We start from the raw sequence: 72089 nt of genomic DNA, 5'->3' as shown, positions 1-72089 counted from the left end.
CATCAATATTGCTAAGAGATAAATACTAAAAAATCTACAGAAAAATATTTTAAAACACCAAAACTACAGAGCACTACTTTAAAATGTTCACCCCCGGGGTGCCTGAGTCAATTAAGCATCCGACTCTTGATTTTAGCCCAGGTCATGATGTCACAGTTCGTGAGTTCAAGCCCTGTCTCCCTCTTTCCCTCTCTCTCTGCTTGCCCCCACTTGTGCTCTCTCTCAAAAATAAATAAATAAACATTTAAAATGTTCACTCCGGAAGAACACTATTGCTGATTTTTGTGTTATAAGCAAATGGCTCTCTGAAACTCACTTAAAATCTCTAAGAGGTGCTGTGAGGCCTGATGGGCAGTGGTGACAGTGGCCACAGGGGAGGGAGGCAGAGCAGGGCACATGGTAGATACAGTGACACTGTCAGGTCACCTTCTCCTTATCCTGTGAAACTAAACCCCTGGATACAGATGCTAGCCTTCTGACTCTAATGCAAACCAGGTGGAGGCTAAATTCATAAATAATAGGCTCACAGCCCCTCCATGGTAACAAAAGGGGAAAAGGCCATCAAGAAAGCTTAAAGCTCACCCAGAAATTTTCGTACATGGAGCCAAAATATATGAAGAAAGACTGCTGAGATCTTTTTTAAAACTTCCTTTCTTAAACACATTTATAGTAACTCCTCAAAATTTGGGACTGACATCTGCTTTAGAACCTTCAGTGCTGGACGCCTGGGTGGCTTGGTTGGTTAAGCATCTGACTTCTGCTCAGATCATGAGCTCACAGTTGGTGGGTTCGAGCCCCACGTCGGGCTCTGGGCTGACAGCTAGGAGCCTGGAGCCTGCTTTGGATTCTGTGTCTCCCTCTCTCTTTCCCTCCCCCGCTCGAGCTCTGTCTCACTCTGTCTCTCAAAAATAAACATTAAAAAAAATTTTTTTTGAAAAGAAGCTTCAGTGCTACAGACTTTGCTCCCTCAACTTTATATATTCAACTACTAACAGTATCAGTGGATGTAAAAAATGACTCAATTCCATGCATCATAATCTGGAGCTATGTAATATTCACTGTTATTCCCATCAAATACACATATTTTAGTCCCTACTAAATATGAACTCACAGAAAAGTTAAAAAAATTTACTTTCTCAACCAGCCTTGCCAACCAATTTTAGTAAGTTATAAACAACAAAAAACCCACTGTACTCAGAGAAACAAAAAGATTTTCATCCTCTGCACTAGGATGAAACAGGCATGTGCCTTTAGATTCTTGTTCTCCTTGTGGTTTCTCTAATGAGTCTTTATAAGCCTGCACTGACCTTGAACTACATTTTTCTTTTCTACAAGGTGTTTGGCTATATATGAAAAGCAACTGCAACCACTACAAAAATAAACACTAACTCATGTAATGAAAACTTTACAGAAATAGAGATGAAAGAAATAAAATAGTATATAAAAATACATTGAACATATTTTGATCCCTGTCTTTTAATTAATTCCTACTTGTTTCCTAGGGAATTTATGCAGGATGTCAGAGATTAAGAATAAATGCTTGGACCCTCCCAGCAAAGAAAGGTGAGAAATAAGAGAAGGTGGGATCAATGGGCTTGGACATGAGCTTTGTAACAAATGTGGGTCTAACCAATTCAAACTTTGTCAATTTACTGTTTTGAAACTAATTTGAACTAAAAAGTAATCTCTACAGCTATATTACTAAAGCTGATCAAAAGGAAAAAAAAGTTCTCAGTGCTGGAGGCATTTGTCTTGTTTTGGTCACTTAATATTGAAGCATCTACAAAAAGTCATACACACACACACACACACACACACACACACACACACACCACAAAGCCAATTTGCTCTCTTCACTTCAAAAATATAAGAACCTTAGATTGTTCCATGTACAAAGATCTAAAAAACAGTGTCCAATCCATTTTAAGAGTCTATATTATAGCACCCAACTCTAAAAATGTTAAAGGCAGACTTTCGTCCAGAAAAGCAAAATCATTTATTCATTTTTGCTTCTTTACATGTTATCTTTAAGAAAACAACCTGTTAAAATAAAACCTTATCCTTTGATGAAGAGTGTTGACATATGAGAAATTTGATCAACAGAGTTCCCTGCTGGAAATTTAAGGCTTACAAAATGTAAAGATATTTATGAAGCTAAAACATGTATTTATATATTATCATTAGTCATTGTCAAATGAACTGAGAAATAATTTTAGGGATTAAAGATGAAGAAAAGTTATTTTTACTTTGGTGACCTTTTGTTACAGCAATTTAGTCTGTGCATTAACTCAAAGAGGGGAAAAATTCATTTCTGTCTTGAATAACAGTCCAGAGTTGAGCTGTAGAATAGGAGATAGGTAAATTCTGCTCTAAACCAGGTTCAATTCCATTTGTTCCATCATTGTCTGCATAACTGAGGTAGATCACCACCACTTTAGTTCACATGATAGCCCGTGGAAGGAGAGAAAACAGAATGTAAATCGTGTTCCCTTTTAAAAAATATAATTTGGAATTTACACACATCACATCACATTACTAATTTCCCACTGGCTGAGGTTTAGTCCAAAGTCCACATCTAGCTACAAGCTAAGAAGGCCAGAAAGAATAGCGCTGAGTCAAGCTTCCCTGTAGCCAGGTAAAATTTAGATGGTCAGTTACAGAAACCAAGAAGGCAACTTTTGGATACGGGTGGATAACAACAGTCTCAGACATGAGAGTAACTGCCTCTGGGAAGGGAGACTAGAGACTTTGAGAATGGGATGAGAGAAAGATTTGCTTCTCATTGCATCCATATTGCATCTGTGTATATCACCTATTCTGTTCTATTCTCTTCCATGTACACTTTAGTTCTATTAATTATTTCACTTAAACTGTTCTTCTTTAAGAGAGTTTTAAAAAAATTTAAAAGAGTCGAAATTAAATAAAAACTTACAATGATTTTTTCCAACGAACTTGACATTCTTGACACTAGCCGAGGCTAAATATTTAGCCCTAAAGTGTACAAATGTACATGCATGTGCTTTAAGACGTATCTTCACACACTTTTAAACTTTTTTAGTGAAATGGTTAAGATCCAGGCCGCTAGATTCAAAACCTGGTATGACTATAGCACCTATAGCTGTGTGACATGAAGCGAGTTACTTAATCATTCCATCAGTCTACTTCCTCATCTGTAAAAGGGGTCAATAATAATACCTTTTTCATTAATCTGTTGTGCGGATTGAATGGTGTAATAAACAATAAAGCATGTATTGTCATTGTTTGCTATTATTATTTTTAAAAGTATCATTTATTATTAAAAGATATTGCAACAAACATAGATAACTGCCCGTCCAATAATCATTTCCCTCTCCTTATTAATCCACAAGTTCAATTTTATTCTATATGGCAAAGTATTTAATTAAAAACATTAACCGCCATGCTACCCTTGAAGCGAGACATAAATATTTGACATCATCCTGGCCAAAGAGGTGTAAGTAGAAGTCACTTGGCAGGCATGCCAGTTAAGTTACTGTCATCCGCCTTCAAGCTAAAAATGTAATTGTTTAAAAGCCCTGTAAGCATCGGAAAACACCTATCAATTCCAACAGAAATTTACAAACCTAGAACAAATTCTCTGGCCCCTCTACCTTTGTGGTGTTGCTATTTTAAAATTCAGATTGTGGTTTGCAAAAATGAGATGCTTCTCATAAGACGTGGAGATTGTGTCTACAGAACATCTAAAATAACAAAGTGTTCTTTCATCTGATATGTCAATACTATATATGTGATTCAGGTGTTCATTTACCCAAAAGTTTATTGGTTACTCTTTGAAAGCAAACCATCCTTGGTTTCCAAAATCAACACTATCTCATCCCCAGTATCTACTAATAAAACTGATATTACAGAACTACTATCATGTTTATTATCATTTTTCTTCAGGTAAATATGAAACTTGTTTTTAATATCCTCTTTCCCTTACACCTCATTCTTATTTATTCCAAACTGAATAAATTTTAGCTTTTCTTAAAAGGCAACTCTACACCAAATTTAAAAAGATATTATAATTTAGAAATTCAAAAGAAAGAAAAAGAAGAGACAAAGTTTTTCTAAAAGGGAAAGTGTTTAGTAACCTTGGCTTTGATGAAAGATACTTCTGTTTTAAACTCTAGTGTTCCTTCTCTGTTCTAAAAATCAGGGATAAAGTAGTAAGCAAAGCATATAGTTCCTGCCCTCCTAAAGTTTTTATTTTAGTGCAAGATAAAGAGTTAAACACTTCATTGCATAATGAATAATTTAATTACCATGGTAATAACAAATAATCAGATGAAGTATGGGTATCAAGAGAGACTATTAAAGGCACCCAGGACCCAGAGTTGAGAGAAAGGTTTGATAAGTAAATGATATTTAAACTGAGATCTCAAGGATCAATGGACAAACCTGGTAGGGAGGGGCAGGGGCGGGGCAAATGTTCAGGACCCATTCAATAGTGTGCAGGAGAGCAATGCTATAGGAACCCACATGGTGCAACTGAGGGACCAAAGAGCTTGCTAGACTGCAGCAGCAAAGAGGCAAGTTGTGTAAAATAATGCTTATGAGGATTTTGGAATTTATACAATTAGCACTTCACACATTGTGATAGCTAATTCTATGTGTCCACTTGATTGGGTTAAGGGGTGCCCAAACAGCTGGTTAAACATGATTTTTGGGTGTGTCTGTGAGGGTGTCTTCAAAAGACATTAGCAAATTATTATTTGAATTGGCAAACCAAGCAGGAAAGGTCTCCTTTACCAATGCAAATGAACACCATTCAATTTACTGAGGGCTTGAATAAAACAAAAAGGTGAAGGAAGGGGGACTATGCTCTCTTTTCTTGAGCGGAGACAACCATTCTCTACTATCCTTAAACATCGGTGCCCCTGGATCTAGGGTCTTTGGGCCAAGACTTATTCCACCTTGTAAGAAATGAGATGATCAGAAATACCAAATAAAAGCTGTGCTGTCTAGTTAACAATAAGTTTACAACCTATTGGAAATATGTATGAAATCTTCTCTGCACAATGGAGTCCCAAACCCTTAGACACTTCACTTCCTGGTTCCCCTCTCCATTTTGCAGGCTATTTTTTTAGGGCTTTGCAATCAGCATGAAAGTCTCATGCTCTGAAGTCTCTGCATCACCTCAGGGAACATACATTTGTTCCGATCGGACTACTTTTTGGCCTTACATGGGCATAGGCTACTTGGAGGTAAGGCTATAACCTCTGTAGTACTCAGTCAATGAGGAATCAGGGGAGGGACTTCATGCAAGGAGATAAATTGTCTGCTGTAACCTCCCAGAGTGTGCCTGTCCATCAGGCACCAGCTCTTGCAAGAAGGTTATTTAAAGCCTCCTGTCACTGTGCTCCTGAGTCTCTGAGTCTCTGTGTCCCTCCTTTTTTTTTTTTTTTTGGGAGGGGTGTCTGGCTGCAGAATGAGAGTATTTGAAAATCAGTTGGCTACCATTTTCCCAAGTTCTGTTCCTAACAATGTTTGGGAAATTAACCATAAGGTAAGCCTTCTTGGAGAATCATAGCATATCAAAGTTCCCAAGAGGTTCTGCAGTAAAGAAATCTGTTTAACTTCATTTAGTCCAGTTCTTCCTAAACTTATTTGATTAAGAAACACTGTGGGGGTACCTGGGTGGCTCAGTCAGTTAAGCCTCCAACTCTTGGTTTCTGCTCAGGTCACGATTCTCACGGGGCAGTGGGCTTATTTCTCACAATCTTAAGGTCTCCCTTCTCTCCATCAGCTCCCCTGATTCTCAAGCCTTTGGATTTGTACTGAATTACACCACAAGTTTTCCTGGTTCTCCAGATTGCAGAAGGTCAAGCCTGTGACTTCTTGGCCTCTACAATCACGTGAGCTAATTCCTATAAATCTCCTCTTACCTATATTTGTATCTACATCTATTTCAATCCTGTTAATTTAGGGTTGGGGTGTTTTTGGTTTTGGTTTTGGGTGTTGTTTTTTTTGAGAACTCTAATACACCTATATTACTGATTATCATTCATCCTAGTGTCATGGCTAGTATATGCTGAATAACAAACAAACCCCCAAGTCTCAATGGCTTAAAGTTGCCAATTTTTACTTCTTCTCCTCCCTACATGTCCACCACAGTTAAAATGGAGACCCTCCTCACTTTGTGGTCTAGACTGACAAAGCTATAACTAGCCAGGATACTGTAGGTTTCCAGGGCAGAGAGTAAAGAAAGCTCTAAAAGGACTTAAGCTGACAATATAATGCTTGAGCCCCCAAACAGCACATAACGATCTTGTTCACAGTTTATTGGCCGACATGTAGTCTCAACCAATCACAGTGTGTAAAGAAATGCAATCCTACAATGAAGGCAATCCCACCATGAAGGCAAAAAAAATCCTACCATGAATGCTGGTAAGCAGCATTAGTGAGGACCGCATCACTGTTAAAATAAATAAATAAAATAAAATAAATAATAAATAAATAAGTAAAGGCTATATCAGGGTTCAGGGGAAAAGACTGAAATTAAGTAGTAGTAATAATAATAATAATAATAATAATAGATACTTTTTATGGTGAAATTATGCTTGGTTTACATTTTATTTTATATACTTCTTCGTGGTTTTTTTAATGCTCTCCAATAAATATTTGTTATTAGTTAGGATTCTTTACTTGTAAGGTACAGAAAAAAACAAATCTCAAGTTGAGAGTGACTAAAACAATACAGAAATTGTTCAAAGAGTTTAGAGGCAGTCATCAAGAAATGTTAGAATATTTCAAAATGTAAGGCATCTAGCGTTTGTCCTATCTTGCTGCTCAGATGTGCATGGTGCCCCTCCACTAAGGTCATCTCATAGTCCGTGATGGTTGCCAGAGTCCCAGCCATTATCAATTTTCTGGGAAGCAGAAAAGAGGAAGAGGAACAGATCCTCCCTGTAAAGATATTCCCCATAAATTAAACACATTACTTCCACTAACATCTCCTTTAGCCACTCTACTAGTAAGGGAGCCTAGAAAACTAAATATTTACTCGAAGAAAACATACACCACCCAAATATCAGAGACACTATTACTGTGAGATTTTTTTTTTTTTAGTTGATACCTATTATATCTTCTACTGGCCTCCTTATCTCAAACATCAATTCCTTTCTCCAGGCTTTCCCTCATGCTGTAATCTGAGATCTAGATAACTTTTTCAAAATGCTAATTTTTTTAAGTTTATTTATTTATTTTGAAGAGAGAGAGAGAGGGAGGGAGAGAGACATAGGGAACAAGGACAAGCAGGCAGAGAGAGAGGGAAAGAGAGAATCCCAGACAGGCTCTGCACCATCAGCATGCCATCAAATGGCTTATTTTTAATGGTTCAAAAAATAATCCAAAATCATCATTGCTGTATACATACCTCTTATTCTCCTTGTCTTGTCTAGTAAAGTGAATACACACACACACACACACACACACACACACACACACACGTATGTATATACTACAATTATAATATACCAAATTTACTTTATTTTCAATAAAAGCATCACTTGCTTTTATACCTCCCTTCCCACTTATGGCCTTTTGTAGCAACGTGGATGGAACTGGAGAGTGTTATGCTAAGTGAAATAAGTCATACAGAGAAAGACAGATACCATATGTTTTCACTCTTATGTGGATCCTGAGAAACTTAACAGAAGACCATGGGGGAGGGGAAGGGGAAAAAAAAGTTAGAGAGGGAGGGAGGCAAACCATAAGAGACTCTTAAAAACTGAGAATAAACTGAGGGTTGATGGGGGTGGGAGGGAGGGGAAAGTGGGTGATGGGCATTGACGGGGCACCTGTTGGGATGAGCACTGGGTGTTGTATGGAAACCAATTTGACAATAAATTTCATATTTTAAAAAAAAACCTTGACATTTAATAAATCAGTGTAATCAAGTTTAAATCAGTCTCTTTCATGGAAATATTAAGATAATTTATAATTCCTAGTCCAAAATGGACTTAGACCAAGGGAGAAGATATACCATCATGGAAAGGGGCTAGGTGCGTTTGATCCTAAAACTGTCCTCCTTTGTTGGTCCATATCATCTAGTATTTGGGCATTGATTTCTGTCCCTCTAATATCCACTGGACTGTCTACAGCTGGTATAAATCATCAGCCTTGATCTTGGCACAAACAATGCCAGGGGATTACTCCAAGGCACTTAGCCACCTTCCCTGTTGACTAGGACTTCCCCTTACATGTAGCTGGCACTGTAGATCCCCTGAAGCCAGATAGTTATTGCACTTAAATCCATTTAAGTCTTATATCATCTCTGAAAATGGCTTATAGTGTGACTCTATTTTCCGACCTCCTAGAATTTTATTTTAATTTATAAAGAGAAGCTTTGGAATGCAAAAATCCCTTTTCTCTTTCACCAAAGCTTAGTGAACAAGGCCTTGGTATTGCTAGGAACTCAAGAAAATCAGTTTTAAATCTCAGGTCCCAAAAAAAGATTCACTTGTTTTGGACATCATGCTCTTAATACATGGCATGGAGAAAGTGCAAGGTCCTTATTTAGAGGGAATTACATATAAATCATTTTAATATGAAAGAACATTGCCCCAATATATTCATTTCATGCAATAACACCCACATATAATAATGCAGCTAATATTTCTGAGGATTAATTCCGTGCCAGACACTGCTTTTTAAAGGTGCTTTGTAAGTGACAATTAAGCTTCCCAACAAACTTATAATTGTTATCATTTCTGTTTTACAGAGGAAGAAACTACTGTACAGGTAAGTTCATTGCTCAAGTTTGCACAGATAATGTTCAGAGCCAATCTGGTTGCATAGCATGTGATACCACACTGCTTCTCACATGAATATGCTCCATAGACATACATACCTTCTTCTATAGGCTAATGGGTTCTAAATTTAAATATCTAGACTTGAAGTCTCCCTTAAACTTCAGACTCAAATATTAATTAATATTAAGACTCAAATCAGCCTCATCATTTTTCCAACTGCTCAAACCAAACTAATAGGATCACTCTTGACTTTCCTCCCTCACACTCTGTGTCCAGTCTCTCAGGAAATCCTGTTGGTTCTATCTTCAAAATATATCTAGAACCCAGCCACTTCTCAGTAACTCCATTGCTACCACCTGGTAGTTGGTAGATGGTCCAAAACACACCCTCATCACTCTTCTGGACTATTGAAAAGCCTCTCACCTGGACTCTCTTTACACTTCGCCCCCTACTGTCTATTCCCAACATAGCAGCCAGGACAATCATGTAAAACATAATTCATATCACAATGCGCTTTTGCTTAAAGCCTGACATACATGTCACTCAGAGTAAAAGCATAAATCTTTACAATCGATTGTGTGACACTACATGGCCTGTCTTCACTGCTCTCTCCTGCACCTCATGTTTTACCATCCTTCTCATCATTCACTCAACACCTTATTCATCACCTCTTGTCTCATTCAACTCTGGACCTCTTGGCTTCCTTGCTGTTACTCAAACACATCATGCAAGCTTTAATCTCTGAGTCACTGTACTTGCACTTCCTTGGTCCTGAGAGGTCCTTACCAAATACTTGCTATCTTCCTTATTTCTTTCAGGTATTTAATCTTGGATAATGTTGCTTAATCCAAGAGGCCTTCCGGACCACTCTTGACATAGCAATTCATGCACCCCTTCCATGCCTTGGTTCTTTCTATCCCCCGTTCTCTGCATTTTTTTTTCATTGTATTACCATTTAACATATCATATCTGTTCATTGTGAGCCTCTGTATACTAGAATGTGAACAGAAAATGTATCTGACTTGAACACAGCCATATCTAAGAGCCTAAAGCCTACCCAGCACATGACAGGTATTCAAAAAATATTTGTTAAATAAATTAATGGTGCACACAGCCATTACAGACTACTTAGAATTTCATGGAAGTGTTCTATATTCCTTTGTCCTTTTGTGCTCTATTCCCTCTGCCAAAAATATCTTTTCCTATTTCTTTCATTTAGCAAATTCTTGCTTACACTTCAAAACTCACTTTCAGAATTGCCTTCTCAAGGCAATCTTGCTCAAATCTAGAGAATACTGCTCCACAATACTTACCTTCTGGCCCCTGTCTTTGTTGATTCACTTGAGAGTCTCTCTGCTAAACTATAATTTCCTTAAAGGAATTCTGTTTTATATAATTTTCCCTCTTCTTACTTGATTAACAGCCACACTAATTGGGTAACTCCAGACTTAAAGTTTCCTGTTGGCCAATAAGAAGATGATATCTCATTTACCAAGAGAATTCTCTTACCATAGGAGGAGTTCATAGAGAAATTCTAAATCATGCCACTATTTTCTCAACCAAATTACTAATAATGTTAACATGTGTGTAATACGTAAAAATTTAATATTCTAAGGAATATTGGTCATTCAAAGCACAACTTCAAACCTTGTTTTATCAGGTATTTTCTATGTGATTATTAGCATTTGCCTTTAGTAATTTCTTTACATACAAAATTTTAAAGTTGGAATAAATGACCTCTAGGACTCCCCCCTTTCAAAGGTTCTATAATGCAATTAATAGTAACAGCCATAACCAATAACCATGAATAATAAATTGAGAACATATGGTATCATTGTACTGTATTTTTCAGCTAAAATTATTATTAATTAATTTAATTTGGCATCTTTGTGGCTCCAATTTTTTCTTTCTTTTTTTTTTTTTTGCAGCCAGCTAACTTGTTTGTTTGACTTTGTCTGTTGGGGATAAAGGTATCCTCTCTTTCTGTTAATTGGGAAAAAAAACTAATGACTGTCCAGTAATTATTTTTCATCAAATTCTTTTGATTATGGATTTGTTTTTATTAAATCAGTTGAGAGAATCAAGTGTTGAGTGGAATATTTTATAAGTCTAGTAACACAATGACAAATGTTTGATTAAATATATATAAGATGTTAAGATCACACACACACACACACACACACACACACACATTAAAGCACATAATTTTGAGAATTTAAGCAATATCAAGAGATACCCAGAAACTTCAAATAAACAAATGAAAGAGCATAAAAATCACCTTTATAAAATCCCAGATCCTTTTGGAGAATAATAGCCTAAAAGACTAGGCCAGGATAACAAGTCAAGTACTTCTTTGGAAGAACTAGCATTATTTATTTAAACAGGGACAAAAGAAAATGTAATAAACCTTCTAGCTGCCTTGGGTCACAGCATGTGGCTTATAACCTAAACAAAGGAAAGAATTTGACAGATTCTACAGGTTAGTCATGATGGAAATAATTTTCATGATTTAGCTGACAGGTCCTTTTATATTTTTGTTGTAGATAAAGTGGAATGGAGAGATATATTATACTGACTAGCATGCTCTCAGTCTGATTTTATTCTATTACCTTTAGTTTCTTCTCTAGTTTTCTCCCTTCTTAGTTGAGTCTGCTCCCATTGAAAGTGAACAATAAATCACCTGGTTTGCTTCCCAAGAGACCAGGATAGGATTGGAGTAACGTGGAGCACAAGATTCTTTTAATTTCCTTAGATCTATGACTGAGAAGGCATTTGAAGCTCGGGAGTACTCTGCTTTTTTGTGAGACTGAACTAGATTCTATGATTTTGTGGAGAGAGTCATACCAGATAGCTCACGGAGTTATCTCTGTCACTAACAGTGTAACCTTGGGGAATATACTTAAACTCTTTATTTTCCTAATGTGAGAAATAGGTATGAAATTGTTTTTTGTTTTTGTTTCGTTTTCTTTTCTTTTTGCAAATTTATTGAGGCTTAAATGAGATCATGTCTACAAAGCACTTAATATACAACCTCGCAATTATTCTTTCAGCAAGTATTTATTGAGTTCCTATGTTCCACACTCTAAGCTATAGTAAACTCTCAGTAAATACTAACCATTATTATGTTTATTATCACCATCATTAGCCTATCAATGCCAGTAGAGAAACATTTCAAACAACTATTCATATTGCAATTTCAAGAGTCCCTTTGTGGAAGGGAGAGGGAGTGGTAAGTAAAAAATTACTTTTAACCTGCGTAAAAAGTCATGCCTAGAGGAATAAACTATGTTGGTGCCTTTTCTAGATCTCTATGTTAGGATTAATTCTGGATTTTGCAAAGCAAAAACACAGGTTTGTGGCTCCATAGTTAATATTTATTCATTTGATATTTTTAAAAGGCTATTAGAGAAACACACACACAAGTTGTTAAAAGAGGATATCTGAAATCTATTAAGGAAGATAAAACATGTGTATAAAAAACAAAGTATATGATAAATGTCACATTGATGGTATAAAGTGCTGAAGAGGAAAGCTATAGAATAGTGTACCCTAAAAATAAGCCTTATAATAGCTTCAATGTCTATGACTCCAATCTAAATTTGAAGCTAGTACTTAACCCCCCTCCCCTCTTACACAGTGTGACTTCATAAATCAAATCATTTCTTCCAAATGGAATTCCCAAAGAGCAAATAGAGGGCTTCAAAACTGCCATCCTTGGAAGCTGCTGGTGTTCAGACATTTTATGACTTTTCTCTTTAAACTGATTGTGAAGCCTCCATTTTAGTGAATTTCTTTGGTTCTGCTCCTCTTTCTTTGTAACAAAAGGATAGTTATTTTGAGTCAATCCCTTGACGCCAAGTGAAAAGAGAACAATCTTGTATAGGAGAATTAGACACATTTAGAAGCTAAATATGGCACTCCTGTTAAGCAGTCTTGGAAAATTTCAAGGCAAAGGGATTCATAAGGAAATTGCAGTTGGGAAGAGAATAACAAGCATCTGAAAGACAGAGAATAGAATGAGAGGAATAGTTACAAGTGCAAGTATAGAATCAGATAATTGAGGCAAATCGTGCGCAGTGCTTTGAGTTTTTCAGAAGAAATTTACCACAATATATAAATTTAAAGTATTATTAGCGAACACCGAACCTTCTCAATATAATCAGCCGCTGAGAAAAGCATGCACAAGGAAAAGATCATCATGTAGCAACAATTCATTTAAACTTCAGGGCATGTAATTGTTTAGAAAAAGCATTCAAAATACCCTCGATGGGTGATAAACGGGTAGTTACAGAAGTTATCTATCCCATCCACAATTAAGCTGAGCCCATTGGCTAGCCCCCTTGGGGGAGTTTGCTGTGACTGTATTCAAAGTTATGATCTCCATTTGATGTACAGATATCACATCTGTGGAAGGATTAACTGTACATTTCAAATCATAGGTGGCTAAGGAATAGAAATTAAATTACATACCAATAGACTTTAAGACATTTCCCCTCCAAAATGCTTCTAAATGATAATAAAGAATTGAAAGCTCCATGAAGTACCTCTAAAAAGTAATCCATGCTAGTTGTGTCAGAATTTCTAAAAGATATAATTTCTAAAGATATAATCCCATTTATTGTTAAAGCTCTTGGGGCTAAATCCCAGGCCAACTTATTTTCTCCCTCTATAGTAATTCTCTCTCTCTCTCTCTCTCTCTCTCTCTCTCTCTCTCTCTCTCTCTCATCTCTCTCTCTCTCTGTCTCATTTCTTTTATAACATTATGACTTAAATTACAATCTATTCTCTGGTAGTAGATCTCCAATCAACACTCCACTTCTAAACAAAAACCTAACCATATATATTCCACTGCCTCCTCAATGTATCCCCCTAGATGTCTTACAGGTACTTCACACCCAACATACCCCAAACTGAACTCATGAGCTTGATCCTCAAGCCTGTTCCTCCTCCAAGTCTCCATCATTCTACAAACAGGTGTCATCATGCACTTATTTTCTCAGTACAGTCTTAGCAGTTAACTTTAACCCCCTCTATACAAAACCATCCCACTCCCTGCCCCATCTAATTAATCACCAAATCCACATATTCTCCTCTAAATGTTTTGAATGTGTCTGTGACTGTAATGATAATGAGAGAAATGTTTATGTAGCATTTACTCTGTGACAAGCTGTGTTCTAAGTACTTTACATATATTGACTCTTTGAACGCTGTCAAGAGCCCCATGAGTAGGTATTATTGCTGTTACTATTCCAGTTTTACCGAAGAGGACATTAAGGCAAAAATAAGTTAAATAAATTCCTCAAGGTAGCCCCACAATCAGACAGTCTGGCTTCAGGTCCCATGCTATTACCCACAGTGTTACCCCAGCCAGAGTTGGTACCAGAACATTCCCAAAGAGCATGTAGAGGACTTCAGATCATCTATGGAAGCTGTTGGTGTTCAGATGTGAGGTTTCCATTTTAGTGAATTTCTTACCTAGATTTTTCAATATCATCCTAACTTTTCCACTCTTTTATCCACTTTGGTGTTTTTTGTTTATTTTGTTTTGTTTTAAGCCCATCCCATATCCATTCTCCATTATAACCAGAGTGAGTTTTTTAAAATTACTCTAGCTAGGGTATGTACACTAGTCAAAAAAAAATTTTTTTTTTCAACGTCATCCTATTACTCTTAAAATCAAGGAAAAGGTTCTTAGCCAGACTTATGTGATTAGGCCCCTGTCAGCCTCTTCAGGCTTCTCTTCTGACACTGTCTGGCTGACTGCCTACACTGTGGTTTTGTATCAGCTTCTTGAATACAACATTTTCTTCCTAACTCTAGATCCTGAAGATGCTACTCGAGTCTCAGCTTAGCTGAATTCTACTCGTCATTAGGTCATCTTTGCAAAATCATTTCCTAAGGTAAGTTACTCTTGATGTCCCTTAAAATTGATCTGATGGACCCATACAGCATTGAAATCAATTTTAACTAATTACATATTCATTTAACATTAGTATTCCACACTAAACTGTATGTTTCATGAAGCCAAGAACCCCATATATATTTTGATAGAGGAATCACCAGTGCCATGCACATTGCCTGGCACTTAGTAAGCATTTTATGAGTATAATTTTAATTATTAAATAAATGAAATACTTTTATTTTTGTGCTGATTAGAAATGTAAGCCATGTTCACACAGAGAGTATAGAAATTTTCAAACAATAAAATTACCCCCCCACCAGAAAAAAATCTAACAAAAGTGATAATCACCATTAACATATGGGTAGATATTTTTTAGTTTTTATTTTACCCCTTCACACACCCACACACAATTTTGCATCTTATAGGTATAGCTTAATTTGATTTGGTTTAAATGGCTAAATTCTACTCTATTTCCTTCTCTTTTTTTTTCTTCCTGAAACCAGGAAGTACCTGTCACCGTGTTTAAGTTATAATTAACAGATAACTACACTAGAAACTCAAGTTTCAAAATGTGTAAATGAAATGACCCTTGTTCTGAGAAATCAAGAGGAATACATTTTTTGACACATGATTTGATAAAATAGAATATTCAAAATTGTGATTGACCTGAAAATCAATACAAATGATTATTATCACTTCACGACAAGGCTTCTGTTCTAAAAGATCCTACAGTCCAATTGGCAAGATGAAATGCATACACTGAAAGACAACTAAATATACAACCTATGCTAAGTGGCCAAATCGGTCATTTAAACTACAGTAATTCAGATGTTTAAGATATTGGCATAGGCTGACATAATCACGGCAGGTTTCACTGAGAAGTTAGAAGAGTAGATTCTATAATATATTTAGAATGATGAGTTAGTTTAAGATGATCTGTATGCTTCATTAATCCTCTTTTCAATATTCTCTTATTTTGAACAATTATAATTCCTCAAAGAGTTTCTTTTTTCAACTCTATTTTGCATTATTTTTTCTTTAAACTGGCATTTACTAAAGTGCGATACTGCAAGTGATAGTCCATACACACACACACACACACACACACACACACACGCACACACACAGGTTCTAAGCTACAAATATGTTTGGGTCAAACACATTACAAACTATTTCTTTTTCTTGGACAGTCATAAAGTTCATTAGCCAATACAGAACTTTACAAAGCTCAGAGTAAACTGAAAAAAACCTGTTTAGTTTTATTTAACCTAGTCAATCCTACAGTTTTTCAACCATGGAGCTCATCTTTAATGAGATATCTAATAATACCCATGCAAAAGTATTTCATGGAAGACAATTAAATACAGATGGCATTTATACACTTCATATGTTGATTCTCAGAAATATAATTGGAGACTACTCCACAACAAATATGTAGTTTCAGTCTATCTATATTTTATCAGTTCAATAATCTTTCTTTTTAAAAACAACCCGAATAGGGGCGCCTGGGTGGCTCAGTTGGTTAAGCGTCCGACTTCAGCTCAGGTCACGATCTCACGTTCGGTGAGTTTGAGCCCCGCGTCAGGCTCTGGGCTGATGGCTCAGGGGAGCCTGCTTCCGATTCTGTGTCTCCCTCTCTCTCTGCCCCTCCCCCGTTCATGCTCTGTCTCTCTTCTCTCAAAAATAAATAAACGTTTAAAAAATAAGTAAATAAATAAATGAAAATAAAAAAATAAAAAGGTCTCTCCTATCAAAACAAAAAATAAATAAATGACCCGAATAAATCAGGCTGTCATAGTCCATCTTTTTTTTCCAACCTCATGGACTTCAATCCTGTTTCTTTTTTAGCCACTCCAAAATTCCAATATAATTTTTCGTGATTCAAGACACCTCATCCAGCTTAACAGTTTGTCACAGAGAGATCTGTAACCAAAATAGCTTTTGTTCTTTGAAAATGTTATGTCTAATTTTCCAGGTAGGCCATCTGAATTTTACCTTTGTTATGCGTCTTTTCCAACATACCTAATTAGAAAATATACCATTCTTTGTCAGTGCACAGAACATTCACACAAAACAAAAGGAAAGAAAAATTGGAGTGCAAAAAAATTGTCTTGCTCCATTTCTCTGATAACCTGGTGTCATAAACAAAGTAGTTTCAGGTTTGAGACACTATGTTAACAAAGTGACATAGAATAAAGAGGAAAAATAAGAGGTCATAAATGGGAAGGGAGAAAACTTTCCATCTAGAAGATTAATAAGGTCTTTAAGGAGGAGAATGACAATAAGATACAGAAAAAACAGAAAGAGACAAATGTGCAAACAACTCTAAATACTGGTTCCATCTTCTGCTCCATGAATTTCATCTCACTGTTCAAAGGCCAGCTCAAATAAAACTTCTCTGAACTTACAACCATGGCAGCACCCTCCCTCACTCTCTGGTCGAGCAAGAATTCTCTCTTCCTCATCTGCCACCTAAAGCATTTTGTGCACTTTGGACCTATTTTCTCATTAGAGTATGTTTCAAGTTGCATTGCATATGGTGAGATGCTCATTTGCCTGACTTGACTAGACTGTGGTCTTAGCTTCTTCTCCCTTGGTCCCAGGACAGTGTTGCAGAGTGTAAAGCATGAGGGCTTTAGAAGAGAATTAAATTTAAATTATAGCTCTGTGACATACTAGATGCAAGAACTTCTCTCAATAACTTCCACTGTCTAGTGGACGATTCGGGGGAAAATTAAATGAGATAGTTTGTATAAGGCTCCTGATATATATTGCAAATATTCTGTAAATTATTAGTAAGTTGCAAATATTCTGTAAATTGTTAGTTTTTTTCATAGTAGACATATGATCAGTTCTATCAAAGACAGAAGAGAAAAAGAAGGAAGAAAAATATGGTACCAAGTCTAATCACCTCAGTGCTCAGTGCTGAGCACTGATGGGGTTGAGCTGGGTTGGGGAGGAGGGGAGGTTTGTAGGATACTAGGTGGGAAAAGAGACCGGGATAGAAGCCTCACCCTTCATCATATGTTTCAGACCTTTAATGGGATAAGTGGGAGAGAGGGAAGTACTGAAAATTAGGAGTCAATATCCAATGTTTGTTGGTGGTAAAAGAAATTAGAAGAGTAACACAGAAGCCTGGCTGTGCAGACTGGCTTCCAGATTCTGAGTATATGAATCAATTCCAAGGTGGTGGGGGTGTGGTAAAGATATAAATATGTCTATCCAGATGGGCTTGGAAACCAAGGTCTTTTTGAGCCTGTATCTGAGAGCAGTCTGATAGATACAGTTGCAACATGAATCTGGGGGAATCAGCCATGGGAGAAACAAGATAAAAGCTGAAAGCTGAGGAATCTGTGCCAGAATCAGACACTGTAAAATCCAAGAATTCCTGGGATGGAACCAGAGTGTGTAAAAGAATTCCATTTTTTATCCAATTTAGAGAATAAAACCTTCAAATGCTTTTGGTCACCCCTGAATCCTCAGGGAGTGCCAGAGATCTAATCTCGCAGCCTACAGGCTGGGAGCCCACTTAAGTGCCAAGGGATTTCTATGTTCATCATGATACCAATCTGGAAACCAACAGGATGCCATAAATGCCCTTAAACTTTCCCAAGTCAATCTAGGATTCCCATGCCGTAGTACCACATACCAAGCAGCACTGAGCCTCTCTGTGGCCCTAACAACTGCTGAGGTATTGGCAGAGTCCTGGGTCAAGTTTTTGCTGTTTCTCCCAGGAGAAGTTGGTAATGATTTCAACCACCACAGGGGAAAGAAGTGTTTAGAAGGGAGATGATGACAAACGGTGGAAGGGGAAATGGATGAAATGGTTGAAAAGAGAAAAGATGAAGAAAAGCAGTAAGCAAGAAGAAATTGTAATTTTCATAAATTTTCAAGGTCAATTGGCATGACAATATTTTAGTGTCTTTGAAGTACAATACTAAGTTTGAGGTGATGAAAGGAAATTCATCAGCTCCCCCAAATCCAAGCTGAGTATGTGATCAACTGTTCATTCACCCCGTGGCTGAAAGGCAATGAAAACACCAAGGCATGATTAACCCACAGGAATTGGGGAAAAGAAGGTACTTACCCGATTTAATTTGAGCTTGTGGCTTAGCCACTGCACGGGGGCCTTTGCCTTGCTGTTCCTTTTTACAGGAACTTCTAGAGAACAACTCTCCGCAGCTGTGTTGATGCTTTTTTTCCTAAAAGGAAATGTCAGAAGACTGTCTCTTTAGTGCTATTTTAATTAGGCTCTGCTTGAAAGTATTGTGCGTGTGTGAATCTTGTGATCACGATCTTAATTAGGATCGTATTTAGATTCAGACTCAAACTGGACTGGATAATCATCTCCATTACCTTGCATTAGATATGAGGAACCAAGTGTGTGCCATTTGTACTGGGAGTATTGTACAAACACAGGACCTTATTAGTGTTTTGTTCTTTCTAGCTCTTCTTGGTTTCTTTCCTCCTTCTGAAACCTGATATGATGTGTGTTCAGGAAGCAGCAACAGCATATGCACCAGCCATTTGGGAGGGCAAAGAGGAGGACAGGAACTGACAGCAGGAAATAGAGACCACATTTTCAAAATATGTTTCTAGCATGACTATTCTCTAATGAGAGTCGTGTTCTCTTTCAGATGGCAGTGGCCGCCAATGAGACGCATTGTTTCTCCAAGCCCTATTTAGCCCAGCATTATTGAAATAAGGGTCATAGCTTTTCTTGAAATATCGAAGTATTTTACATAAGGAAATTTGAAATAGCTAGAAAAATAATTGCTTCGGTCATGAGAAGATGTAAAGGATTATGCTGCCTGTGATAATCTATTCAGGAAAATATTTCTCTAGACTAAAAATCACACATAACTTGTAAGTGGCCACTAACTCTGAGGGGTTTTGTGTGCATATTAATATATTGTTTTCCTTTTAAAGTAATGAAAAATGAGTTTCTAGGGGTTTATTCTCTTGCCTTAGAGGACTGATACAAAAGAGAAGGCCAGTAATGCCCCCGTGTGGCCAAAGCATGGCATAGCAAGCTTCTTTTCACAGCGTTGAAGAAGCAAAGCCAGGGGCGCCTGGGTGGCGCAGTCGGTTAAGCGTCCGACTTCAGCCAGGTCACGATCTCGCGGTCCGTGAGTTCGAGCCCCGCGTCGGGCTCTGGGCTGATGGCTCGGAGCCTGGAGCCTGTTTCCGATTCCGTGTCTCCCTCTCTCTCTGCCCCTCCCCCGTTCATGCTCTGTCTCTCTCTGTCGCAAAAATAAATAAACATTGAAAAAAAAAAAAATTTAAAAAAAAAAAAAAGAAGCAAAGCCACTTGAGACTTACTCGGTCTCTCCATTTATAAATTTCTGGTTTTGAAAATGAACAGCCAAAAAGAACAATCTTCACTAAGCCCATAAACATAAATGATTAATTAGACTATAATATGTTTAAATAAATCCTACTACAGAAAGCCTCTACATAATTCAGAAAATGCTAAAGATAGCAGAATTTTAAAAGCATCCACTTTTAATATAAGAATGGCTAACTCATTACTTACAGAAACCAATGTTCTTGACCATGAAAAAATGTTTAAAGGGTCATTGATTATGTATACAGTGAGATACAGTAAATATATTCCTTCTTTGTTCAATTCTTAGAACCTTAAATACTAAATATGTAAAAAAGAAATCGTAGAACAAGATAGTATTTCCTTAGAAACATTTATGATGTAGTATCATAAAGTCAGCTTTATTGGTGAATATACAGGGGCACTTCCAGACATCCCATTGATTAGAATGCGGAATATTAGTGGTTTAATCATTCCATCTGCTCATTTTGTCCTTTTAAATGGTATCCCTTGAAGGGATAGGAAGGAAAGAAAAAGAGGGGGAAAGAAAAAGAAAGATAGGGGGAAGAAAAAGAAAAGAGAAAAATTGGCTAGTGACATGAAAATCCCAATTTCTGGGCTTTCGGTATGTTTCCAGACATAAAAGAGGGTCCTGCATAAAATTGGCACTTGACAAAATGTGTTGTTTATTCAATCCACACCATACCCAGTTTCGATAAAAACTAAAAAAATTAGCATCTCAGTGGGCAGCCACATGTCCAGCTCACCCTCTGGGGATTTGAATTGCAAGAGGAATAAGGGAAAATAGATGCTGGAGGATAATTAGCCACCACCAAGGAAGGACACACACTGAGCCCCATGTGGCAGATGAGGTATTCTATGGCCTCTCTGCTCACCTTTGCAGTTTCACTGTTCTCCCGTCAGAGGGTCAGTGGGATACTGGAAGACACAAGCATCATATGGAGGGTGCTCTCTGAAGTTCCACCATAGCTGGAGAGACCCATTGTGATCTAGCTTCTGCTCATTCCAATCTCACCTTCCCTCTCTCCTAACCCTCGTCACGCAAGTTTTTTATGTGCCTCTATTTCCTCTGGATGTAACATACCATTCCACACTTCTAAACTTCTGCCCATCCATTTCCCATCCTCTGATTTCTCTTGACTAACTGATAGTCTTCGTTGAAAACTGCTTAAGTGCGCTATCCTTCAACAAAGCACCCCTCACTCTCCAGACCAAACTACAAGACCCTTGTCTACTCTCTTAGTACCACATCATTGTCATTTCACTCTGCACATTATAAAGAATGCTCCTCTGCTTAATAATGGTTCAGGTGACACAGACTCAATACTGGGAGAAATGGAACACAACGTAGAAAAATGTCAGTTTGACTCAGCATCTCCATATCATGAGTGATTGTGCTCTCCCAGTGTAGATGTGGTCTTTGAATAATGTAATGGTCTATGGCATGTGCATTGTATTTGAAGCACTGTTCCGTTATATATTTACTTACAATGAAAAGTAAAATCCAAAATACAAACATCTATATTTACGGTTTTCATAAGATGGAAAAGAAGCAAGAAGTGACCAGTGAACATTTACAGCTCTTACAGTAACTTTTGGTATAGTATACACAAACCATTTTGAACATATGAACTTACATAAGCCCATGTTTTCTCTGGCATCTAATCTTTGCCTATAAAAAAAATAAGTGTCTATACTGGAATATTCTATTTACTTGACTACTTCCCTTACTAAACTGCAAACTCTTTAATTCAAGATGCATGCCTTATTCTTCCTTACATCTCAGCACCCAGAACAATTCCTGGTATGCGGAATCATTTCTCACTATGAAAGCTTTCATAGAATCCCATTCGGGTCATATTAGAAGAACTTGCATAGCTTTACTTGCACAGCATCACCATAGAAGTTTCCAGAAGAAATTTGTTTTCCCTGAGTTCAGATGTCCCATAGAAGTAGAAAACTGAAGTCAATAAATTAAGCTTTAAAATGTACTAGTGAGGTTAATGTAGTAGAATTTTCTAATATTAACACGGATGTTTCTGCAAATATGAGTCCTGCTTCTCCACTGTAGGAGAAAGTACTCACAGCCACAAAACCATATGTAATCTATGCTCCAACAGCCAGGTCATACTGGCCCCATAGCCTTCCTTCCACGGGGAAGACTTCATTACTACAGGAGTATGGGGTAGGTAACATCAGAGAAGTCTGGATTTTGGAGGGATCACTGGATGCAAGTTGAATTCCCACTGCAGAATCAGCATCATCCCTGGTAACATTAGAAGTTGTAGAAAAATCAAATTCCTGAAATACACAGCCTGATAGTGCCAACAGAACAGGCACAATTTTCTTCATCAAGCCCAGTAGAGTATGGGTGGTGTTCTTAAAAGTTTGGCCTCAAGTCTGCTCCTCCAGAATTCCCAAGAATTCTGAAAACTCTGCTATCTTTCAGTGCGTAATCCTCAGAAGTATGGTCTAAAACCAGCACCAGCAACATTCCTGAGAACTTATTAGGAATTTAAACCATTAAGCCCACTCCAGACCCACTGAATCAACAATCTGTGTTTAAAAAGCCTTTCCAGGTAATGCTAAATGCATGCTCAAGTTCCACGCCATTAATGAATCTCTTTTCTGCTACTTGCAATTAAGAGCCCTGATTGGCGTATCTACCAATCACTACTTGCCTTTGTTAGGAGGCTGCATTATGTTGGGTTACCTAATTATAGACCTATGGAATTTGTATGGCTTGGCAGATTCAAAGAAAAACTAGAAAAAAATCAGAGTATTTCTTACCTAGAAATAAAGACATTTCTTTTCAATATCTTTTATTCTAAATTGAATCTAGAAAGTGAAACACTTCTGGAAGGCACCATTATTGTGGTTTGTTTTTGTTTGCTTATTTGATTTAATTACCCAGAGTTTCTAATGAAGGGATTCTTTCAAATTTTATTATTACTTGTTTTCTAAAGCGCTCAGCTTTAGAAATTTGAGCATGTTTTTAGCTAATATGGGAAAGAGGTAATTAGGAAGTTGCATCCAAGGTGAAAAGTCAAGGAAGGGCCATTTTGACTTGAAACATCATCCCCTGTGGTTTTCAATGTGTCTTAAACTCTCTTACAAGTCATAAAATCTCAGGCTGGGAGATATTTCACAATTTATCTCATTTGGCCATCTTTTAAAATGCATTCACTCTACATCTCTGTCATGGGAAGCCCAGTCTAACCGAGTACTGGCATTGAGAGGAACAAATTCTCTCCTGGAGACTGCACCCTTTTGGACAGTTCTTATTGCTAAACCAATCTTCCTTATACTGAGATACTGTCCGTCTATCTGAAATTTCTCATCAATCTGACTTCTCCTCTCTGTTCACACCCTAAATTTCTCAATGATAACAATTTAAATATTTTTAGATGATGCCTTTGGTACATCTTATTCTTTTTTATTAAATTTTTTAATGTTTATTTATTATTGAGAGACAGAGAGACACAGAGCGTGAGCAGGAGAGGGGAGACACAGAACCCGAAGCAGGCTCCAGGCTTTGAGCTGTCAGCACAGAGCCGGACGCAGGGCTCGAACTCACAAACTGTGAGATAATGACCTGAGCCAAAGTCAAAGCTGGATGCTCAACCGACTGAGCCACCCAGGTGCCCCACGGTACATCTTATTCTTATCTCTAGGCCTTACAGAATCCATTCCCTAATGTTCAGGCCTGAACACACTTCGTGCAACAGAGTTTGAAGCCCCTACATTCATTCTCTTTTTAACGTGTTTCAGTTTGTCTAAATACCTCTTGATACATCATCCCTGCAAAATCTGAGCAGTCTGAAGAAAAGTGGGTCTGTGCCCATCCTCATTCTACATTCTGTTTATTCAATTGATGCATCCCCCAAACTCACATTAGCCTTTGGGACATGCACATCACATAGTTGACTTCTAGAAATAGGACTGTCCTCTAATACCTCTAAGCATTTTTACACATTCTGCTCAGAAACTACTAACTTCATCATCCCTGGAAAGTGCAGTTATATTTCTATTTTTTGACCCAAGTATAGGACCTCATATTTATCCCTGTTAAATTTCATTATGTTTTTTCACTTCAAAACGTTTCACCCTGTCAAGATCTTTTGGGATCCTAATTCTGCCATCCGACACATTCTTTATCCCTCCCAGCTTTGTCATCTGCAAATTTGTTGAGACTTCCCTCTATAGCTTCACCCAAGTCACAAATTCTGAAAGGAGAAAATATGACAAGAGTATGGAACATAACCCTGAGATTGTCAATAGAAATTTCTCTCCAGATGCGTGTTTATCTATAAATCAGGTCCTTTGGTTAATATTCTGTCAATTATTCACTTAATTATAAGACACTTAATTCATACTTATCCTTCTTATCTATGAGAATACATGATATACTTTGCTAAATGAATTACTGGAGTTCAAATGCTCCACGTCAAATGCTTTATACCAATCTAACAACTCTATCAAAGAAAGAAATGAAATACATCTTAGTGACCACATGGTGATCCTTAGTGACTATCACTTCCTATCATTTGCTAGGATTCTAGGATTAAAGAATGCCCTGTTAGTAAAATTATTCAGTCTCATGACAAAAGTGCATGAGCTGAAAAGAGATAAGTCAGTCAGTTATCATAAATCTTCTTTAAAGATTAATCTTTTTAAAAACAGTAAATCTATTAAGTCAATATATATATAAACACACATACACTTAAGTAGAAAATACACATATATGTGTATAAATTATTCTATAAAAAGCATAACTTTTCTGATTAAAATTAGGGTTGGGGTGGAGTGCCCAGAGCCACTGGACTGAATCTCCAAATCCCTACAGCTCTTCATTAGACTTCCCTGAAGAATCCCAAGAAGTACCCGAACATAGTTTTTAAAAAGCACTGCTTTAAGCCATTGATTAGACATTTACCAATATGAATTAGTTTTTAAGTCAGCTTTCAAAAAACCAGCTATGAGCTAGTGTCTTAAAACAAAAGTACGTTTTGGTAAGACAGGAAAGGGAATATAGGATAGGATCTAAAACAGGGATCATGTCTTGAGGCATCTGGGTGGCTCAAGCATCGACTCTTGGTTCTGGCTCAGGTCATGATCTCATGGTTCATGAGTTCAATCCCCACATCAGACTCTGTGCTGATGGCATGCAGCCTGCTTGGGATTCTGTCTCCCTCTCCCTCTGCCCCTCCCCTGCTCACTCTCTATCTATCTGTCTCTCTCAAAAATAAATAAATAGGGGCGCCTGGGTGGCGCAGTCGGTTGGGCATCCGACTTCAGCCAGGTCACGATCTCGCGGTCCGTGAGTTCGAGCCCCGCGTCGGGCTCTGGGCTGATGGCTCAGAGCCTGGAGCCTGTTTCCGATTCTGTGTCTCCCTCTGTCTCTGCCCCTCCCCCGTTCATGCTCTGTCTCTCTCTGTCCCAAAAATAAATAAACGTTGAAAAAAAAATTTTTTTAAGAAATAAATAAATAAGTAAATAAACAAACATTAAAAAAATTTTTAAACAGGGATCATGTCCAAACCCTCCAATTCTTTGAAGGATTAGAAAGGCAAGCAAGGTTCCTCTGAATTCTCTTACTAAACAAATAGCCAGAAGGCCAGCATATCCCTTCACATTTTAGCCACAGACTTGCTTCCCAGATGAAGAGTCTTTACGCAATTACAAGGCAAACATGTAATGTAAATTTTCACATTCACCCTAAAACAGGAGCTTCGATGTCCTTTAGTCCATAGACATTTACTGAGTACCTATTATGTGCCAGGTACCCAATTAGGTATTTTTCAAGATGGTAGCATCATTCAGCATCACAAAGCCAGTGAGACTCATATGGAACGTGAGACTCGAAGCAGCTAAGTTTCTTGCCCAAGTTCACAAACTAGTTAGCGGGAAGTGCAATCAGGACTTAAACCCAAAGAATATCTGGCTCCAGCTCTCAAGAAGCTCTCTGTATAATCAAAGAGACAGTTATGCAAATAAATGATTGCTCAGATACTGCATCTATAGATTCATATTGACAGCTCTCCTAATTTAATCAGAGCTTTCTTCACCATGCTGGAGAGAAGCACGGAAAACGGAAAGGAGAGTGGGCAACAACCAGGAAATCTGGTACACACTTAAGACAGGCAAGTGCCGGCTGCCATCCTATAGAGAAAACTGAATGTACATTTCCTTCACGTCCTATGCATTCGAAGTACTGTCACCTAACAGGCAGCTGTACTGAAGTATGCTCACGACACCTGCTCTTAAGATGACTTGCCAGAGAACAACTTTCGAGACTTCACCCTTAAATATCTCCAAGGCTTCTGCTAATGCCGTGGTCCTAAAAATGCTAAAAAGACATTAAATCATGTTTATGTCAATGGCAGCTCTTAAGGCCTTGGTTAATTTTTTTCACAGCAGCAAAGGGAAAGAAACAGGACCTGCATTTGGCACCAATATACGCCTGGCTCCCTTACTGTGCCAACAAGCCTGACTTGAAGCATTTGTAGTGGCTTTCAGCTGCCGCAGACCACCTCTCTGCGGCTCAGCAGATGGTTTAGAGCAGTAGCAAAAGCAGCAGAGGCCATTTTAGGCTCCAGGAAATGTAGCAGGTGTTCCAGGTTCTGAAGAAAATTATGCCCAACTTTGCCTTTCATCGTTTCTTGTTTTTCTTGACGTACGAGAGATTTTCTCCCTGTCTGTTGCCTCTGTCTACACCTAATATGGCAGTAGGGTACGTCAGTGACCTCGAGAAAAGGTTACAAGTGTGCGAGGATAATTAAGGAAAATACTTCTGGGTATCTGATGCAGAATGCTATCTGTTAAGACATTTTTCTACTTGGGGCTTACGGTATTTCCTCCTGTGAATGCACAATGTCACCTTCTCAGGAATCCAGAATTTGACCTGGGAGGAATCACCTAGGATTTGAGATCAGAAGTATTTTAATGAGCAATACAGGAAAGTTTGGGAAAGTGATTTTAAAAAAAAAAACTTTAATTATTTTTGAGAAAGAGAGAGCGTGAACGGGGGACGGGCAGAGAGAGAGAGAGAGAGAGGGACACAGAATCTGAAGCAGGCTCCAGGCTCTGAGCTGTCAACACTGAGTCCAATGCGGGGCTTGAATTCATGAACCTCGAGGTCATGACCTGAGCCGAAGTCGGACGATTAACCGACTGAGCCACCCAGGCGCCCCAAAGGTAATTTTAAAGAAATCAGAGACAGAATTAAGTTCCTGTAACTAGTGTTCAGGGTTTTTGAACTGGCACCTCTTCTCTATGGGTTTTTGTGCTCAACCAAGAGGAACTATTTGCACACTACTGTCTCCTGGGTTTCCTCCTTCTTTTCAGGCCACTCCTTCCCTCATGCTCCTGCCCTTCAGTAATTTTAATACTGCACAGGGTTCCACTGTTGGGCCTCAGTGCTTGGCGTTCTATGAATTCTCCCTGAGTGATATCACCTAAACCTCCGGCTTCAACTTCGATCCATATGCGGACGCCGGCTAGGGCAGACTTTGTTCCAGATCTACATAACCAGCCAACTGAAATCAGTGAATTCCAAGTTTAGCCAGCACCTTCTCGTCCCACTCCCCACACCAAATCTAACTTTGTTTCCAGATTCACTGTCTAAGGGAGGATCTAAGGGTGGAACGCCACCTTCCACCCAGTTCTCCAAGCCAGAAACCTGGGAGACTATAACTTTTCCTCCCTTCACCCCAAACTAAAATGTCACCAACGTTTGTCACTTCTTCCATAGTACTCAATCTCAAAAAAGGTTTTTGTACTTTTCATGTCTATTGCTATTGCTCAGGCCCTCCCCACTTCTTGCCTCCTTTCCACTTGCCTTTCCACTTGCCTCCCTGTTTTGTTCCTTTTTATCTAAAAGATTATCCAAACATGTTACTTTCCTACCTCTCTCTCACAATTTCCCATAACCATCATAATCCAGCCCCAGCCAACTTCTCTTCCTTCATTTCTTAACATTAATGAGCTCTGTACGGAAGCCACAATGAACTACTTGGAGTTCCCCTCAAATTTTAATTTATCATATACTCCCATGTTATATTTCTTTTGTCTAGAATTGGGTATCTCTCCTCTCGGTAGCCTCACCATTCTAGGAGTTCAAGCATCACAGCCATTAACTCTACATACTGAGAGAAGATTGAATAGCAAATTGCTCAACCATGTGGGTCCTGGGGGCAGGCAGATTCTAGTTTAATTTGCGTCTTATACTAGTTGTTTGATCTTGAGCAAGTGTCCTCACCCTCTCTCTACGCCTCTGTGTTTCTCATCCACAAAGTGGAATTAATGATAGTTCTTATATTTGGGGTTATTGTGAAGCTGAAATGACATGATGTGTAAAATGCTTGGAACAAAGCCTGGCATATTCAGAGTGCACGGTAAGCTGTTGTTATGGCCATTATTGTAATGATTGGTTACGACTCTTTTGTGAGCTCCTTGAAGGCCAGGCACGTGACCTTCACCTCCATACCACCATGCCAGGTGCTTACTCACAGATGTTTCTGTGAACAGGTTAAAATGGTTGTGAAAGTCATCGAGGATATTCAAAACTCTTTACAAGAAATATTGTTAGCTTCATCAGTTTACCACTCACTGTTTTGATAGTGGATCCTTAAAAGCCTAAGGTGTTTTTGTCATTTTTCAAAAAAGATGCTCTCAGTAAAACTGAACTGAAAAAAAATCTAGATATGTCTCAAGCCCTCATTCATTATTTTTTTACTGTTATTGCCCAACAGCTTCCCCCAAATTTCCCAAGTTAATGTATTATGTGTTGTTGCATCATTTTTCTTATAATTTATTTTTTCAACATCTATCATGTGCTCTGTTTCCTAAATACCTACCTCATTATGGAAAATAGCCTTCCCTTCTAATCAGTCTTTATAAAGTGCATAGATTGGATATTGCATAACAGGACATGGGGAAGAGAGGTATTTGAGGATGATGAACTTCCTCTGTAAAGGTGCCCACCCTCAGCTTCCAAAATTATAATGCAAGACCACATAAAATAATAGCACCAGTTCCCTACTGATAACATACGGTATACAATAATAAAAATAACAGTAAATGCCTCATACACAGCCATGCATGTAGCAGTAAATGTTAACTGAGATCAAATCTAGAACCCTGGCCCCTCTGAAGGATTCTATGAAGAGTCTTATGTGCAAGTATATGACAGTAATAGCATTTGGTGCACACTGCAGAGACACCATTTATTGTCTTTAAAGAGTTTATTGCAATGGCTGAAGTCCACTGAACCAAAGATAGGCAACAGAATACAATTTGTCTAATATTAGACTTCGGTGTATGCAATTAAGGTGATGCTGCTGCACTGTTGGTGTTTATCACATTAGCTGGAAAAGAAACAGACCTTTCCATTAAGATGTTAGATTGGATTAATCACTGATATAAAGAGCATCATAAGTAAACACCCTGTTAAAAACCAATCTATTGACTAAAACATTTATTTACTGAACAAATGCAGAGGTTCCATTATATTCCATTTTAACCTAATTAAATCTAAACTATGTAAACTAATTAGGACAGCTAGAAAAATATATTTCTGATTTATAAAAGGAAACATTTGACAATATTTTAATACACATCTAAATATATGTTTCTTCTCTACCTCTAAGGTAATCAGTATCTTTATTTATCCACTACATATGTGAAGGCTCACCATCAGGAAACTAACCTATAGCACCATAATTAGAATGATGATAGTGGAGGGTGCCTGGGTGGCTCACTTGGGCATCCGACTTCAGCTCGGGTCACGATCTCACAGTCAGTGAGTTCAAGCCCCGCGTCAGTCTCTGTGCTGACAGCTCAGAACCTGGAGCCTGCTTCAGATTCTGTCTCCCTCTCTCTCTACCCCTCCCTTGCTCACGCTCTGTCTCACTCTCCAAAATAAAATAAAAACATTAAAAAAAGGTTTTTTTTAAAGAATGAAGATAGTGGGCTAGTGGATGACATTCAAGAGAGTTGATCAATCATATTTCATGATTGCTACAGTTCTTCATGTTTTAATGCTTCTATTGCCTTTCCATAAAAGACCTCAACTAGAAAACTCTTAGTCATTGTTCAATACTCAATTCAACTCTTACATCCTCTGAAACTTCTCCAACTGACTAAAGCTGTGTTAGTAACTCTTTTTTTCCTTTTGTATTGCCTTTTTCTGTAGCTGAGTTAGTGACCACTGAAACATTTTGTTTCTATTTCAACTGCAGTACTTATCACATCACACTATAATATACTGATTTGTCTCTCAAACTGGCATACTTTGCCTAGTACAATACAGAATGCCAACCACACAATGGGCATGCAATTGACATTTATGAATGAACAAATAAATGCAGGAATCAATCACTTATTGGGATTTTTAAAATAATAGACTTTAATTTTTTTAGAGTAGTTTTTGGTTTGCAGCAAAATTGAGTGGAAAGTACAGAGAATTCCTGTGTATGTACTCCCAATCTTCACCCACCTCCCCCACATTCAACATCCTATACACCACAGTGGTACATCAGTTACAATCAATGAACCTACATGAACACAGCATTATCACCCAAAGTTCATAATTTACATTAGGTTTATCATTGGTGTTGTGTATTCCATGGGTTTGGACAAATGGATAATTACATGTATCCATCACTGCAGCATCATACAGAATAGTTTTACTGCCCCCAAATCCTGTGTCCCACCTATTCATCTATTCATCCCTCCTTATCTCTCCCACTTCTTCCGGTACCACTGATCTTTTTGCATCTTTTTTCCAGAATGTCACATAGTTGGAATCACACAGTGTGTAGCCTTGTCACATTGGCTTCTTTCACTTAGTAATGTGCATTTAAAATTTCTCCATGCCTTCTCATGGCTTGATAACTCCTTTCTTTTTAGCACTGAATAATAATCCATTGTCTGGATGTACCACTGTTTATTCATTCACTTACTGAAGAATATCTTAGTTACTTCCAAGTTTTAGCAATTATAAATAAATTATAAATTATAAATTTAGCAATTATAAATATAGCTTCTATAAATTTGTGTGTGTGTGAACATAAGTTTTCAATATACTTGGGTAAATACCAGGGAGTGTCATTGCTTGATCATATAGTAAGAGTGTGTTTAGTTTGGTAAGAAAACACTAAACTGTCCTCCAAAGTGTCTGTATCATTTTGCATTCTTACCAGCAATGAATGAGAGTCTTTGTTATTTCACATCTTGCCAGCATTCGGTGTTGTCGGGATTTTGGATTTTGGCCATTCTAAAAGGTATTTAGTGGTATCTCACCAGCGTTTTACTTTGCAATTCCCTAATGACATATGATGTGGAGCATCTTCTCATATACTTACTTGCCATCTGTATATCTTCTTTGGTGAGGTGTCTATTTAGGTTTTTTGCCCATTTTTAATTAGGTTTTCCATTTTATTGTTGTTGAATTTTATTGTTGTTCCTTGTATACTATGAGTAACAGTTCTTTATCAGATATGTCTTCTACAAATATTTTCTTCCAGTCTGTGGTTTGTCTTCTCATTCCCTTAACTCATTAGGTTTTTATCTAATTCTATAATACTTTGCATACTTCCCGAAATATAGTCTCACAATTGAGGACTTCGAGGCTGTTCCATTCTAATGTTTCATACTAGGCTCTACAATCAAATCAGTATTCCATAATCAAACAGTTCTCAACAAGAAGCACCTGCAAGTTAATTAAAATACATTGTCTAGGCCAAACACGTACGGCATCTGATACGGTTGGTCTGGAACGCAATCAGAAGTCTTCATTTTTAAAAATCACTACAGGTGTTTCCAAATCAAGTGGCTTTCAAAGAAAACTTCCAACAGGACACATCTCCTCCTAGCTAGGAGGTGACACGGAGCAATATTCAGTTCCGGCAGGAAGAATATGCAAAGGCTTCAGGTGAGCCAGGAACACCTTACAGCACTCTTATTCTAGTAACTTATTTAATTATCTTTTTCATCTTTCACGGGTTCATGGTCTTCTATAGTCTGAGACTTCAGTTCATTATGTGCTTCTCAAACCTTATAATAACAGATTACATGCTTGCTATGACATTGATAGCCTGCCATAACGATTAATTAAGTCTATCTTTCTCCTTGGATCTCTGACCTCAGATCAGACCCATACATACTTTCTGAGCCTCTACCACATATCTGACATTGTGCAAGATGCTGAAGACTCAAAGAGAAAAACAGGGTCTATATCTCATAGTGTATCCAATCCAGACGTGTTTTTCTGGTCTTCACTCACCATCCATTTGTCTCACTTCAGGCTGACTTGTTCCTTTTTAAATTGTAAATTCCTCCAGAGTGGAAAGCACAGCTTATATAATATGCTTCATAGTGCCTTCACTTACTTGACTCTTTTGAGAGAATTAACAATATAGATGACTTTAAATAAATAATACAACAAACACTTATGATTCCACCATCTAGAATTAATTACTAGTACTTTGTTACTTTTCATTCAAGATTTCATGACTAAAGGACAGAAAATACTACAAATAAAATTGGAGTCTTTTCTGAAAATCTCCCCCAGCCCCATTCCTTTCCTAATATCCTACTTTCTAATCTTACCCAATCAATACCAAAAGTTTGGTATATAACCTTCCAATCTATTTGTGTATTTTTAAAATTTTTTTTAACGTTTATTTATTTTTGAGACAGAGAAAGACAGAGCATGAATGGGGGAGGGCCAGAGAGAGAGGGAGACACAGAATCTGAAGCAGGCTCCAGGCTCTGAGCTGTCAGCACAGAGCCCGATGTGGGGCTGGAACTCACAGAGCGTGAGATCATGACCTGAGCCGAAGTCGGATGCTTAACCGACTGAGCCACCCAGGCGCCCTATATTTGTGTTATTTTTTAATATAGTCCATAAACAATTACATATAATATATACAAATACTGCAATTCTGTATATTTAAAATGGACACAAGTGCCATATTATAGATGTACTTATGTATTTATCTCACCTTGTTCCACAAAGGAGCTTAGATGACACCTGAAGTTATATATTGAATTTAAAATTATGTGTTGAATTTTTTTTTAATCTGTAACCTTATTCTTTTCTAATGGGTAACCCTACTGGCATTGGATATACAAAAATCTCAGCTAAAAATATATGGATGTTATTGTAGTGATTTTTCACTAGAAAAATCTAGATTGTGGTTTTCCAGATTCTTTCAACACGATTCAAAATTATTTCTGTCTCCTCATGAGTGTTGTAATTAAACTTAAAAATTCACATCTGAAAACTCCACCAAGATATCCTGTACAATGTTATATATTTTTTTAAAAAGTTATGTCCCAAATACCAGCCAGAAATTATAAGTGAAGCAACGTAATCCTTTAAAGGATAGAATTTGCATAAGAAAACAAGTGTTTGTGGAGCAAATGTAATAAAGATAATTATTGGCATAGTTCAACGTAAAAAAAATACACAAAACTACAATTTGCATCTCTATCAACTTTATAATTTGCATTGTACTTTCATATCTATTACCTTAATCCATCGACAATACTAATCAAAAGCAGTGGAAAACATATCAAAGCAGCCACAGCTTTTACCTGGTTGCTTGCAGCTCAGCATCCACAAGCCTACTGGGCTCTCTTCCCATCCGATGTAGCTACATTTGAGCTTATTAGCTATGTAGTTGGAGATGCTATTACTCCCCCTGATGATTTCTTTCTACACAAGTTAATCAAGCACAGCATATGGGATGTAATCAAAATACATCTTTACTTGTGACTCCCACTGCCCCTTTAAAATTTATTCAGTAGTGAAATATTGTTTTCCCTGACCCTAGATTAAAAATCTGTAGGACCCATGGCTTTCAACAGTTGTAAAACCATTTTAAATTCAAAGCACAGTCTAGGTTCAAAAACTAGAACATCCTGTCTCATTAGTGATCAATACACTGAACTTAATTTAAAATGGGATTGTCTCCCCCTCCTGCAGCCCTGATGGTATCGGGTCTTGGAGAAAGGAGAATACTAGGGTTTCTCTCCCTTTCTCTAAACCTCCTCCCCCAGCACGTTAACCTTGATTTCATGTCTCCTCACCATTGTGGCACAAAAAGGAAGAAAAGATAAATGAATAACAAAAAGACTTATTAGACATTTGGAGTGGGTAAAAAAGATGTAGTGTATATATATACACACAATGGAATATTACTCAGCCATCAAGAAGAATGCAATCTTGCCATTTGCAATAATGTCAAGGGAGCTAGACAGTATTATGCTAAGCGAAATCAGTCAGCTAGAGAAAGAGAAATACCATATGATTTCACTCATATGTGGAATTTAAGAAGCAAAACAAATGAACATAGAGGGGAAAAAAGAGAGGCAAACCAAGAAACAGACTCTTAACCATAGAGAACAATCTGAGGTTATTGGAGGGGAGGTGGACGGGGAGATGGGTTAAGCGGGTGATGGGCATGAAGGAGGGCACTGGTGATGAGCACCGGATGATGTATGGAAGCATGAATCACTAAATTCTACACCTGAAATGAATACTGCACTGTACGTTAACTAGCTGGCATTTAAATAAAAACTTGGAAAACACAATGGGTATTTAGAGCTCTAAACACAGAAAGAAAAGAAAAGACTGGAACTGGCAATGTCATAACTGAGTTTTGTGGCATCTGGATCTGCAGTGTGTGTAAAACTGCATCATGGGGCACTTTTGTTTACTGGGAAATCCTAGTTAATCTTCACAGGGAGATGTGACAAAATCATTCATCGTCAGGGTTAGTTACACCAGCTATCTGTGCAAAGCAAAGGAAAGAATGATACAGCAATGCTATAAAAAATCCTCCTGTGTCTCACACCTGCTCTTATAAGCCTTTTCTTTGGCACATTTTTCTTTCTACATGGATGTCTGGAGTGCCCTCTGCTCAGAAGTAAATGACCTTTGTTCCATGCTATTTCCAGGATTTTCGCAAACTGAAAGAATCATTTTTGATCAATCCATCCATTACCACCTACAATATCAAAATCCAGCATAGGCTGGAAAACCAGACTGCCTAAAGTTCAAATCACAGCTTTTCTGCTTACTAACCAAATGACACCAGGCAAGTTCCTTAAATTCTCAGTGCCACGGTTTGCTATCTGTAAAATAGGGAGGATGATAATAGTATCTGCCACAGAAGCCTGTTTTGAGGATTAAACGATTTAACACATGTGCATGGCGTATATTGCCAGTAGACATCAGCTCATATCAACTGGGCTGAGCCACTGCAACAGAATGGATAAATAGCCACTCATGGATCATTTCTTAACGCTACATTTCCTTAGAGGATATTGGTTACAAATGAAATGTTTTAAAATCCCATTAGAATTATTTCATTTTTTTTCTTCCAGCAATTAAATTCCTGTTTAATAGATAGATGATTTTGCCTTTAGAGTTTTAACCCGGTTGCTTAAATAAAGCGGAAAAATGATTTTTTTTTAAATTGTTTTCCGGGGCGCCTGGGTGGCGCAGTCGGTTAAGCGTCCGACTTCATCCAGGTCACGATCTCGTGGTCCGTGAGTTCGAGCCCCACGTCAGGCTCTGGGCTGATGGCTCAGAGCCTAGAGCCTGTTTCCAATTCTGTGTCTCCCTCTCTCTCTGCCCCTCCCCCGTTCATGCTCTGTCTCTCTCTGTCCCAAAAATAAATAAACGTTGAAAAAAATAAATTGTTTTCACATTTTTATTTATTTTTGAAAAACAGAGACAGAGCACAAGCAGGGGAGGGGCAGAAAGAGGGAGACACAGACTCCGACGCAGGCTCCAGGCTCTGAGCAGTCAGTCAGCACAGAGCGCTCGAGCCCACTAACTGTGAGATCTTAATCTGAGCCGAAGTCGGACACGTAACCAACTGAGCCACGCACCCAGGTGCCCCAAGAGGAAACGAGATTTTTAAAGAATTATGAAAATAATAGGGTTGAACTGTGCTAATACCTTTATTAGTTAACTACAAAAGACACGTGCTTATTTGGATCATGTGATCACAACCACTTACTTTTTGGCAGGATGCCCTAATTTCAAGGTAAAGTATGTAAAGGAAATAAGGAGAATTTGGGGTGTTTGGCATTTGGATGAAGTCTATATAATGGGGATATTACAGCAGTAGCACACAATTCAGTAAAGCAATAAAGCTGACTACACAAACTTGAAATTACTGTGACATACGTGAGAATATTAAAGTATATCCAAATCAGTTAGTGGCTATTATGTCACATTCTTTATAGTGCTGATTGTTCAAAATCATTTTGCTTCTTCACTGGAAAAGTCTGTCTGAATTTATCATTGAAAGTTGACCAGAAGAACAATTCCCTGGTGCAATGTTTTAACCATCTTGCAACATGTATATGCATGAGAAGTATATGACATAATTTTTACAAGTGTACATTTACCTAAACTGCCAAAATGTATTCTTAAAATATTCTCATTCAAAAAATGTGTTGCTCTCATTATGGTAATTTTTTTTAAAGCTTTTCTGCCCCCATCTCCTATATACATTTCACAAATCAGTGGAATGGACCACAGGTACTTAATTAACATCATCAGTGTCTATCTAGATCACCAAGCTGTATCCTGAAAGGTTTGTGCAGCCTTTTGCATTAAATTATAACTTATACAGGAAATTGTTTTTTCAAAAGTCATCACAGTTTCAATTCAATTCCATTACAGGTTTTTTTTGCTGACCGTTAAAGAGGGGGAAAATCACCCCACTGAAAACAACAAACACAGACTTTGATTGTTGGTTACAATGCGAATAAACGATCCCCGCCCTCATGGTCACTTTGCATAAAGCTTCCTCCAAAAGATCTGGTCTAGTGTCTCAACATAAGAAATTCAGTGGCAAAATGTTTAAAGGCATTAATTCCCATAATATTATGCTGGATAAGAAACGAAGTCCAATATCCCTAACCAAATAGTCACTGTGTAACACACACCAGATACTAAATTCAATTTTCTGCTTGAGTAAAACAGAATAATAGTTTGCCTCCTGTTCCTATCTATGGCTAAGACTACCAATGCCACTCAATTAAAAAAAAAGTTAAAACTTCAAGATAGAGATATTATTGATAGTTTCAGTAATTATCATACAAGAAGTTTTAAATATCTCCAAATAGGCATCAATCAAAAACTAATCATCGCTAAAAAACAAAAAATAATAAAATAAAACAACAAACAAAAACATCTGTGATACTAACTTCCAAGCATTCAAAAGCATTCTATAGTAGACTAAGGCAACAATGTCCCCACACTAGGTTAGCTTTCAAAAAGCTTAGGATATAACCCATGAATTATAAACAAAGCAAACATAATTTTAAGCAACCAAAACCTATTATCCTTATCAGGAAAGAGTAAAATGAATCACATAAATAAAATTCCGAAACTTGCATATGCCAGCTGTAAAGTCGCAAGACTTGTATTAATAATACTCACGTCTAGCCACATGCTAATTATATTCAGACTTAATTTGGATTTCAGAAAGTGATACAGGCTGCTTCTTACCAGCGCAGATACATTTTCTTTTATTAATACAGCACTTTTCATATTGAAAAAAAAATAGGGAATAAAGGAGTCATAGCTATCTTTGCCTTCATACACTCTAAGCTTGTTATAGGTTTTGCCTATAGCCAAAATGCAGACGCGCAGCTAATTTCGGGCCTACCAGCCTTGACAACACTCTCCTTCATAAGCAGCTGGTGATTAACCATATGGGAAAGTGTGATTGAACTCCAGATGGAGTTGACTCCTTCCTAACTCCAGACTAGTTGTTTTGGGGACAGATATCTTTAGTGCTATTGACTACTGAATCACCTATTCCTTTAAAATTAGATGATGCTGGGGGATTTGAGAGTGTTAAAGAGAAAAGAGAATTAAGATTAAGACTATGGTTCTTTTCTGTCTGCTGGGAGACTACGGCAAAGAGAACATACAGTTGGTTAGCACTCTCCAGCACTGACCTCACCTACTAAACACATTGATGCGCCTGTTCTGGGAAGGAATTCCTAATGAGGCAGTAAATGCTCTAATACTTTCTATCTATCTTGAGAAGAATAATTTATGACCAGAGAAAGTGAAGAAGGTATCAGTGATAAGATTAAACTAAGTGTTATTCTGGTCAAAATAATTAAATGTATTTTCCCTCTGGGGAACTCAGCATACATTACTCAAACTGAATGCTTTCCTAAATAATTAGTCTGTTTCTTCCAAACATTATCAGGAATGGCAAAGGCAATGAGACAGTCAAATCAAAGCAAGACAGTAGCATAACTTTTCTTCCTCCTAGAATAATCAATTTATCACATTTAAAAATGCCAATATTATAGCCCTTGAATTTAAGAGATTTTATTTTTACTTAGAATTTATATAATATTTTCTGAATAACACCATACTTTACATCCCAGGTAAATCTATAATTGCCCACAGAGTCACAGAATTTTGAAGGCACAAAAAATTTTTATGTTCATCTATGTTCATCATCTGTGATGTAACATGGCCATCCATAATTTTATAGTAAATATAATACTTCAGCTTCAGGCCAGAGCTTCATCACTATAATAACACAAAAACCATATGAGAATTTTTCTTTCACTACTAACTTTTAATTTGAAATTGGAGTAATTCTTAAAATTCTCTATTTTGGTAAAGTGGGTTTTTTTTTTACTTTCATCTTTCATTTTTAAAAGCATTACTAAAAACTTGTATTAAAATAAATCTACTGTGATTCAAAGCTCAAAACCTAAAGACAAATACACTTTACTTAAAGGATCTGTTCAACATGTATAATAACTCATTCATTCCCTTATTAAATCTATCTCAACCTATAGTTTTCTTTATATTATCTTTTCCTAGATGCTACATCCTTGTACTTACCTAACAGATAATCTTCATTTGTTGTTTCATCAATTTATGTAAGAGTGTAATTAATGGATTTATTATACACAATCTGATAAACAAATACCTTGCTACAACATACCTCCTATCATTGAATATACAACCACAAAGTACACACAGATAAGAAAAAACAAAAAAGATACCTCATGTCAGCTGTGGTTTCAATGATTAGTCACCTGAAATGTATCTCGGATGGAAAGAAATCAATCATATTTTTCATACAACCAATTTACCACATATTGAAATACTAAATGAAATCCATTTGTCATCTATGACTAATTATGCATTTCTATCTTGGAAAGACATATGTAAATCAAACATTTCTAAAGAACGGTGCAAACAGGCTAAGATAAATATTTACAACATATAATAAAACACAATAACAACTCATTAAATCCTGGCCCACAATAATCTAAACACTAAATAGTGCAATTAAGTCACTCCAGTCATTAGACTAATTTATCCCTTGAAGAAATAAAAATACACATCAAAGACAACATTATTGTCAGTTTGAGCTCTCTCACAAAAAAATGACCTTGAGGAACCATTCAGAATAGCACTGCTTAGAATCAAACTCCATCAACCCACATCATACTAAATCCTACCTCTTTATTTTTCATACCTTGGTTCTCTCACCCTGAGAGACATCTCCTTCCAATACCAACTATCTAAAACTTTCAAGGATCACCCTTCCTATGAAACTTTCCATCATATTCAAGCCAATATTGACTACTTCTTTCCTTACTGCATTATCTGTGGTGACAACAGACATCCTGGTTTTCTTTTGTTGTTGTTGTTGTTGTTTTACCTTTTTCCAGCTTTACTGGGTTTAATTCATGTTGCTCTTTTATCTATTTCTTATTTGTTTCTCATTATTTCAAATTGGTTTCATTATTAAATTTCTAACTTCAAATGACAAAACTAAAATACAATTCCTTGTTATGCAGCCCCCCCCAAAATACTGCTTTTTAAAGCAATTATCTGTAGTTTACAAATACAAAAAGAACTTTTTTAAGTGATATTTTACTAGCAATTCCAAAATAAATATTCCCACTTTACTCATCCAAGGCAAAACAAGAGGCTCAATAGATAAAGCTCGAGATGTTGGGGCACGTGGGTGGCTCAGTTGGTTGGGCATCCAACTCTTGATTTGGGCTCAGGTCATGGGATCAAGGCCCGTGTTGGGCCCTGTGCTGAGCATGGAGCCTGCTTAAGATTCTCTCTCTCTCTCTCTCTCTCTCTCTCTGCCTCTGTCCAGTACTCATGCTGTCTCTCTCTCTCTCTAAAAAGAAAATTAAAAATTAAAAAAAGCTAGAAATATTGCTTATTTATTTTGGTTGTTTCGTTTTGCCTTATTTTTGTCTTTGTTTTGAATCAGACCATGTTTTAAATGTTTATTTATTTTGAATACAAAATAAACAAATCAATGAATATTTATTAAATGTATTTAATTAATAAATAAACAATAAACAGTTTTAATTAATAAGTAGATATTTATTTATTTATTATTGAGCATGGAGCCCAACAAGGGGCTCAATTCCATGACCCTGGGATCATGATCTGAGTCGATATCAAGAGTCAGGTGCTTAACCAACTGAACTACCCAGGTGCCCATGCGTAAGAGCACTTAACTTCAACTTCTTTCACCACTTAATTACATTTATTCTAACAGAAAATGCTCATACAAACTACTAAATAAATTTCACTTTATAAGCTTTTGTACTTGGAATTCTCTGTACAGAAAAAAAGAGCATGCTTTCAATGTTCAAGACTTTGGTGTCTTTTTTTTTTTTTTCTCCAACGAACATATTAATTTTGTCTCCTATAGTCTATTGGTCACATCATAATCAATGCATAGGATTTGAATCATATTAAAACTAATTTTCTACAGTATCAAATCATACGACACTGTATATATTATCCACTTAGCTCATCTATATGTCTGGTCTACATATCCCAGAATGTACATATCCTCTTTTCAGCCTGATATATTCTTAGATTCTAATGTTTAACAGATGCTGTATTTGACCAATTTGTTTGTGCCAAGTCATCTGTAGTGGACAATTATGCTTTTCCTGTTGATATCCAGAGACTCCCTAACATTAAATAATTATTCTTTCATTTTTTGCCCCATTTTTACAGTAAAAAAGGAAAATAGCAAAAGATAAAGAGGGCTACAAATTATAATAAGTGCACATTTGTGCATTTACTGACAGCAGCTATCATTTGTTGAGTGTTACCTATGAACTATAAAATACAGACACATTTTTAAAATTTAATCTAGATACATGGAAAGATAGAAAATATTTGCAAATTATACATTTGATAAGGAGTTAATATCCAGAATATATAAAGATCTTCTATAACTCAACAACAACCAAAAAATACAACCCAATTAAAAATATGGCTAAAGACTACATATTAGTATGCCAGGGCTGACATGACAAAAACCACAGACTTGGGTTGCTTAAACAACTAAAATTTATTTCCTCATATTTTTGGAGGCTAGAAGTCAAACATCAAGGTGTCATCAAAGTTTATTTCTTCTGAGGCCTCTCTTTTTGGCCCATATAGGGCCATCTTCTCTCTCTATGGTCTTTCCTCTGTGTGTTCATATGCATGTCCCGATTTCCTCCTCTTACAAGAACTCCAGTCATGTTGAAATAGGGCCCACCCTAAAGATCTCATTATAACTTTATTATCTCTTGAAAGACCTTATCTTGAACTATGGTCACGTTCTGAGGCACTGGGGTTAGAGCTTCAACATGTGAACAATTCAGCCCATAACAGATTTGAATAGATTTTCTCCAGAGATATACAAACTGCCACATAAAACCATGCTCAACATCACTAATTAGTAAGGAAATACAAATTGAACCATAATAAAGTACCACTACATACCTATTAGTATAGTGATTATCAAAAAATAAGAAAACAACAAGTTTTGGTGAGGATGTGGAGAAATCGGAACCCTCAGGAACTGCCGGTGGTAATGTAAAATGGGGCAACCACTGTGGAAAACAGTTGAGCATTTCCTCAAAAAATTAAAAATGCAAATACATGTGATCCAACAATTTCACTTCTGGGTGTAAGCCCAAAAGAATTGAAATTAGGGACTTAAAGAGATATTTCTACTCATGTTCATACTGCATTATTCACAATAGCCAAAAGATGGAAGCAACCCAACTGTGTATTGATAGATGAATGAATAAACAAAATATAGTATACACATACAATGGAATAAGATTCAGTCTTAGGAAGGAAAAGGCTACCACATGGATGAACCTTGAGCACATTATGCTAAGTGAAATAAATCTCACAAAAGAACAAATGCTTGGGGCACCTGGATGGCTCAGTCTGTTAAGCATCTGACTTAGGCTCAGGTCATGCTCTCACAGTTTGTGGGTTCGAGCCCCGCATCAGGCTCTGTGTTGACAACTCAGAGCCTAGATCCTGACTCAGATTCTGTGTCTCCCTTTCTCTCTGCCCCTTTCCTGCTCACACTCTGTCTCTCTCAAAAATAAATAAATATAAATTTTTTTTTAAAAGAACAAATGATTCTTTGTAAGATTCATGTGGTACCTAAAACAGTTAAATTCAGAGAGAGAGAAAATAGAATGGTAGTTTCCATGGGCTGGAGAAAGGAGGAAATGAAAAGTTATTGTCCAATGGGTACAGAGTTTCAGTTTTACATGATAAACGCTTTGGAGATAGATGGCAATGATGGTTGTACAACAATGTAAATGTACTTAATGCCACTTAAGTACCATTAAAAATGGTTAAAATGGTAAATTTTATGTTTATTTCATAATTGAAAAACATAATTGAAAAACAGGTAATCTATATAGCAATTCAAACAATAACACAGCTAATATATATTCCTATTTGAATTTTTCAGATGAGGTAACAGAGGCTCAGAAAGGTCAAGTTGCTAAGCAGAACCAGATTTCAAATCCATGTTGATCTCACATTAAAGACTTGCAGGTTCAAATAGACTACACTTACCCACACTGACCTCACTTCCTCAATATAGTTCAAATATTTGCTGGAGAAAGTTCTGAAGATTACAAGACACTTTGACACATAAAGGAGTCTATTGAGCAAGTTTGATGTATTGATCATATGTGTTAGTTGAGCTCTTTCTCTAATGACCTCTTCTGGGCAGAAATGATGCAACCTCACCTGTACCAGAATAGTTTTATCATCTCATAGAACTATTAGTATACAGTTTTATATATCAATATTAAGTAGGAAAATGTACTCCATTACTGCTCATTCTCCTTTGGAAACCAGTGTTTGGTTTTCTACCTTCCCAGTTAGAGGAGTCATTATTGAACTGCTTAGGAACCCGAATTGTAAAAGATCCAATGCTTTTACCAACTTTGTAGAAGAAATTAGTGTTAATGTTTATATATCTGAAATGCCAAGCTTTGTGCTTTATTTTCATGCTAATAGGCCAGAATTCTCTGAGTCTCCAAGGTTAGACTCTCAAGACAAATTGTTTCTTCAGCCAACCTCTTCTTGACTTCACAGTTTATAAAATAAAACACTATCTATCTGAGATACAAAGAAAATACAAATTAATGAAACACTGGACTAGAGCCTTATATCAGTGTGTTGAAGATTTATGCACATAAACTGCCAAACACAGGTTTTGAAACAGACCTTATAGACTCCCAGTTGCCATAGTAACTGCACAGCTTTATTGAATGTAAAAGTGTAAACAGATGAGCAGAGCTCAGGTAAACCATCAGCGTTGCCGTTGTTGGCCTCTGAGTGACAGAAATAACTAGTATGTGCTGTCACTTTCCAAAATAAAATAATCATGATCATAATTTAACACCCTTGACTTCTTGGTCTGTGAACATGTTCCCCTTAGAACCTTCTTCCAGGGCTGCTTAACTAATTACTCGTGAAAAGAAAGGTTCTAATGAATAATTAATGTTTTTGTTATTGAAACAGGTTGGAGAACTATGCTGCGAACAGCAAGGAGTGTTAATACGGCAGTCCTACCAAATGCTTGCATTCTGTCTTCTCATTCTCTTGATCACAAGAGAAAGGGTGTGGTGGGGACTAAAACAACTTTTAGAAGTGCAAGCCCTCCTCTGAGATGCTTGCAGGCTAGTTTCTAAATAAATAAATAAATAAATAAATAAATAGAAAAGTTTTCAGTTGGAATAATTAAAGGAAAGAAATGTTGGTGGAGACGATGTTAAAGACGTATAATCATTGAAATATTTGAACATAAAACTAATGTTCCTACAGTTATTCTTTGTTTTTCACGATTACAATTATATATTTTTATTCAGAGTTCTAATTCCATATTTAGGACTGCCGTAAAATATTTGTAAGAGCCATTAGAAAATAAATAACTCAAGCCCCTTTCTTAGAATGGGAAGAATAAAACCCAAAGTGGTAAAAATAACATACTCAAGGTCACAATATTAGTTAATTCCACCACTAAGATTTAGATTCCACAATCTAAGTATTTCTCCTACAGACACCAAAGGAGGACATGGAATACTTATTCTTAAGGCTACAAAGTTGTTAGAGAAAAGTATGTTTGATTTCCTGTTGGATCATGGGACTGGGAATAAGAAATTTCCTGTTTTATTTACCAAGGGATACATTAGAGGACAATCTTGCTAAAATAGTGGCATAGAGTCTAGGAGAGTAGGTGATAATAATAGGAAGACAGACTAGAATGCATTCATCCAACAGCATTCAACAGTAAGCCCTCAAATCTTATGCGAAGACATCCTTCATGCTGATAAAACTGCTATCATTTATTGAATATGTAATATGAGCTCATCATTGTGTCAAATGCTTACATACATTAAAGTTTACTGATTAAGGGGTTAAATTTTACAACGTTGGGTTCACATCCTTGTCCCACTGCTCATGAGTTATAATCTTGGGTAAATTGCTTAATCTCTAAACCTTAACTTCTTTGTAAACTGAAGATGATAATAATAGCACCTACCTCAGTGTATTTCAAGAAGTCATTATTACACAGTAAATGAAATACCCATGTAAAATATCCAGTTAAGGTATTAGCAATATACAAATTTTGTAATTTTGTATTATTATCCCATTTAGTATCTACAATGATAACAGAAGATGGATAGGATTATCCCCATGTCACAAATGAGAACACTGTGGTTTAAAGGATGTAACTAATTTGGCCAAGTAGAAAAGCCAACATATAAACTTTGAGATACACCTTGTTCCATAATCTGTTTTTAGCTGCCACACATACTGAATCAATCTGGAGTCTGGTTTGGCGATCTGGTTACATTTCTCATTCTTTCTCTGTAGTCTTGAAAAAGTCCTTCGGTCAATTCCTAGTATTTATTAAGTGTCCCAATGCTCTAATTCTTTTCCAATTATCAAAGGGTTCATGACCACAGTTCGTGACCTAAGAGAGGTGATAATTTATCTGAGAAGACAATACGAAATAAAAACTCAATAAAGGATTAAACCACATTGTCTCATTTCTAAGATTTAGGATTTGGTTACAGAAAGCCAAGATTTAGGTGTACAGGCATCATCAGAGAAGAATATATAGAATTAAGCTGACTGTAGGAAAGGAGGCTATTTTGAGTATAAGACAAAGAGTGAGAAAAGACATCAGAGTGCTCATTGAAAGATAATTTGGACATAGATTCGGAAGTCCTAAATTAAGGAGCTGGAAATGGAAAGAAATGGGTAAATCAATGACGCAACTGACAGGAAAATTATAGAACTTAGAAACAGATATAATAATGTGAAGACCAAAAAAAATGGCTTGAAATGTTCTAGCCTGGGACATGAGAAAATGTCTCCATGTAACAGAGACAAAAGCAGAGTAACTGAAAAAGAAATGGGAACATGTGGGGATGATTATGTTCAGTTTGGGACTGATTGTATTTGAGAAACTGCTGGAGTAAATGCTGGCTTGTCCTGAACACAGCTATAAAAGAAAGAATAGCAGGAAGGTGACAGTCAAGACCTGGGAAAACATGTAAATACTACAAATGTTATGATAATTAAAAACATAGGATAGGGGTGTCTGGGTAGCTAAGTTGGTTAAGCGACTGATTCTTGATTTCGGCTTAGGTCATGATCTCATGGTTTGTGAGTTCAAGCCCCACGTCAGGCTCTGTGCTAACAGGTTTTCAAAATGATTAATATCATCTTGGGAGAGTACACTATGTTGGTAGCAATGTTAAAAGTAAGAGCAGTCAAAATCCAAGATAAGCAAATTTCAGTCAGAAAGGAGGAAGATAAACAGAAAAGTACAATTTTATAGAAGCCAAGGAAATGCCACCAGGGTGTTAAGGATGATTAAAATAGAGCTTTATCAAGATGCTTCTAACCTCTTGTAATATCTGCACTCCCCATTCTTGAATCTGAAAACAGACTTAAAATAACTTTATACAGGTTGTGTTTAGGTTTCAAAATTCATTGATAGTGTTTCTGTACTATGGTCTGCAATGTTGATTAATCCTAGGTCTCTGCTACGTGGACAATTTTATTTCTTTATTTGTAGAACAGGGAAAATAATACAGTCCTTTGAAAAAGTCACAGCAAGCAAGGTACCTGGAAGATATCAGGTACTCAATAAATGGTAGTAGTGCTTATTTCTGCTTTTATTTGAACAAAAAAGAGCTGGCTGGGCTGATTTTCCTACAAACAGGTACAAATCAGGTCTCCCTTGGCTTGAAAGATCTCCCATTCTTAAATTTAGGGTGGTTGAATGAGCAAATATGTCATGTACCCAAAACAACTCCCACTGCAACTTTAAGGGACACTGAAATGTCATTGAATAAATACAGAGTGCTACAATTACTATCTCATATTTACTTCTTATCGTCCAAATGCAGAATCAGTTGCAATGCCCTTCTCTATGCGTATGCCTTCACATGTCCTCTTCATTATTTAAGATTAATCTTGAAGGCTTCTGAGTATATTTCCTAGCCAAGGTGGAAGTTTCAATTTTGTCCATGGGACCTTCTCATCCACCATAATACTATTTGCCCTCTGCTTTGGTATTGCTTAGTAAATTGAACAATTTTAGCCCTCATTTTTTAAAAATTTTTTAATGTTTTATTTTATATTTGAGAGAGAGAGAGAGAGAGAGAGAGAGAGAGAGCATGAGCAGGGGAGGGACATGGAGAGGGAGACACAGAATCCGAAGCAGGCTCCAGGCTCGGAGCTGTCAGCAGAGCCCGACGTGGGGCTCGAACTCACGAGCAGTGAGATCGTGACCTGAGCTGAAGTCGGACGCCCAACCAACTGAGCCATCCAGGCACCCCAGCCCTCATTTTATGCTTAAATTTACAACAGACTTATTATGTGTATATGTATATATAGGTGTATTTGTGTTTCACAGAACAACAGTACATACCCATCAGCTTTATTTTCCATAAAAATAGTAAATTTAAAAAAAGATGTTTAAATATTGAGAATGCCTTCTGTCAAGTATAAATTTCCCCAAAGCTCCTTCGTCACATAGTTACTGGGGTGCCTGCGTAGCTCAGTTGGTTAAGTCTCCAACTGTTGATTTCAGCTCAGGTCATGATAGCACGGTCATGGGATCAAGCTCTGCATCAGGCTCTGAGCTGACAGTGCAAACCCTGCTTGGGATTCTCTCTTTCTCCCCCTCTCTCTGCCCCTCCCCCACTCATTACTGTGCTGCTACTCTCTCTCTCTCTCTCTCTCTCTCTCTCTCTCTCTCTCTCAAAATAAATAAACTTTTAAAAAAGTATAAATTTCCCCCAAACTCTTCTCTATCACATAGTTATTTCAACAAGGCAAAAAATGATTCTGTTGTATCACAAAACTTTTGAGAAGTACATTCATCCAGTCCTATAAAGATCACACAATATATCAGAACTACTTTAGTCTAAATTTTGTTTGTTTATGCAATGCACCTATGTTAATGGTCAAACTGACTACTCAAGCTTTTCTCCTTTGAGTATGTGTTGAATTTCAAAACTGTTCCTTTTTGTGCCAATGATATTCTTCTGACTAGTTTTAGTTATGAAACCAAGGATGCTTTTGCATATGACAAACTATTTAACTTAGCTAGTAATTACTAATTAGCCAATTAAAAGAATGAAATTTCAGAAGACCATTTAGCAATAAAGTCAAACCCACTACATAAATATTTTTTTTCATTTATTCAGAGATTATTTTTATTTCCCAAAGAATAAAATTCAAAATTTTGTGTATATTCTCTTTGAAACTTAAGTTCACAATAAATAGATATAGCTTGAAAGCAATTAAGGCCAAGCAGAAGTATCAACACCTGAACACATATAGTAGGCCTCACACCATTTCTCATTCACATTCACACCACACACCAGTTTTTCAAAAAAATCTTTGAGAAAAGTGGGGCGCCTGGGTGGCTCAGCCAGTTGAGCATCCAGCTTCGGCTCAGGTCATGATCTCACAGTTCATGAATTTGAGCCCCACATCAGGCTCTGTGCTGACAGCTCAGAGCCTGGAGCCTGCTTCAGATTCTGTGTCTCCCTCTCTCTCTGCTCCTCCCCAGCTCATGCTCTCTCTCTCTCTCTCTCTCTCTCTCTCTCTCTCTCTCTTTCAAAAATAAATAAAAACATTAAAAAAAATTTTTTTTAAATCTTTGAGAAAAGTAAAAGAAAGAATATTGCTTTTAATATACAGATTAAAGTGTTAAATAGTAAGTGATTTTAGGAATGAATCCTTTTGAAAGATTGGTTTAAATTTGTTTTGTTTCCTTCATAGAATGTGCTAGTACCAGAATGTTAAATAGAATTGGTTTTATAGCCAAACTCACTTGAGAGACTTCAGGAGAAGACGGAGGATTAGGAGGATCCTAAACTCCCCTTGTTCCATGGATACAACCAGATAACACTCGCATCAATGTAAATAATCCAGAGAATGTTACCCAAAGACTGGCAGGGCAGAATCTCCATGGCTACATGTAGACAGGAGGCCATGTTGAAGAGGACAGGAAAAGCAGAGATGTGGTCAAGAGATAGACCTGCAGGGCTGTTCATGTGAGGGAGGGACCCCAGGGGTGCAGAGAAAGAAGAGAAAAAGACTCTCACACCATGTACCCCAGGCATAGACAACCCCACACAGTAAAGATTAATCTCCACAGCATTTAGCTTTGAAAATCAGAGGAGCCTGATTTTGTGAGGTCTTATAATCAGTGGGGCTTAACACCTAGGACTTTAAAAATCAGTGGGCTGGGCTCTAGCAGAGCTGAGAAAATGAAGGAAAACTGAGTTCCCCCACTTAAAGAGACAGCACAACAAACAGCCCCCTGGAGATAAAGAATAGAAGCAGCAGTTTGAAAAACACAGAAGGGATATTTGTTTATCAATCTCAGAGCCCATGCTGGAGGGGCAGGGATCTTTGGAAGAGTTCACCAGGAATAAAGGAGCTAGAAGGCACTATTTCCCTCCCCTGTCCCCCAGCCTAGCCACACGGATACATATGGGAACTAGCATAGCACCAACATTCTATACCTAACTTGCTAATAGCATATCCTGCCCCTGCATTCTCCTGCAGATCTGCTCCATCCAACATACCCTTGGCCAGAGACCTCCAAAGCAGTGCCACAAGTCTGGCAGTGTGCAAGCAACCCCAGCAGAGGCCAGATCCTCTCCAAAGTGACTCCTGCCCTGGAGAGAGGGCGAAGATAACCAAAGATACACCAGTCTGACAGCAACCCCAGCAGTAGGGCTGGGGTCAGACATCTGATGTGACTGCAGACCCTGCCCATCAATAAAAGTTTCCCAGGGAATAACATGGAGAAAATTTCCCTGCAGTTTAGTGCTATTGCGTCTCTGGCAAATACCTACCTGATCTGACTCCACTCAAGACCAAGCCAGCCCCATACTGGCCCACTAACAACACAGGGAACGAACCCGGCCCACAACACGCAAAGAGAGCACTGCAGATGACCGGACTAAAGGCAAAAGTAGCTCAGCCACAACAGTAGAGCACACACAACACACACAGGAGGCACTCCTGAAGCACCAGAATCCGGTGAACAGGAGACACTGCACTGCAAAGCACTACATGACCTCTTCTTCATAAGGCCACTACCTTCAAGAACAAAAAGATATAGCTGACTTTCCTAACACATAGAAACAGACACAGAGAGTTAGACAAAACAAGGGGACAGAGTAGTAAGTCCCAAATGAAAGAACAGGACAAAAGAGACCTAAATGGAAAGGCAATGAGTAATATGCCTGATAGAGAATTTAAATACTCATAAAGATATTCACTGGACTTAAGAAAAGACTGGAGGACCTCAGTGAGACCCTTAACAGAGACAGAAAACATTAAAAAGACCCAATCAACCCAATCAGAGAGGAAGAATTCAATAAATAAAATTTAAAAATACACAAGATGGAATAAATAATAGACTAGTGGAAACAGAGAAGAACAGATCAGTGACCTGGGGACAAAGTAACGGAAGCAATGAAGCTGAACAAAAGAGAGGAAAAAAATAATACAACATGATAATAAACAGAGGGAAATCAATTATACCATCAAGCCTAATAACGTTCGCATTATTGGGATCCCAGAGGAGAAGGGAGAGAAAAGCGGGCAGAAAATTTATTTGAAGAAACAACAGCTGAAAACTTCCTGAATTTAGAAAGGGAAACAGAAACCCAGGCCCAGGAGGCACAGAGAGCCCCCAAGAAAATCAACCCAAGGAGGTCCACACCAAGAATCATAGTAACTAAAATGGCAAAAAGTAACAATAAAGAGAGAATTTTAAAAGCAGCCAGAAAAAAGGAAATGGTTACATACAAGGGAAACCCCACAAGTCTATCAGCTGATTTCTCTCCAGAAACTCTGCAGGCCAGAAAAGAGTGGCATAATATAATCAAAGTGCTGAAAGAAAATAATCTACAGGAATACTCATCAAGGCTATTGTTCAGAATAAGAGAGATAAAATTTCCAAGACAAACAAAAGTTAAATAACACTAAAAGAATTCATGACATTAACCAGCCCACAGAAATAATAAAAGGGATTCTTTGAGTGGGAAGGAAAGACCATAAGAAGGAGTAAGAAAAGTATGAAGTACAGAAATAGAACTATAAAGTGTATCTGTAAAAAATCAGTCAGGAGTGATTACTACTTCACAAAATAAAAGGATGTAAAGTATGACCACATATACCTAAAACCTGGAGTAAATAATGGGTTCAAACTTAAGTGACCATCAACTTAATATCAACTGCTATGTGCATAAGATATTATATATAAACCTAATGGTAACCACATATCAAAAACCAGTAATAGATATTTAAAAAATAAAGAGAAAGGAACCCAAGTACACCACTAAAGAAAGCCAGAAAACCATGAGAGAAGAGAGAAGAAAGAAACAGAGAAAAACTACAAAAACAACCATAAAACAAGTAAAAAATGGCAGTAAGTCCATACCTATCAATAATTACTTTGAATATAAATGGACTAAATATCCCAATCAAAAGACACAGGGTGACCACATGGATAAAAAAGCAAGACCCATCTATATGCTGCCTAAAAAAGATTCATTTCAGACCTAAAGACACATGCAGATTGAAAGTGAAGGAGTAGACAAGCATTTATCCTGCATATAGAAATGAAAAGAAAGCTGGGGTGGCAATACTTACGTCAGATGAAATAGATTTTTTTAAATTTTTTTAATGTTTATTTATTTTTGAGACAGAGAGAGACAAAGCATGAATGGGGGAGGGTCAGAGAGAGGGAGACACAGAATCCGAAACAGGCTCCAGGCTCTGAGCTGTCAGCACAGAGCCCGACGTGGAGCTCGAACTCACGGACCACAAGATTGTGACCTGAGCCGAAGTCGGCCCCTCAACCGACTGAGCCACCCAGGCACCCCTGAAATAGATTTTAAAACAGAGACTGTAACAAGAGACCAAGAATGACACCACACATGCATACAGGGAACAATCCAACAAAAAGACATAATAATTGTAAATATTTATGCACCCAGCATGAAAGCACCCAAATGTATAAAACAGCTAATAACAAGCATAAATGAAGTAATCAATAGTAATACAATAATAGTAAGGGACTTTAACACCCCATTTATGTCAATGGGTAGATCATCCAGACAGAAAATCAATAAGGACACAATAGTTTTGAATGACACACCAGAACAGATGGATTTATCAGATACATTCAGAACATTCTATCCAAAAACAGCAGAATACACATCCTTTTTAAGTGAACATGGAAAATTCTTCAAAATGGATCACATATTAGAGTACAAAACAAGTCTCAACAATTTTGAAAAGATTAAAGTCATACCATACGTGTTTTCCTGACCACAACACTATGAAACTAGAAGCCAACCACAAGAAAAGTATCTGGGAAGACCACAAATATACAGAAGTTAAATAACATGCTACTAAACAATGAATGGGTCAACCAAGAAATCAAAGAGGAAATTTAAAAATACCAGGAGATAAATGAAAATGAAAACACAATGGTCCAAAATCTTTAGGATGCAGCAAAAGCTGTTCTAAGAGAGAAGTTCATAGCAATACAGGCCTACCTCATGAAGCAAGAAAAATCTCAAATAAACAACCTAAACCTACACCTAAAGGAGCCATAAAAAGAAGAACAAACAAAATCAATAAAGGGTTAGTATCCAAAATATATAAAGAACTTACACAACTCAACACCAAAAAACCAAATTATCCAATTTAAAAATTGGCAGAAGACATGACCAGACATTTCTCCAAAGAAGACATCCAGATGGCGAACAGACACATGAAAAGATGCTCAACATCACTCATCATCAAGGAAATGTAAATCAAAAACCACAACGAGATATCTCCTCACACCGGTCAGAATGGCTAAAATCAAGCACAAGAAATAAGTGTTGATGAAGATGTGGAGAAAAAAAGGAACACTTATGCACTGTTGATGAGAGTGCAAACGGGTGCAGCCACTGTGGAAAGCAGTATAGAGTTTCTTCATAAAATTAAAAATAGGATTACTCTGTGATCCAGTAATTCCACTACTGAGTAGTTACCCAAAGACTGTGAAAACACGAATTCAGAAAGATAATATGCACCCCATGTTTACTGCAGCTTTATTCACAACAGCCAAATTAAGGAAGGAACCAAATGTCCATTGATAGATGAATGGATAAAGAATATGTGATAGGGGCGCCTGGGTGGCGCAGTCGGTTAAGCGTCCGACTTCAGCCAGGTCACGATCTCGCGGTCTGGGAGTTCGAGCCCCGCGTCAGGCTCTGGGCTGACGGCTCAGAGCCTGGAGCCTGTTTCCGACTCTGTGTCTCCCTCTCTCTCTGCTCCTCCCCCGTTCATGCTCTGTCTCTCTCTGTCCCAAAAATAAATAAACGTTGAAAAAAAAATTAAAAAAAAAAAAGAATATGTGATATATATGTGAAGGTTACTCAACCATTAAAAAGAGGGTATAATGCTAAGTGAAATAAGTCAGAGAAAGACAAATACCATATGATTTCATTCATATGTGGAATTTAAAAAACAAAACAGATGACCAAAAGTAAAAAGAGAGAGAGAGAGACAAACTAAGAAACAGACTCTTAACTATAGAGAACAAACTGATGGTTACCAAAGGGGAGCAGGGTGGGTGAAATAGGTGAAGGGCATTAATGAGTACACTTATCACAATTAGCAATAAGTAATAAACACAATTGTTGAATTACTATATTACATCTGAAACTAATATAACACTGTATGTTAACTATAGTGGAATAAAATTTTTAAAAAAGAAAGATAAATCACTTGAGTTATCAATACACATTCCCTGTCGAAAACAGAAGAGATAGAATATAAGTATTGTTATTTAAGGGACTATTTTATTTTAAGGCCAGTTAAAGATGAATCATGTAAAGTTCTGGTCATCCCTAAGGTTGAATCTCAATGGTTTGCAGGTTAAGCTTTTGCACATCTTTCAAAGCTCTGAAGAGAGTCCACTTAAGAAAGCCTCAAGACAATGGTCTCTTCTAGTTCTTTACAGACTAGAACATAAAAATATGCAAGTATGCAAGTACTGGTTTTGTTTAAATTTCTTAAAATTTAGAAAAGTTCTGATACATATTTTATTTCAAACATCTCTTCAACCTCTTTCCTTTCCCATGCACACTCCAAGAAATTACAAAATCCTAGCTTTCTCTAGAAAGGGAAATATTTGTCACAAAAAAATGAAATACATTTTTGGAAACAAAGAAATGTTTGTACATGGTTATATGGTTGACTAATCTTTTGCTTCTCTTCTCACCAGTCTTTTAAAGATATTCTATAGTAATATATGGAGCTAGAATTTTTATCTGTGTGTAACAGGTATTTTTTAAAGAAATCAACAACTGTTAAAATCTCCCAAGGATGCTTTAGAAAGCGTATATCATATTTTTTCAGGTCTCAATAATTTAGTTGAATTGCTTTTTTAACCTCTTAATGGCAAAAGAACATTATCAAAGAATGATTGTGCTGAGAATAAAGAGGAAGGATGAATGGGGGAAGGTATCACTAATGATACAATTGACTGCAAACGTATAGACTGTGATTACCATAATGGATAAATACCCACAACCAATAAAATGAGCTCTTCTACCTATAACTGTTGTATGCAGGCTTTAAAATTTTCTACCATCTTTGAAATCAGGTATTTGTCATGCAGTCTCTCTGCACAGCATTTGATCAGTATTCATCCAACATCCTCAGCCAGAGAATGCTGCCTAACAACACAGCACTCTGAAATACTAGTGTGTGTTTAGAGAATTTTTTTAATGCTTACTTATGTTTGAGAGAGACAGAGAGTGTGAGTGGGGGGAGGGGCAAAGAGACACAAGACACAGAATCTGAAGCAGGCTCTAGGCCCCGAGCTGTCAGCACAGAGCCTGACGCATGGCTCCATGAGATCATGACCTGGTCAGAAGTCAGACGCTTAACCAACTGAGCCACCCAGGTGCCCCTAGAGAATGTTTAACCTACCAGAATGGAAACCTTTGGGGGAACAACTTGCTCCATTATAGTTTCCCACGAGTTTGTAGATTTCCACAACTTTCTATCGTATGGCAACAGAAACCACTCTGTGGTTCTTAATCAGCGTCTTTAAAAGCCTAAGCCTGGCTTATATATTTATAGATGCAGACATCCTAGAGATACCATAGGCTCAACTGGATAAGCCTTGTCAAGGGACTCTGTAGCTTTTGCTATATATGCAGAACCACCAAGGATCTGCTAATGCTGTTATCAAATGCAGCCCTATCAGCACTAAACACTTGGCTTGGCATTTTGATAGTAACATTTTAAAGAAAGTGGGCAAAATGGGATTCTCCTTTATATTGTAAATGGATAATAAAGAAGCTTCTCTTATTGGTCTAGCAACTAAGAAAACTTGATGAAGTTTGTAACATAAGAAACCTAAGAGATGGTATTGATGATAAATTGTCACACTGGGAAATGAACACTCCAAATAGCTGTTTCTGAATTTGTCATTCCAATTGAAAGGCTGTCCATTCCATGACTATTTCACAAGTGATATTGACAGCCTTTGCAATGTTAATACAGAAAGATTTCCAGCATTACGATCTACTTAAACTCCAGCTCATTGCAATAAGGAAATTACAAGAAAGCCTTATTCAAAACTTACGGGATAAAATAGCAAAAATCCCTTACACTGGAGAAGGAACACTATGTGGATATAGTGGCAGAAATGGGACTAAAGGAGGAAGCAAACTGTGGATATCGCATTTTGCACAGCAAGCCAGTCTTCATTCACCAGCCTACTTTTCTGAATTCCTGCTTGGCCTTTCAACTGTGCCTGTCTACCTCATGGCTTTTCTTGCTTCTTGCTAAAAATAAGAATTGAGGGAAAGGTGTTCGACGATTTTTAAATCTTTCTCTCACTGATATGTTAAAAAAAAAACAACAACAACTCACCACTCATTTAAGAGCTGGCAACTCTTCTGAGAGTTTTTGCAGCTACTGTATTTCTTACCAGTTTGGTTAGTGAGTGCCCCTATAAGCACCGGAACAGACAGGGAAACAAGTCCAGAAGAACTAAGAGGCTCTGTGCAAAATACACTGTGAGCGCAAGGCACCAGCATATTTCCATTCACCTTGTCTGAAATCACAGCTCATATTCCTCCCACACCATTATCTTCTCCCCTCAAAGGGAGCAAGTATACTTGGTGTGGTTTTTCTTGCAACCAAAATTTCTAAAGACACCAAAATCTGCAAAGCTATCCCTGATTACCTTAGGTAAAGTATCTCCTTCCTATACCCACTGTTCTCAGTCTCAGCTCTCTACTGCCTTCTTGCCACCTACCACAATCTATAATCATTTTCCTGATTGCTTGCTTATCTGTCATACACTGGGCCACAATCTCTCTGGGGGTGGGGCTGCCAGTGTCTTTGTATTGCACTCACTGCATCTAGCTTTCAGCACAATGACTAGCACATAAGTAGAGTTATAATCAGTAGTTAGATGTAAATAGTTCTATTTCTTCATATTTTACACAGAAGAATCAAGCAGAGTTCTGCATGATGTCACTTAAAATCAAATCCTCCTAATGCAAGAATTAGTTGGTAGGAATAAAAATAGTACATTTGAGAACCATAAAGGGCTTTAGAAAACTACTTCATTGAACCATTCGGTATAATTGATGAAGTATTGAATCCCAGAGGTTACTCAGCTTACCCAAAGCTACATACTTAGCCACAGAGCTGGGACTAAAACCTAGTGAATGTTTATTAATTTTATTTGTTCACACGTACCCTGCATTACTGAAGAAGAGGTCCAGGGAATTTGACTCATAATGTTGAAAAAAGGTAGAAGGTAGCACCCTGACACAAAGTTCAATAGCAATTCAATTTTTTGTAGCTAGAAACATTTGATCCAGTTTCCAAATAATACTAGTCTGTTCCATAACTTACAACACTGTATTTCAGGATAAAAAACATATTTTAACATGCTTTAACCCCTCCCCCACAAAAGAATCCATCAGTTCTGAAATAAAATCATTTGGGATGGTAGGATATTATATCAAATAATGCCACAGACAGGGACTTTATGTTCAACCTTCCAATTTCTTTTTTTTTTTTTAAGGTTAATTTATTTTTTTTTTTTTTTGAGACAGAGAGAGACAGAGCATGAACACGGGAGGGGCAGAGAGAGAGGGAGACCCAGAATCTGAAACAGGCTCCAGGCTCTGAGCTGTCAGCACAGAGCCCGACGCGGGGCTCGAACCCACGGACCGTGAGATCATGACCTGAGCCGAAGTCGGACGCTTAACCGACCGAGCCACCCAGGCACCCCTCAACGTTCCAATTTCTGCATCAACTCAAAGAAAATCTTTAGCCTCTCTGTGGCATACATAAAATGAAAGCAAGTTGTTTTCTCACTTATGTACTAAAGAGACCACTTGGGCACTTACAAATAACATTCTGTATCTTGGAATACAGGCTGTTTATAAATATATACCAAAGGTTATTAATACTATTTTAAGCCAATACTACCATATAACAAAAAGGGAAAAAATACTCAACTGAGATCATCTGTAATTCACACCACAGCAAGTAGTTATTACAGTCCATATGGAGTGAGGATCACCCACTGCTGAAAATTCCATGAGGGTGTGACAAGGTGACATACAGGAGGTTAAGTGCTGTATGCTGGGTGGCAGCTCATTTCATAGGGGTGTAGAACTTGCGATTTGAAAAGGATGTACAGAAGTCGCCACGCAGACAGGGGTGAACGCTGCAGAATCAAACAAATGTTGCTGATTCAAAGTTGTTCTCCTACAATAACAACCAGCACCAAATGAGTTGCCGCGGTGGAGAGCAAGCTGTGCTCAGCGACTAATTGCTACACTTGTTAGAGTGTGCAAGAAGGTGTTTATTTGTTTTACATGTGTTTGGTGCCAAGACGTCCCGGGGATCTGGAGCTGAAGTGGAAACAGAATGACAGTGTTTAGAAAACTAAACACAAAAACAAAAGGGAAAGAGAATTTTTTTTTTCCTGAAAGTGACTTGAGCATTAAATGTATGAAAACCTTGAGGCTCTTATCCTGGGTGATTAATTCTTCAGGCTCCTTCAGATCAACCCGCGGGAGCCCAAGACGGAATGGAATGTATTAAGTCTGTGATGCTTTGATGTTGTTACTTTTATTTAGATGGTGAATTATTCAAAGCAGGGAGGATCAATCTAAGAGCTACCAATAGAAATAAAAGGGAATGAAGTCAGAAAAAGGAAGGAAGGAAAGCACAAAATGTGGGTGTTGAAAAAGTTCCACCTGAATGGCAAAATTTAGAATATGTACTATGGGGAATTTGCCACACTGTATCCTTCCAGTTTCAGAAATAATAACTGGATTTTAACTGACATTTTGAACAGTTTAATGATGGAAATATTTCTACTGAACAACCTTGTTTTTCTTCTCTGATACTTCATAGGCCTCCAGAGTCTTCCTTTGGACAGAAATTTGCTACTCCAAATATAAGCCCAAAATACTTCCAGAGTATGATTAGCAACTTAATTCTTTCCATCAATGAACACGGTGGGTAAGTTTTAAAAATAATTATTTTTACTTATTTTTCTTTTAATATGCAGAGATATCTATCTGAGCACTGATAAATTCCTCAAGAACAACTGTGATATGTTTACATCTTCCATGTGATTAGCATACCATGTAGATTGTTATTTTTTTTTAATTTTTTTAATGTTTATTTATTTGTGGGAGAGAGAGACACAGGACGAGTGGGGGAGGGACAGAGAGAGAGGGAGACACAGAATCCAAAGGAGGCTCCAGGCTCTGAGCTGTCAGCACACAGCCTGACACGGGGCTCGAACCCAGGAACTGTGAGGTCATGACCTGAGCTGAAGTCAGCTGCTCAACTGACTGTGGCACCCAGGTGCCCCGATTATTTGTTATTTAAAATTAGGAGGCCGCCTGCACCCAGAGCTCCAGAGTCTGACAGGATTGTGATCTCTCCATTTTTTCTTGCCGCTGTGATAGTGCCTGTGAGTCACCGTGGATAAAAGTGGAGAGACAGGGGAGTCAGATGAAAACGGCACTGCTCCCAGGGCCCCCAGGATCACGGATATAGAGACATTCCCGGAGGAAACTGACAGGGATGGAGATGGGGACTAGAGAGAAGACATGGCCAAAGCTGCAAGCTCAAGAGTCAGGACATCTCAGATAGAAGAGCAACTGGAAAGGAGGACTCATCATTACTTACTCCTGCAGCCAAAGAAATGAAAATAGACACCGAAGAAAAGAAGAGAAGAAGCCAAAAGTGGACGAAGAGACTCAAAAGATGCAGATCTGGTTTCCTCTTTTTCTGAGGAGCAGCTGAACAGTTATAAAACATATCACCAGTCAGGTTTCCCTAAGGCAGCCATTAAAGGGCTGATCCAGTCCGTCATGTGGCACCTCCTGTGTCTCAGAATGTTGGGATTGCTGTGAATGGTGTTTCCAGGGTTTTCTCTGGGGGAGATGATAGAAGCAGTACTGGATGTGTGGGGCAAGTGGGGACAAATGCCACCAACTACAACTCAAACATATGAGGGACACTGTTCAGAGGTTAAAGTCAAAGGGGCACATCCCCAACTCAAAGCACAAAGAAATCATCTTCTAGACCACAAAGCCTAGAAGGGCCTGGTACTGAAGGAAGAAGTACGGGTTCCAGACTTCTTCCTATTGCATGAGACTTTTGCACTGCTGCTCAAATATCTCAGTCCTCCAAGGATTCGATGATGGCTTTAATGTCTTTCTCAGAACTCTGATATTCATCACATCTAAAAAGCACGTGCCCTGTTTCATACTTGCCTCGACTAAATATTGGGACCTCTTTGGGCATTTTATTTTATTTTTTTAATTTTTTTTAATGTGTATTTATTTTTGAGACAGAGAGAGACAGAGCATGAACACGGGAGGGGCAGAGAGAGAGGGAGACACAGAATCAGAAACAGGCTCCAGGCTCTGAGCTGTCAGCACAGAGCCTGACGCAGGGCTTGAACTCACGGACCGCGATATCATGACTTGAGCCGAGGTCGGATGCTTAACTGACTGAGCCACCCAGGTGCCCCTCTTTGGGCATTTTAAAGTATTTAACCGTCTCTTGGCTATTTGGAAGAAGAAAGATACATGGACCTTAGGCATCTTTAGACAGGGAAGCTGCTTTCAGAGAGAAAACCTTTCCAAGAGAGCTTTGATGGGTTCATAATGAAGCATGAAGTTGCTATAACTTAGGTTATTTCTTCCTTCTGGTTTTAAGTAGATGAAACAACCAGAAACTTTTGACTTGCTATACTCTACTATGTAAAACACGGTGATAGCAAGTGTAGTGTAAAAGTTTACCCTGTAAACATTTAAGGTTCTCTTATGAATTTTAGTGAGTGGTCATTAAACTGTTTTCCAACTTGCAAAAAAATTAAATAAATAAAATGAAATTAAATAATATGAATATTCATTAGGTATCATATCATTTTGAAGCACCTGTTTTACATAAACCATATCATTAAAAAAGTAATTAGATTTTTAAGTTCCCTTTATTACCTCAAAATTTTATGGAAATTTTTTTTTACTTAGTTTGATACTCCTTCTCTCTATCTCTCTCTTTCTCCCTCTCTCAGGTATGTGAAAATTTATCAGACAGGAGGAAGCAGTAACCTTCATATTCCATACAAGGACAATAATGCAAATCTATACCCACCATAGATTAAAAACTTCATTTTAATGTCATTTACTTTCTATTTTCCACTGCTTTCTGCCACATAGAGTGTGAACAGTTCATTAATGTGTAGTGAAAAACATATGTCAAATTGGGATTCATGCAAATCACCAACCCTACACAAAAAGAAAATTCTGTATCCATAAATATCTAACAACTTCTCCAAGATTCCATTTATATTTAACTTTGAACTATATTAACTTGATCTTTGAAAAAGTTATCAGGGAGAGGATATAGTTTTTACTCTCACTTAAGGGAATATGTTTGTATTCTGTACACTTAAGGGAATATGTTTGCAAAAACAACCTTATGGCAAGGAATGAGACTTTGTCTCTGTTTAATGCAAAATACATCAAGTAAATCAGCCACATATTATTGGCCCAACTATTACACCTACACAGGAGCTCTTCTACCTCACCGAGGTTCCTAAAACAGAAGAGTACCAGAAAAACCAAAGAATGAACTTGCATGTACAGGGATATGTGTGTGTGTGTGTGTGTGTGTGTGTGTGTGTGTGTGTGCGTTTGTATTACATATATGTATATATGATGTTTACCCTGATATTTGTAATTCTAATCCAATGCCACAGAGTTCCCCCTTGCTTTCCATTTTCTCTATTTGCATCTCTATGCTGCCTGCACTCCCCAACACACAGTAAGCACTCAGCTCCAAGAGCAGGAGTGTCACTCAGAGAAACACTTGCCACAATCCGCGCTACCAGCTCCAGAGCTCTGACTCAGAGATTTTGCCTGGAGGAAGAACAGACTGTAAAACAGATGGCTGCTGATCTCTTCCCAGAGGAACTGGCTTCATTTGCAACTGAACATGAAGAAGTTTAAACCTGAGGGTGCTCTCAAGATTACTGAAGGTTGTGGTTATGAAAATGAATAAAATAAACCTCATTTAAAATGGAGATGGGAAGCCAGAAGGGGGAGCTCTTATGCCATACCACTCCTCATAGCATTTTATAGAAACTATGCAAAGAGGCATACTTTGTATTCCAAACAGGGAGAAGCCTATACTTTACTACCCAGGAGGAGGAAGATTTTTCTCCTTGCCCAGCAACAGCCCAGCCAATGAGAGACTAACACTAACACAACTCAGCCAATGAAAAGCCACTACACTTTGAACTCCTAGTTTACTCCAATGGACTTTCCTTTATGATAGCCTCTCTTAACTCCTCTTTCCTCTATAAAAGAGCATTCCTCTCCTTGTTCTCCAAACTTGCCTAAGTTTTGCCATGGCTGGCATGTCTATAATTATAATTCCTCTACTATTCCCGAAGAAGGCTATTTTGCTGGTAAAATCACTGGCTGGTTTTTTTTTTAATGTTTATTTATTTATTTTGAAAGAGAGATAGAGGGCAAGTGGAGAAGGGGCAGAGAGAGAGGGAGACAGAGAATCCCAAGCAGACTCCATGCTGTCAGTGCACAGCGGGATGCAGGATTCAACTCACCAACTGTAAGATCATGATCTGAGCTGAAACCAAGAGCCAGTCACTTAACTTACTGAGCCACCCAGGTGCCCCTGTTTTATTTTTAAGGTCAACATGGTGAAAGAATATTCAAATATGAGGAGATTCTTGAAAATACAGCCTAGACTGTAGATGCTATCTCACAGGAGATAACTGGGAAATAAGACAGCTGGGAAAAATCCTTCTGCAGTCACAACAAATATCAAACACTGACCTCAGAAACTATTCCAGGCATTAAAAGAGTCACAATTTGATCTGTTAGTTTGTAGAGGAATGTGTGTCCCAGGGTATTGTTGAAAACAAAGCAATCAACTGGAAATCAGTGGAGTTTAATAGGTGGGTGTGGTCCAAAAAAGAATGGAAGAGAGTTCTACCAGTCCCATTGTTATGTAGGGTGACTGTAGGCATATCCAAACCTATGAGTCTTTGAAAAGCAATCTCAGAGGTTTAAAATAGGGAGGTGGGGCAATAGACTTCACGAATATAATCCTGCCACGTACTAAACATATGAACAAGTAAATAACAATATCTGCACTGAAATGGAGGAGGAGAGGGAGGATACCCAGAATTGCTACAATGTGTTATTTAAAGTGTTCAGTTTCCAAAAAGGAATTATGACGCACGCAAAGAAACAAACAAACAAACAAACAGAAATATGAGCCATACACTGGAAGGGGAGGAGGGGCAAAACTACTTGTGAGGGTGACCAGATGTCAGATTTAACACAAAAAGATTTGTAAGGAGCCATTGTAAATTTGTTCACAAAACAAAAAGAAAGTATGATTAGTGAAATGAAAGGTATGATAACAATGTTGCATCAAAGAAAGAATACCAATAAAGAGACTGAAATTTTAAAAAATAAAATAACCAAATGGAAATTATGGAGCTAAAAAGTATAATAACTGATATAAACAAATTCACTGGGGCTCAACAACAGATATGAAATGGCAGAAGAAAGAATTAACAAACTTGAAAATAGGTTGATAGAAATTATGCAAGCCCAACTAGAAAGGGAAAAAAATGAAGATAAATGAATAGGGTCTCAGAGAAATGTGGGACAATATTAAGAACATTAAAATATGTATAATAAGAATATAAGGAAAGGAGAGAAAAAAATGAGAAAAAAGTATTCAAAAAATAATGGCTAAAAACTTCTCAGTATTATTGCAAAAGTATAGCCTACATTTCCAGAAAGCTCAACAGACTCCAAGGAGAAACACAAAGAGATCCACAGACACACCCTGCTAAAAATGCTGATAGTCAAAGACAAAGAGAAAATCTTAAAAGCAGCAAGAGAAAAAAATAACACATCACTTAAATGACACTCCAGTATGATTAACAGCACAAATCTCAGCAGGAATCAGAAGGCAGTGGGTAACATATTCAGTGTTCAAAGAAGAAAAGTCAACTAAGAATTCTGTATCTGGCAAAACGATTATTCTCAAATAAAAGTGAAATGAAGATTTTCCATATTAAAAAAAAACAAAACAGAATATGTGTTTCTAGCAGGAATGCCTTGATGAAAGCAAGCAATCCTGGACGGTAATTCACATTTATACAAACGAAGAGTACCAGTACAGGTAATTATATAATAATAAAAAACACTACTACTGCTTTTTTTTTTAACTTTCTTCTTTTCTTTCTCTTTTCTTCTTTTTCCTTCTCCTTTCCTCTCTTAACTGAGTTAACAACCAATTCTTTATACACATGTAATTTATACTTGTTTATATATAATATATACTTTAAAAAAATTTTTTAAGTTTATTTTCATTTGTTTTGAGAGAGAGAGAGAGAGAGAGAGAGAGAGAGCAAGCAGGGGAGGGGCAGAGAGAGAGAGGGAGACAGAATGCCAAACAGGCTCTGCACTATCAGGGCAGAGCCCAATGCAGGGCTTGAACTCACAAACCACGAGATCATGACCTGAGCCAAAGTCAAGAGTTGGGTGCTTAACTGACTGAGCCACCCAGGTGCCCCTGTATATATTTTCTACTAATAACACAGAGGATGTAGGAGAAAGCAAATGTCTAATAGGGTAAGGGAATAACTACAGATGCTAACTAAAGTAGTATTTTGGGATTTATAATTTTAATAGACATAACATGTATAACAATAATACCACAAAAAGGAGACAAAAAGAATAGATCTATATAGAGGTAGTATTTTCTGTATACTTCTGGAATTAAGCTAGCATAATCTCAAGCTGATTCTGATGAGTCAAAAAACATATATGGCAAACCCTAGAGCTATCACTAAAGTGATATGTCACTTATACTCAGAAAGTATAGTGACAAAATCAATAATGAGGCTGAAATGTTACATGAGAAAATATTTACTCACTGCAGAAAAGGTCAGTAAAGGAGAAATAAAATAACAAAAAAGACATGAGACACATAGAAAACAAAATTTTAAACAGCAAACATAAATGCAACGTAACAATAATAACACTGAATGTAACTGGATTAAACAAGCCAATCAAAAAGCAGAGACCGTCAGACTGGATTTAAAAATATTACTCAACTCTGTGTTGTCCACACAACACTTTAAATTCAAAAACACAAGTAGATTAAAAATAAAATGATGGAAAAAGATACATCATGCAAAGGGCAACCCAGAGGAAAGCTGGAGTAGTTCTACAGTAATACTAAATAAAATAGACTTCTACAAATGTTACTAGAGATAAAGAGAGAGATTTTATAATGATAAAAAGGTCCATCTATGAGGAATATGTACCAATTACTAATGTATATGCACCTAATCACAAAGTGCCAAAATATATAAGGCAAAATACTGACACAAATGAAGAGAGAAATATACAACTCAATAATAATAGTTGAAGACTTCAATATCCTGCTTTCCATAATAATAAAAACAACTAAGGAGAAAATCTGCAAGAAAATAGATTTGAACAACACTATAAAACAACTAGATCTAACAAACATCTATATATCCAACAACAGAATATACAGTTTTCTCAAGTGCACATGAGACATTCTCCAGAAGAGACCATATGCTTATGTCACAAAACAAACGTCAATAAATTTAAAAGAATAGAAATAATACTAAACACGTGTTCTGAACACAATGAAATAAAATTAGAAATCAAGGTGTGCCTGGGTGTCTCAGTCAGTTGAGCACCATTTCATCTTCGATCATGATCTCACGGTTCATGGGTTTGAGCCCCACGTTGGGTTCTGTGCTGACAGCATGGAGCCTGCTTGAGATTCTCTCTCTCCCTCTCTCTTTGCCCCTCCCTGGCCCATGTTCTCTCTCTCAAAATAAATAAATAAACAATAAAAATAATAATGTAATAAAATTAGATACCAAAACAGAAAAATTAAGGAAACATAAATATATGGAAATCATAAAACACATTCTCAAACAACCAATGGGTCAAAGAAGAAATTAAAAAGTAAACCTGAAAATACTCTGTGATGAATGAAAATAAAGATACAATATATCAAAACTTATGGGATGCAGCTAAAGGAATTCTTAGAGTGATTCTTTATAGCTGTAAATGCCTGTATTTAAAGAAAAAAGAGGGGCGCCTGGGTGACTTAGTTAAGTCTCAGACTTCAGCTCAGGTCATGATCTCATGGTTTGTGGGTTTGAGCCCCACGTCAGGCTCTGCTCTGACAGCTCAGAGCCTGGAGCCTGCTTTGTATTCTGTGTCTCCCTCTCTCTCTGTCTCTCTCTCTCTCTGTCTCTCTCTCTCTCTCTCTCTCACTCTTTCTCTCTCAAAAATAAGTAAACATTTAAAAAATGTTTGTAGTAAAAAATTTTAAAAAGAAACAAATGTCTCAAATCAAAAATATGAACTTCTACCTTCAGATATTAAGGGGGAGGTAAAAGAGCAAACTAAACCTAAAGGAGGCAGGAGAAAAGTTAAAAGATTGTAGTGGAAATTAATGAAACAGACAACAGAAAATCAGTCTCCTTGAAAAGATCAACAATAACAAAAAAAATAACTAACCTTTACCAGTTTGACCAAAAGGAAAAGAGGAAAAGATTCAAATTACTAGAATCAGAAATGAATGAGCAGACATCATATAAATACCAACTTTACATAAATAAAACAAGCCTTATATAAACAAAAAGGATTATGAAGGAACACTATGAACAGTTGCACACCAACAAATTAGATTACTTAGAAGAAAGGGAGAAAATCTTAGAAAGACATAAACTACTGAAACTGACTCAAGAAGAAATAGACAATCTGAATAGATCTATATAAAAAGTGAATAAAAGACTGAATCCACAATTTAACAAAGAAGCCCAGGCCAATATGGCTTCACTATTGATTTCTACCACATATTCAAAGGAAAGTGAATACCAATTCTTCACAAATTCTTTCAAAAACTAGAAGAGGAGTTAGTACTTCCCAACTCATTTTATAAGGGATTACCCTGATACTAAAATTAGGCAAAGAAAGCAGAGGAGAGGGGGGAGGAGGAGGAGGAGGAAAGAAAACTACACAAGAAAAGAAACTACAGGCCAATGTTTCTTATGAATATAGATGCAAAATCCTCAATAAGATACTAGCAAACTGAATTCAACAACATAGGAGAAGAATTATACATTATGGTCAAGTGAAATTTATCCCAGCATATCAGCCTGGTGTAACATCTGAAAATCAATTAATGTAATATATAATAGTAAGAGAATTTTTTAAATCACACAATCATCTCAATAGACAGAGAAAAAGGATTTGACAAAATCCAATGTCCTTTGATGATAAAAACACTACACAGACTTGGAATAGAAGGGAGCTTCCTCAACATGATAAAGGGCATCTAGAAAAAAACTCATAGTTTACCTCATACTTAATAGTGAAAGACTGAATGCTTATCTCGAAGATCAGGCACAAGACAAAGTAACCAGTCTTGCCATCTTTATTTAACATTATACAGGAAGTTCCCACAGGTCAAAAACAAAGAAATAAAAGTCATGCCGATTGCAAAGGAAGAAGTAAAACAACAACTATTCATAGATGGCGTGATCTTACATAGAGAAAATCCTAAAGCATCCACTAAAAAAAACTATTAGAATAAGTGAGTTCAGCAAGTTTGCAGAGTATAATATCAACATGCAAAAATCAACCGTATTTCTCCATATTTGCAATAGACAATCTGAAAATAAAAATTCCATTTGCAATAACATCAAAAGGAATAGAGTAGAATAAATTTAACCAAAGAAGCTCAAAACTTACTTCTGAATACTATAATACATTGTTGCAATAAAGTAACAAAGATCTAAGTAAATGGGAAAGTAATTCGTGTTCATGGATCAGAACACTTAACATTGTTAAGAAGGCAACAGACCCCAAACTGATATACAGATTTAGTGCAATTCCTATGAAAATCCCAGCTGATTTGTGTTTTAAAATTAACAGATTCTAAAGTTCATATGAAATTGCAAGGATCCCAGAAGAGCCAAAATAGTCCTAAAAAGAAAAAAAGAGAATAAAGAAGGAGGGATATGTACTTCCCAATTTCAAGCCTTATACTGCAACAGTAATCAGACAGTATGGTACTAGCATAAAGATAGGCATACAGATCAATAGAACAGAATTGAAAATCGAGAAATACACGCAAGCACCTATGGTAAACCGATTGTTGACAAAGGTATCAAGACTACTCAATGGGAAAAGAACAGTCTTCAACAAATGGTGCTGGGACAAGACAGCCACAAGCAAAAGAATAAAGTTGGACCCCTACCTCATACCATGTGCAAAAATTAACTCTTTTCTGGCATGACAAGAATAATAAGATTAAATTGACTCATGATTTTTAACAGTTTATGATAGCTGAGAATAGTTCCTAAGTGTTTATATCTGCAATAAAGTGGATATAATCTTTTCAACTGTAGTAGTTTGTAAGTAATAAAAGATTTTATCGATTTACTAGATTAGAGTCTCAGTGAGTAAAAAAGTATGATATTCCCTTAAACTAATCAGTCTCTTAGTTATCAGGAGCTTAGCATTTGGTACATAGTTAAGGTAGCACTGAGATATTATTGCATATTAAACACAGGAAAAAACAGAGAGCTAGCTTGATATATTCAGACCTACAAAGTGAACATTAAGGTCCTTATTCCCCCACAGTGTTTCTTTTTTATAGCTTTGTAATTTGTATCTTGGAATAAAATGCAGTTTGAATGCAACGATGGAGTCGTTTCCAATAATTGTGGCAAGGTCGTCTGTCACATAATGGGTTCTGGAGTTAGACTTTCTGGGTGCAAATCATACTTCCATGCTTTTGCCAGCTGAATAGTGAAGAAGCTTTTCTCATCAGAAAATGGGTGTAAATATAATAATAATTCTACTTCATTAAGTTATCAATAGGATAAAATTATTGGCACATATTAAATGCTCAATCAGTAATAGCAAATTGATATTTTCTCTCAGTTTCTTTAAGGTTCACCAGAGAGAAATATTTTTCTGTACCCTTATATGAGTCTCATCTAACCCTGGATTTTATTAGGACTAATTTCAATTAATGAACACAAGGCACAAACACCTGTGATCTCTGAAATTTTAGTTCTTCTTATCTGTTATGTGGAAGGTAATAAAAGACCTAGAGCACAACTGCTCTTCAGTCATCAAATTCCTTTTTACAGGGAGCCTTTTAACAAACACAATTTGAGCACTTACTGTGGTCAAGGTACCATGCAAAGTATTATTATAGGTTACCACAATTTTAAGGCTGTAGATGTACAGGTTTTTTTGGTAGATGTACAGTTTTAATGGCTCTTGTGTTTAAAATAATATCAACAAGTAAACTCCAACAGAAGTACTTACAATAATAAAGAGAAAGAAAAATGTGAATCAGGAACATAAATTACTTATTGTAAGAAAGTGAGCCCAAGGAAACAGATTGTTCCATAAACCAGGAGTGAAAGGCATTCTGGTCAGTGATGCTCCAAGCTGTTATTCCAAAAAGATCATCTCCTAGTGCCATAAAATAAATGTTATTGGCCTTTAAATAAAGTTCTGCCATTTGACATACTATAATTACATTTCTTGTGCAATAGTTTTCCTACCATTATCTTCCCCTTGTTATTATCATTGCTATCGTTGTTATCATCATCATTATTCTTGGTAGTCAAGTATTTTAGAAATTCAAATTTTCTCCATATCCAAAGTATATTTTGTCTACAGACACAAAAAATATAATCCAAGTCACTCACTGATATAATGAAAATGTCAAAAAGTATTTGGACCATATTTCTCTTGTATATTTTAGTCCTCATATCAAGACCTCCTAAATAACCTGCATAGTCCACCTGACAATCACAAATCAAAATGTCAAACAGCTTCAGGTGGTAATCATAAACTATGCACAAATATTCCTGGTCTCATGCTTTAGGGTCAAAGATAAGATTGTTCACCCCTCCCCCTGCTTTCAACTTCAATATAGCAATAATGTGCTTGTGTCAATGAAATGTGAATGAAAACTTCCAGGCAGAAAGGTTTATTATAAGCCAGTACATGATTGACCATATTATTTCTCTCATTACCAAGGCCAGTAACATTCCATTCTGCCTCAAAGTCCGACTGTAGGTAATTCATTTATGTAGTCATTGTTAAATCAAGAATTCGTATTAAAATTAGCAACAATGAAACCAAATATATCTCTCATTTTAACGGGCCGAAAAATCTATAACTCACTGAAAAACAGGACTACAAACTACAGATCACACTACAAATATGAACTTACTTCTGTGCTGTATGCACAGATCCTACTAAAACCAGTTATTCAGAAAGTCTGAAAATAAAAGAATAGTGAAAAGTATAAACCACACAGTGTAGGGGGAAAAGAAAAGATAAGGATTGGGATATAACTCTCAGTTGAATCAGATGAGGCAGAGTTCCAGCCAATGTATTAAACATAAGAAAATAAAAAGTTAGAAAGGATACTCTATAAGTCTAAAGAACACAAATCACAATGAATATATTAAAGTCATTAACCTTTACCTATCTCATAATATGAAACCTTTTAAAGGACAAAATAATGCAGGAGATACAAACAAAAATTTGAAATATATCAGTAGTAGAACATTATTAAGCTGCACACACAAAAAATAAATATTAAAAACTGTAATGAGTACAGATAATATTCACTGATCAAAACATAGAAAAATAGAAAATAACTTTAAATTCAGAAACAAAGAGTCCTTTTCACTTGGAAATTTAAAAAATAAAACTCTCAAATCTTGTGTCAAAGCTATAAATATATACACTATTTGAAGTTTTATTAGTGACTGGATATTAATGATTAATTACATCAGTTCATTTGTGTTCTTATATTTTATTTTATATTTGTACATTTATTTATATTATTTATATTTATTTATCTTATTTTAATATCTTCATAATATATATATTGATAATTATAATTACTTTATATATCAAGCCATTAGATTAAAACTTGGAACAATTATTTTATTGCTTTGAAGTAGGCAACTCTCTTTTATTTATTTTTTTAATGTTTATTTATTTTTGAGAGAGAAAGAGAGAGAGACAGAGCATGAGCGACAGAGAGGCAACAGAGAGGGAGACACGGAATCTGAAACAAGCTCTAGGCTCTGAGCTGTCAGGGCATACAGCCATACACAGGGCTAAACTCAGGAGCTGTGAGATCATGACCTGAGCTGAAGTTGGGCGCTTACCCAACTGAGCCACCCAGATGCCCCAAAGTAGGCAGTTTTCTAACCTGTACTCAAAGTTCAGAAGCCACAGAAGAAAAGATAAATGTATTTTATTATATAAAAATTATAATAACAAACCTGCAAAATAAAAAAATACCCTAAGTCAAAAGATAGATGAAACATACCTCAGGATGTTTATAAGAAGAAAATATAATGACCCAATAGAAAAAGGAGCACAGTATATGTACAGATGGTTCATAGAAAAAGAAATGTGAATGGCCCCTAAACATCTGAAGACAGGTTTTTAACCTTATCATAAGAGAAATGCAGATTAAAATTACATTGATATGATTTTTATCCAGATATCTTAAGTATTTGTAATCTATTAAAAACCAAAATATTTCTGACACACTGTTAACATGCTCCTGAGTTGCTGCTGAGACCACAAAGTAGCTTAACCTATTGTGAGCAATTTGGCAAGTTCTTTCAAAATTATATATTACCTGGATTCAATTTATCCTACAGAAATAATTGTCCACAAGCAAATGACACATATCCAGTTATTCATCACAGTATTGTTCGCAATTGCATAAAATTAGCAACCATATAGATTGCCTTCAATAAGAGACTATTTGAATTGTTACATCCATACACTGACATACTATGTAGTTATTTTTTAAAGGGAGAAAGGGAAAGACAAGGACTCTCATTGAGTTTGATATGGAAATAGTGCCAAGATACAGTGTTAAATGAATAAAACGAGGTGCTACCTTTTGAATCATGTAAAAGGTGGGTAAAGATAAGAATAAAATACAATACCTATTTGCTTATATTTGCATTAAAAACTTGTGGAAGTATACTAAAGAAATTAATAAAAGGGACTAAGAAAAGGAGTCAGGACACCTAGGTGGTTCAGTCATTTTGCATGGGACTCTTGATTTTGGCTCAGGTCATGATCTCACGATAAGTGGGATTGAGCCCTGCATCTGGCTCTGTGCTGAGCATGCAGCCTGCTTGGCATTCTCTCTCTTCCTCTCTCTCTCAAACTAAATAAACATTTAAAAAATAGGGGAGGGGTGGGGGGGGGAAAGGCAGTAAGACAGTTCTGTTTTATTGTACGTCTTTTTATGTTGTTTGATTGTTTTTTTAACAAGTACATTCTAATACGAGGAAAAACCTCAAATGGCTAGCTATATATTCCATTGAGCTAAAATGGTTGTCATTTCCAAAGAGCCTTTACAATCCAAGCATTTTTTTTTTGCATATTTATTTTTGGTTTGACCCTCTGC

General features: G+C 37.0%; 1 pseudogene; it reads left to right on the top strand.

The window, feature by feature from the left end:
* The first annotated feature begins 34488 nt into the window (after positions 1-34488).
* Positions 34489-59585, top strand: LOC122474395 (annotated as a pseudogene).
* Positions 59586-72089: the final 12504 nt, after the last annotated feature.

This window comes from Prionailurus bengalensis, chromosome D4 (genome assembly GCF_016509475.1).
Source record: "Prionailurus bengalensis isolate Pbe53 chromosome D4, Fcat_Pben_1.1_paternal_pri, whole genome shotgun sequence".
NCBI classification, from domain to species: Eukaryota; Metazoa; Chordata; class Mammalia; order Carnivora; family Felidae; genus Prionailurus; species Prionailurus bengalensis.
Note: the sequence above shows the minus strand (reverse complement) of the source record. Positions and strands in the feature narration are given on the sequence as shown.